This window comes from Beta vulgaris, chromosome 5, assembly GCF_026745355.1.
Source record: "Beta vulgaris subsp. vulgaris cultivar EL10 chromosome 5, EL10.2, whole genome shotgun sequence".
Taxonomy (NCBI): Eukaryota; Viridiplantae; Streptophyta; class Magnoliopsida; order Caryophyllales; family Amaranthaceae; genus Beta; species Beta vulgaris.
In genome coordinates this window covers 53,225,621-53,297,709 of record NC_079206.1, presented here as the reverse complement: position 1 = coordinate 53,297,709, position 72,089 = coordinate 53,225,621, and the positions used below count along the sequence as shown (strand labels likewise).

Below are 72,089 nucleotides of genomic sequence, written 5' to 3'. Positions count from 1 at the left end.
ATCCATAAGAATATTGCGAGTTCACTCATGGTACACCCGGGTGTACCATGAGCATGGTACACCCAAGGGTATTTTTGTAATAAATTAGAATTTCAGGTGTTCATTTGACCCCAAATTTGCTCATATGGGCATTTTGCTCATTTACTCATTTGCTCATTTTGCTCATTTTGTAACAAAAGTGTTTGCTCATTTTCTTAAATGAGTAGAAATGTTTGCTCATTTGTTCATTTTGCTCATTTGCTCATTCGCTCATTTTGCTCATTTGGAGAAAATGGTCTTGGGTGTACCATGAGCATGGTACACCCAGGTGTACTATAAACATTCTCGAATATTGCATAATCAACTCTTTCATCAAGTTTATCTAATTTGATTAGCAACTTACTCCCTCCGTTTCCTAAAGATCTTCCCTCTTTCCGTTTAAGGGTGTTTCCAAAAGATCTTCCCTCTTTTGCTTTATTCTTTATTTGGCAAAACAAATTTCCCTATTTACCCTCTCATGTCACTATCATATGGTCCACCATTACATTATTAATTCAATTTTACTCCCTTTCTCTCTCCTACTTTAACCCCTTTTTATTTGTTTTTTCTTAACCCCTTTCTCTCTCCTACTTTAACCCCTTTTTATTTGTTTATTTATCTTAACCCCTTTCTCTCTCCAACTTTACTCACACTATGCCCCACACAACTTGATATTCCTTGGTATCTGTAGGAACAGTAAGTGGGAAGATTTTTAGGAAACGGAGGGAGTAGTTCATAATTGCAAATATATTTATCTTTATTCATCTGTGAAAATCAAATAAAAAAAGAATCATTCTTTTCTACTTTTTTTTGCTTTTTTTAATCCCAAATTTGATTCAAATTTATGTTCTCCATAAGTGCAAAGATTACCTCCATATCGTAATTTGTGCTTTTCTTTTGTCTTCTTTTTAATTTTGATGTAATTGTGAACTATTTTCAATTCTAATTCTTATTACCTATCATCTATAGTATAGCTAAAACTTCAAATGTGGTATGTTGTCTTGTTTTAACCTTATGATCCTATATGTGATTGACTTACATAAACTGAAATTATATAAACCCATTAAAATGATCATTTCTTTACATGACTATAATATTGTATAAGTATATTGCTGATTTTTTTTTTTTTTTTTTGACATTATTTCCTTTTGATGGAAGATTTTGATATTTTTAAATGAATTTGTTATCTTTGTTTTTTTTTTTTTGTAAACTTTTTTCATCTTTCCTTTTTTTAAACCTAGAATTTTTAGTTATTCTAATTCTAGTTTTTCAAAATGGTAAATATGATTGATTGATTACCTATATAATTATCATTTTAAAAATTTAAACCAAATTGATCTAACTAAAAATTAAGGGTATTATAGTCATTTAATAGAGGGGCACCAACACACCATGCCTCCCCCTTCACTTATATAATAAAAATAGATAAATTTAGTATAGTTGCATGACTATCATAAATTTCTAATATATAATAGAAGTAATATTTTAAGAAATTTAATGTTTAATACGTATTTCTAACTTTAGTATTCCATATATCATAACCGAAATTAAAATGTCAGAGCTATTAAACAGCTTGATAATGATTATAATTTCAAACATTCAACTACCAAAGGCTACCAGAAAGAACTGATTACTTTTGTTAATATATGAAAGAAAAAAAATTATTTTTAATAACTTAAATCTTTGCACGTTCTTTTGAAAAAGAGTCAATTTTTCGATTAACTATGAATAAGTTAACTTTATACCTACTTTTGTTATAAATGAGTTAAATCGCAATGTTATCCTATTAAAATGTACACGTATCATAATTTTAACGTCATTAACTCGTTTACAGCAAAAGTAGATATAAGGTTAACTTATTTTAAAATAATCAAAAGATTGACTTGTTTTGAAAAGATCAATTAGAGAATAACTTATTAACAACAATTTTTTCTATATTAAAAGGAAAAAAAGACAAGCTTTTTTTAGGGTAAAAAGACAAGTTTTTGGTATCTTCATAATCATAGCATAAGATGTTTATTATATAAAAAAAAAAAAAAAAAAAAAAAAAAAAAAAAAAAACACATAAGATGTTAGTGGAATATGGTGAGTTTCACGTGGGTTATTGCACTAAACAACTAGATTCAGGATTGGAATAGGATTCTATCTCTGTTGTCCACATTTCATTTAAGAGCATGATTGGCGAAACAAGGAATTATAAGATGGTGACCACGGCACTATTTTAAGATCAAACTAGTTTTATTCCTCCGGAAATGTCTTGGCTTAGTTACAAAAATCAAATATATTAGTATTATTTTTAAATTTTATAATTTATTTTACTACTTTTTATATTTTCTGTCCATTAAGAAATTGAAAAGTTCACGTCACGACGTGATAAGTAAAAAAAAATTGAAATGTTTGAGTTTGAAAACAATACCTTAAAAGGAATTGTGGTAAGAGAATATGACGTTAATATTCTCTTGTAAGTTACGTAATAAGAGTGTTAGAGATGTATATACTTAGCTTGTTTAAGTCTTTTTAGTTAGTTATAATTATTACAAGACTTAGTCACATTTTATTTGAAACATTATATCCTTGGGTTGGACGAATTATCCGAAGAAGATCCTTTAACTGTAGCAAGAGCACGAAAAAATGAGCGTTTCTTATCACAACCTTTTTTCGTAGCAGAAGTATTTACAGGCTCTCCAGGAAAATATGTTGGTCTTGCAGAAACAATTAGAGGGTTTCAATTGATCTTTTCCGGAGAATTAGATGGTCTTCCTGAACAGGCCTTTTATTTGGTAGGTAACATCGATGAAGTTACCGCGAAAGTTATGAACTTAGAAATGGAGAGCAAATTAAAGAAATGACCTTAAATCTTTGTGTACTGACTCCTAATCGAAGTCTTTTGAATTCAAAAGTAAAAGAAATCATTTTATCTACTAATAGTGGCCAGATTGGCGTATTACCAAATCATGCCCGGATTGTGACAGCGGTAGATATAGGGATTTTAAGAATACGCCTTAACGACCAATGGTAACAATGGCTCTGATGGGCGGTTTCGCTAGAATAGGCAATAATGAGATCACTATTTTAGTAAATGAGAGGGTAACGGAGGCGTGCAAACGTTTCCTCGGGCCAAACGGAGATTGGCCCTCGAGTGCAAAGGCAGAAGAGAGCTCGACTGCAAGATCCACCCGTCGAGCAGGGACGAAAGTCGGCCTGAGTGATACGACGGTGCCGAGTGGAAGGGTCGTCACTCAACGGATAAAAGTTACTCTACGGATAACAGGCTGATGTTCCCCAAGAGTTCACATCGACAGGAAGGTTTGACACCTCGATGTCGGCTCTTCGCCACCTGGGGTTGTAGTATGTTCCAAGGGTTGGGTTGTTCACCCATTAAAGCGGTACGTGAGCTGGGTTCAGAACTTCGTGAGACAGTTCGGTCCATATCCGGTGTGGGCGTTAGAGCATTGAGAGGACATTTCCCTAGTACGAGAGGACCGGGAAGGATGCACCTCTGGTGTACCAGTTATCGTTCCCACGGTAAACGCTGGGTAGCCAAGTACGGAGCGGATAACTGCTGAAAGCATCTAAGTAGTAATCCCACCCCAAGATAAAGTCATAGTGTATTGATGGTTAAGCTCTTACTTTTCATTTCAAATGTCATGTGTTCAATACATTGCACTTACATATTTTTTTAAAGTGAGGAGTACACATAGATATAAAGCATTTGCATTAGAAATTTGAGGAGAGTGTCATGTGGCACATAGGCTTTCTTTCGCACGCCTTTTAATATATTTGTATAGATTATTTGCAGGGCTGGATGAAGCTTAGGGTAATTTAGTAAGATAAAAAAGATGTATAATTTGGGCTCATATTTTGTAAAAGGTCAAGTCATAGTTTGATGATAACAATATCATATGGTTATGGATCTAAATTCTTCCAACAGTATTGGGATTTGTAGGTCCCGACATATGCAAAGCCATGCATGATTTTTCAACCACGATCACCTTTTTCATAGTGTTAATCATACATTAATTACCGTGATACTGAAAATAGATACTCCGAAAAAGCCAAATCAATTTAGACTTATCAACTTATGCACCACATTATATAAAATTATCTCAAAAATTTTGGTAGAACGTCTTCGCCCAATTCTTGTTAAAATTATCAGCCCATTTCAAGGTGCCTTTACTCATGGAAGACTTATCCATGATAATGTACTTATTGTTCAACAAAAACTTGAATATCTTTAACAAATCAAAAAGTAAAATAGGATTGTTCACCCTGAAATTAGATACGAAAAAAGGCCTATGACTGCATATATAGAATGAGATATTTTAGCCCATGCTCTTAAAGATTATGGTTTTCATCACCAATGAATCAAATGGATCATGCAATCCATCTCGATTGTCTCCTACTCACTCATCATAAATCAAGACAGGACCTCCGTCTTTCACCCTTCTCAAGGACTTCGCCAAGGTGACCTTTTATTACCATATCTTTTCATTTTATGTATGGATATCCTCTATCAACAACTAGATTTTGCAGCAAAAATTTCAAAATCAGGAATTGGAATTATCAAACTTGCTCCACATTATCAGATAATTCCAAGGATATTCTTTGATGATGATGGATTATTATTTGTAAACCTAACTTAGATTCCGCTCATCGCCTCAAAAATACCCTAGACTCTTTTTGCCTTAATCAGGACAGCTAGTAAATTTTCATAAATCAGCGATCATATTTCCGAAAAATGTATCGAATTCTAGACGGAGATCGATTGCTGGTATTTTCAATATGACCCCAAAGGTTTTCTTGGGAAGATATTTAGCGTTATCTTCTCCAATTATAAGTCAATGCCTAGCGATTTCCACCACTTAGTTCAAAAAGTTGACAACAAAATTAATTCTTGGCACATTCATTTTCTCTCGAAAGCTGAAATATCAGTTCTTATTCAGAGTCATTTAGAATCTTCCCCAGCCTATCTTGTGGCAATGACCTAGATTATTAAGAAAATATGTTCTACAATAGATAATATTAACCGGAAGGTTTTATGGCACTCCTCAACAAACTCTTCTGGGCTATCCCTAATTGCATGGTCAAAATTTCGTCGCCCTAAAAAATATGGTGGGTTGAATCTTTGAAAAACGGCCTGTGTAAATGAAGCTACTTAGTTAAAATGGGCTGGCAAATCCTTTTTGACCAACACTCTCTCAGGCCAACTCTTATGCACCAAAAATATCTTCAGGATACTTCCTTCTTTGAGTACAAAGCTAAATTATTAGACTCTCATATTTAGAAGTCCATTATTCGATCTCGAGAGCTTCCATGGAAAGGAATACATTGGAAAATTGGAACGGGAACACATGCTTATTTTTGGATCGATAATTGTTATGCTAATCAAAGCCTTACTGAAATGCTAAATCTTCAAATCATATCTATTACTAATCTGGATCTTAGTGTTAGTAATTCATTCTTCCATCAAGGCAATGGAATGTTTCTCTCCTTAATAAATTAGTCCCATCCCATATCGTCCGCCTAATCTTGGGGATTGCTATCTCTAGATATCCCACCCCAGATGTTCCTTGTTGGGGGCTTATTAGCTCTAGTGAATTTTCTATTAAAACAGTTACCTGGCTAGCTCATGGAATTACTCCTTCTAACAGTATTCCTTGGCCTTTTAACTGGATATGGAAAATTAATAACTGGATATGGAAAATTAATATAGCCCCTAAAGTACAAAATCTTCTATGACAATATCTACAAAATGGTCTGGCATTAAAATTGAATTTAGCCGACCGTCAAATCACTAATGATGCTCTTTGTCCTCCTTCTAAAGCTGAAAATGAGACTCTTGACCATTTATTTTTCACATGCCCTCTAATTTCTCAATATTGGAGCTCAAATTATATATGACCAAAAATCCATTATATAGTGCCTCAAGATCTTGTGCAATGCCTAGCGTGTCTCCGTCACTATCCTCAGGCCTTACAATTTTTCTGTTACAATTTGTGGAGTATTTGGATCTTTGAGAAAGTTATGCTTAATTAAAATCGTATGTATTACAGAGCCTAACATTTGTATTTGGAATGGACTACTCGAACGATGATGGATTTTTCCTTTACTATCTCTTCACTTCCTTATTGCAGGTCCCCTACTTCCATTGCAGTATGTTGGCTGCTTCACCTCATCTGGTTGCTTCAAGCTAAACTTTGATAGTTCAATTATTGACTCATCAACCGCTATCAGTGTTGCCATTAACAACTCTGCTAGTCTTCTTGTGGCCGCACAATTTTATCAATTTGTCCAAACCTCAACTCTCGTTGCTGAAGCCTGGCGTGGGATTAAGAAATGGGCTCATACTTGCCATTCAGCAGCATATTCAAGATCTATATATTGAAGGATATAATCAAGTGGTTATAAGAGTGTTGCAAGGGCATTACACGTGACCTCGGACTATCCAAATCCTAATTGATGATATTCGGCATTTGCTTCGTCAGTTTAGATTCTACACCATTAAGCATAATTTTCGGGAAGCTAATCGGGTAGCAGATCTTCTATCAGAAAAAGGTCACAATAGTATTGCTTCTTCAGTTGACGTGGATATTTCAATGGATCCTTTGTTAAATAAATAAGTTTTTCTTGATTCGTTAGGAGTTTCCCTTGAGAGAAGGGTGTCCTAACTTTTCTTGTGTACCAAAAAGAATGTAAGGAACAAGCAAGTAGCAGCATGGGACAATTTTTGTTTGTTCCCTGAGTTGAGAAACAAAGTAGTTCCTCAGATCAAGGAACAACGACCTGTTGGGAATTGTACTGGCCCAAGTATAAAAGGAACATGTTCCAAAATAAACTGATTTTAGAGTTAAGCGTGATAAGTAATAAGTTTTGATAAGTAAGGATTTTATCTTTATGTTTAAATAAAATAACATTCTATCTTTTATATCTTAGTTAGTTTTATCTAGGATAATAACATATCTTTTGCAAAGTTATATTTTCGAATAAAAGACTGGTTTTCTAAGCTTATATTTAATTTGTTAAAATAGCATTCTTATTGTTTAGATAAATAAAATAAGTTTTTAGTTTTCTAGTCAAAGTTCCAAATCTTATCTTGTTGTTTAAAATGATAGGTTTTTGTAGGGTTAAAGTTTGTAACTCTTTGAGCTACTTAACCTATAAATAGATCACTTTAATCATCATTTGAAAGTGTCTCGCTTGAGTGAACAAAGCATTTAAAGTAATTAGTAAAGTTGCAAAAAGTGAGTCTGTGTTATATTAAGTTTATGTCAGTGCTATTGTTCAATTCCTACTACTTAGTGTTGGTTCCCATAGTACATATTCTATCTAACATCTGTAATAAAGAAAGGGTAAACGAGTTTGAGGGAACTCTTGTATTGGGGTGAGAACTTGAGTAAGTTATTGTATGATAAAGCTTTGAATGAAGCCGTATAGATTGCTTTGAGTGAAGCATAAGATAAATGACTTTGAGTGAAGTCAAAAGTGGAACAATAGTTATGGGAACTGTTGTTGGGATTATTCGTAGTGGAATGAGATAAGGAACTCAAGTGTAATACATTGTATTTAGAGGTTGGCCTATTATTAATGGATGAGTTGAGTTTAAAATTGTAACACCCCGACAATTCTCTCTTTTATAAAATACCTTTTCACATAAAACTTAAAGAATTATCAAAGTATTATCTCCTGTGTGATCATGTATCGGCTTATTCAGAATTTTGCAGCGGTAAATAATAATTAACTTTGAAAAACGTAAATAACTTAGTCAACCATAAAGTCAACTCCAAAATCAAACCAAAAGTCAACCACATTATATTAAACTAATATTATTTAATATGAAAAGTCGAAGCATAAGCGCTTCTTTGATCCTCAGACACCCAATGTATCATCTTTAAACCTAAATTGGTTGATGCTTTATCGATGTTCACCTAATGGTTACAGGATCAATAAGGCACAACCATGATCGACACACAGAAAAACACGCAATCAGCAAACCTAACATGATACTAATAAACATTAACTCAAAGATAAATAATAATATAATAAAATAACAGATTGACCATACTGAACTAGACTACACAACTAATAGGTTAATTAATATTAAATTGAATAGGCAATGGATAGAGTTGTCCAAACCAAGCCATGTCTTCAATTTAGAAGATGAAGTACGGGAGCGACTCCATACTGCCATGACCAATGATATCGAGGTACTAATTAAATAAAATAGAACATGTTGATCAATCCGGTCCCAAGAGAAGCCACGGGCTACCACCATGTACTACAACTCATACTAATCCAACACTTCAGACGTGCACAAGTCTAAAGCTTATTGTTATCCTTTCCACTTTAAGTATTAATAAATTATTTATTGTTGTGACTCACAACATAAGACAACCAACATAAATATCATGGATACATAAAAATTTCATTGTTATCTTAGGATTAAAGATGGTGATCAACAACTCAATTAATCCAAAAATAATCCCATTAATTCATTATTAACCAACCAACCTTTATTTGTTGACTTAAATCAACAATCAACCAACCTGTCAATAGGTGAATATCCAACTTTACTAAGCAAGATCCACGGTCCTGATAAAGTAAATACAATAATAATAATAATTCAAAAGGAACAACATGATACAATTGATGATCCAATAACAATATACTACCTTCGTTTCTTTTTAATAGTTACAGTTTCACTTTTGACACTATTTATAAATTTCCCTTTGACTAACATTTGTGGTTTATGGTTAAGTTAAAATATAGTCATGTGGGTCTTGTGTGATTCGTCTACATATGTACTTTTATTAATATCGAATTTTTATATTTTTTAAAAATATAAAATTACAGATATAAAGGCTCAAAGTAGTGCATCGACATGTGTGAAAAGTGTAAATGTAACTATTATTTAGGAGCGGAGGTAGTTCCCAATCCCATATGCCTACATCAATCATCCATACAAACATATAATATTCATTATAGGCAACATGCTTCAACAACAGCATAAAATATGCAATTTCACTTGAATATAAGCCACATATGAACTATAAAAAGTTCCCTATGCATGATACTATATCAATAGTAACCTTAGGACAAAATACTAGTCTAATGACACATAGATATGTATGTACCTTGTGCAGACAAAACGAGGAGCCACTTTCACAACCTTATAAATCACTCAAAGTATATTCTCCGCCTATCAAATGCCAAAGCATCCAAATATTAATACTCTTATAAAATTACAACAACTTTAAAATATTTTAAACCCTATTTAAAAAGTATTCTAAAACCCTCTTAAACATTAAAACTTTTACTTTTAGTGCTCTCTAGTATAGTACTACCATACTAGTCACCAAAACCCTTAAAAATTCGTACTTTGATATTTAGAAACCCAACATAATTGTGCTTATTAAAATTCCAGCAACATATAGTATCTTTAAAACCCTTTTAAAGTAATATAGTTATAAATATTAAAGTACTCAATTTTCATAAACTATAACATAGTACTACAAATTTCAACTCTTAAAACATTAAAAATCCATGCTTTCATGCTTAAAAACCTAATTTAAAAATATATATTAAAAATGAAATTTAATTTGTTTACTAAACTAAATATATAATCTAAAATTTATATTAGAATAATCAAAGACACATACTTTAATTATTAAAATATCGAAACAATACTTCAAATATAAAACTAATCATTAAAATAATATAGAGGATGAAGAGAAAAACCAAGAGGAGAGAGGAGAAATCACGACGCCAAGAGGGAGGAGGGGCGGCGCTGGCTGCTGTTGGCGGCGGAGGCGTTGTCGATGGTGCTGCGGCAACCGGGGAGGATGAAGGAAGAGAGAGGACAAAAATCGGGGAGAAGAGAGGAGAGGAAGGAGAGCCCAATGTAAGGGGAGAGAGAAGAAAAATCAGGGCTTTATTTAATGAGGCAAAATTTATGAGATGGTGGAATATTTATAGGTTCCAGTTAGGGACCAAAAGAAAATCGGGCTTGATAGGCTAGTTTAATGAAAGATGTTCATATGCAAAACTACAAGGTTTCGACTCCTCTAACCCAATATAATATTAAAATCTTTGTATTCAACTTAACTAATTGAATTATAAAATTACTTTCAAAGTATGACTCAAAATATTTGATTATTTAAAAACATTAAATAATCCTTTGACTTTAAATATAGTCAACACTTTAAAAAATTAATTATTAAATACTAATATATATATATATATATATATATATACATATATATTATTATATATATGTATATTATATACATATATATATATATATATATATATATATGTATATATATAGTATATATATATTATATATGTATATATATATATATATAATATATTAATATACACTATATATATACTATAATATATATATATATATATACATATATATATGTATATATATATATTATATATATATGTATACATATATTATATATATACATATATATATATATATACATATTATATATATATATACATATATATAATTATATATAATTTATATAATATATATATATATATATATATACATATACTTTAAAATAATTATAAAATTTATAAAATTTTGTAGGTATTACAAAAATCCCTTGTGGTTGAGGTTTTTCACTTCCTATTGGGCCTGTAAGTTTTCTTCGCATTTTTCGTTGTTCTTTAACTTTTTGCAAAAGTACTCATTGTTCGCATCACTACAATTCAACCCACCTTATATTGTTATGAGATACAAAGAGCATTACTCATAGGTGGAAACTGCTAAGTGGACTAAGAAGCAAATCTTAGGAGGCTTGAAAAGCGTCTGAGAGTTAGGGTGTGCTATTGAATCAAGTTGTATGGGAGGAGTAAGGCCATGGCGAGTATCCCATTGAAAAGGCCATAGGTTGGTCCAAGAAAGATAAAAGGTTGAAGGTTGTTGCTAGTATTGGTTACATTAGTAGAATAATTGTATATTGTTGAGCTTTTTAAGTGGCCTATTGTTGCGATTTTCATACCGCAGCAAATCAAGACGCAACAATAGGTTTACCTATTGCTACGATGCTACAGTTGTAGCCTAAAATCGCAGCACTAGGTATAGGTCAAAAAAAAATTTAATATAGATCTTCGTCGTATGAATATGACGAGGGAGAGTGAAAATAAAAAACAAAAATACAAAAATGTTTGAATTTATATATTATACATAAATAAATTATATTTTTACAAAACCTATAACTATAAAATTTACATTGAACTTTTCTCAACCAAAAAGATATGAATTAGAGATACAAATTCACCAACCTAGAAAGATTATAACAATAAAATTACCCTAAAAAAAGATGTATGAGTATTAAAATTCAAAATTAATATTATAAAATATTTGAAGTTTCCAAAAAAAAATTGAAAATAGTTGACTACGAATCAGATTTGCAATTTTGCAACAGCCTAATGGACAACAACGAGCGAAGATGAGAGTGACCAGCGGCGATTGAAAGCAAGGGCAAGGTGGCGGTTGATGGTGGTGTGATATCTCTCATGATTGCATTAAAGAGATTTATCAGACTACTCATTCGAACAAGATGCATCTTACTTTTAGGAAGCTTATTTCCTAAGTTACTCCAAAGATAAACATGCTTAGTTGGGAGTAGTCTACAGAAGAGCGACCTCCTGGAAAGTTTCTTGGGGTGCTCATGAGTGAGGACAAAATGCGTCATAAGAACATATGTTTGTTATTGAGGACAATTGTTGGCCCTGGACGCGTATAGGTGACAAAGACTCGACTCCTTATGGATCGGGTGTTGCATGTGGGCCCACGGTGGTGGCCGGTGGGCATCTGAACTCTAAATTTGCGTTAAATTCCACATGTCTGCGCATGAATTATCCGCTGAGTTCTGCCTGAGTTTTGTGTTGATCAATTGCCTCACAAACTCACAAAACTAGATCTGCAAGATAGGCGGACTTCGAAGGTTCCATAGTATTTGTGATTGAAGGGAAAGCCAAAGGTGTAAGATATTCTAGTTTTGGGAGTACTTTACATGGTCCATTTTCAATTAATTCAACAACTTGGCTAGCTCATGGTCTCAATAACCTAGATGAATAAAAGTAGTCGTATAGTTAGATATGAGGATTAGATGTTCTTCATGAACTGCAATGTTTTCTTTCTCTATTAGTTTAGCCATAATATCATTTTTAGTAAGAGACGTTCTTTATAAGTCGGTTATTATTCCTTTTGATTTATGTGTCGTATGCAATATGCCGAAGTAAACGATCACCTTTTTGCTTTAGGAAAGTAATAGAGTTATAGAACCTTTTATTTGTTCAAGGGTTGTTATTGACCCTTGAGTTTTAAAGATGACTTAACCACAAAAGACATATTGTATTTTATTTATGATGTTGCTAGGTAATTCATTCTCGAGCAAAGAAAATACTTGATCAAAGATTAAAATGGAGAATTTATCAGAGATCGAAGTGAAGATGTTCGAACGATGAAGCATCAAGCATGGAGTGAAGATTAGAATACATTAGGGTGTATTTAATATCTTCTTGTTAAGGTTGAGTGAATGCTCAATTTAATTTGTATTGAATTCTCAAACGAAACTTGAATCTGTTTCCATGAAAGGAACAGACACTGGCACAATTAGGAACAAGGTTAAGGAACATACTTAGAAACAACTTAAGGAACCCCTAATGTTTCGTAAGTGGTGCTCCTAACATTATGTGTGCGCCCAACTAGTTAGTTAGGAGTCCTAGGTTAGTTTTGACTAGATCCACTATTTTAGGGAGTTTGTTATTAGTTTGTTAGGAAAAGATTCAAAATGATTTTCTGATTTAATTAGGATAATATCAAACCTTTTTAAATATTATCTTTTATATTTTGATTAAACCAAAAGATTTTGTTAACAAAATCAAATATAATTTACGATTATAAAAACATTTCCTTATTAAATACAACAATGATTTTCGATTTTAATTAACTTATCGATTTCCTAAAAACTATTTAAAATAAATACTTTAATTACTTCCCAAGTAACTAGAAATCACGCCTAAACACACCACTGCTACACGTTTGTAGTTAGTGGTTAGTGGGCTTAATTAATTTCTCCCCAAGTCTAAATTGATTTGATTAGTTTAATTATTCCCCAAGCATTTACAAATCACGTAATGTTTTACTACTTCTTATTATTTAAGTAGTGGGGTTAGTGGGTTAATAATTTCTCAAGAAATATTTAATATAAACTAATTAATTAATTAAGTCATGGATATCATCGGATAATGGATTAAGTAGTGGATAGTTTATGTCTTGCCTAAGTATTCTATAGATAGGCGCCTAAACCTTAGATTATTTTGTGTCTGACTTAGCTAAATATTCTTAGTTGTCTTAAGAGTCAATGTCGTTCCTAAGGAATTCATACTTACTTTATTCGAGATATTAGTCTTCAATTGTCTTACAAATTGTATTTTTGGGTAAAGGGTTTGAGTGAACTCTTGTAGATGTGAGAAGCTTTGAGTGAAGCAAGAGAACGAGGAAGAGAAAGGAACTTCGAGTGAAGTTTGAGAGGAACAACAGTTTTGGGAACTTTTGTTGGGAACTTGAGTTTAGGAACTCAAGTTGTGGCTCTAGAGAAAAGTAATAGGTTTGTAAACAGAGTCGTTTGACCTATTATAGTGGAAAGTTTGAGTTAAAATCCCTTGTGGTCGAGGTTGTTTCTTCCTATTGGGCCTAGGAAGTTTTTCCTCGCTAAAATCTCTCGTGTTCCCAAGCTATCTTTTAATTCCGCAAAAAGCATAGCATATTCTCTCACTATAATTCACCCCCCTCTTATAGTGCTCATATTATACAACAATTGGTATCAGAGCGGGAAATCTAAAAACTCAAGAAACCCTGTTGAGTTCAAGATCTTGGAAAATATGCATATTGGAGAGAAATTGGAAGAAGGGTACTCTACACAGAGGCCACTGATGTTCAATGGCAAGTTCTACACCTACTGAAAGAACAAAATGGAGATCTTTATCAAAGCCGACAATTACCAGGTATGGAGAGTCATAGAGGTAGGCGATTTTGAAGTCACTACCACTAATGATAAGAAGGAGGTAATTCCTATGTCTGATTTTGATAAAGAAGATTTCGAAAAAATGAAAATCAATGCTCTTGCTATAAAATTGCTTCATTGTGATCTTGGACCTCATGAACACAATCGTGTCATGGGATGCAAAACCGCAACACAAATCTAGGATCTTCTTGAAGTCACTCATGAAGGTACGAGTGAAGTTAAGAGATCGAAAATAGATCTTTTGATGAATCAATATGAACTCTTTCAAATGAAACCAAAAGAATCTATTCAAGACATGTTTACACATTTGACTAATATTACTAATGAGCTAACCTCTCTTTGAAAAGTAATTACTTCTGAGGAACAGGTACGAAAGGTCCTAAGGAGCCTTCCTATGGATCGATGGATAGCTAAGGTTACCACCTTACAAGAAACTAAGGACTTTACAAAGTTCAATCTGGAATAACTTGTTGGTTCCCTTATGACTCATGAGCTATAAATGGCCAATGAGAATGGAGATATGTCCAAACAAAAATCGATTGCCTTGAAAGCCGATGAAAGTGATGACTCGAAAACTGGCGAAGAAGAATCCGCTCTCATGGTCAGAAAATTCAAAAGGATGTTTAGGAACATGAAGAATGGAGACTACAAAGGTAAAAATAAGAAATATCCTAACAAACTTGTTTGTCATAAATGTGGCAGTTCTGATCACTTTATCAAGGAGTGTCCCCAATGGGAACAAGACAAAGGCAAAGGAAGGAAATGAAGCAAAGATAGGAATAAGGAGTACAAGAGTTCCTATACCAGATCTGATATGAAGAAAGCTATGGTCGCTGAATGGGGAGATTCTAACTCCGAAGAAGAAGATGAACCTCAATCTAATGAGGAAACGGCAAACTTTTGTCTCATGGCTCTTGACAATTCCGAATCTGATGAAGAGATTGAATCTCTTGAGGCAAGTTTAGACACTATCAAAACTCGTCTTAATTCTTTAAGTAAAGAAAACTTATTTAAGTTTATTATTGATGTTGTAAATGATTGCAAAGATGAGCCTACAAAGTTGAAACAATATCAACATGATTTAGTAGTTGCAAAGGAACATACTTCTTGGCTTAAAAGTATTCGAACTGATATTGAACAAAGATTTTTTGAGTTGTTTGATAAAAATCTAAAATTAAAAGAGGATTTCGAAAATCTTAAAAATGAGAACTACTTGTTAAGCCTTGAGTTATCTCAGTTAAAGGAGTTTGTTCCTGAAGTGAGTTCCTTTGACATTAAGTCAGTTCCCTTACAAAGTTTCAACTCTGAAATAAATGAATTGAGAAATCATGTTTCATTTTTGGAAAAAGAAAACAATGAACTTGAAGAGGAACAAGAAGAAATTCCTACCTATTCTAAATTGGATTAAGAACCCTCAAATCGAATGAACTAAAGGTCTTGGTTTTGATCACAAAAAGAAATTTGAATAACCTACAAAGAGAGTTTTTACCAAGTGATAAAGTTTGTATGTTTTGTGGGAATACTAGTGATTATTGGAATTCGTGTCCTATTAGACTTGGTCGCTTTAACGAGAACTTGGAAACAAGTAAATTAACTTGGAAAAAGAAATCTATTGTTCTTGAAGGAAAGGAACCCAAGAAATATTGGGTTCCTAACTCTAACAATTAGTTTTCTTGCAGGCTAGAGTGATGAGGACCAACACATGGTACCTAGACAGTGGTTGTTCTAAGCATATGACTGGAGATTTATATAAAGATTTCTCTCACTCTCTGCTTATGATGGTGGAAGTGTGACTTTTGGTGACAACATGAAAGGCAACATAATTGCTATGGGAAAAGTTGGTAAGTCATCGTCACATTCCATAGATAATGTTTTTCTAGTTGATGGTTTGAAGCATAATTTGTTGAGTATTTCCCAATTCTGTGATAAGGGGAACTTTATGAAATTTAATAGTGAAAAATGTTTGATCATCAACAAAAGCACAAAGGATGTCGTTTTAGAAGGAACAAGGAAAGGGAACACATATATTGTGGATCTTAACCTTGTTCCCAAAAATAAGTTTACATGCCTTGGTGTTATTGATGATGATCCTCTTTATGGCATATGCGTCTTGGACATGCTAGTTTTTCTTTGCTTGACAAACTTCGTTCTAAATAACTAGTTTTAGGTCTACCTTCAATTAAATTTCATATAGATCGTGTTTGTGATGCGTGTGCTAAAGGGAAGCATGTTAGATCCTCCTTTAAGTCTAAGAATGTGGTGAGTACCACAAGACCATTAGAGTTGATTCATATGGATTTGTGTGGACCAATGAGGATTCAAAGTAGGAGTGGTAAGAAGTATGTGTTGGTTATTGTTGATGACTTCTCTAGATTTACATGGGTTATTTTTCTTTCTAGCAAGGACGAGACTTATGATGAGTTCCTTGTCTTTGCAAAGAAAGTTCAAATTTTGAGTGGTAAAAAATTATTAGACCTTAGATCCGATCATGATAAGGAATTTGAGAACTTTAAGTTTGATGACTTTAGTAGGGAACATGGCTTGGATCACAACACCTCAAAAAAATGGTGTTGTTGAAAGGGAGAATAGAACCTTAGAGGAAATGGCTAGAACTATGTTGATAGCTAGTGGTCTTCCGATGAACTTTTGGGCCGAAGCCGTGAATATTCCTTGTCATATTATAAATCGTGCCATGTTGAGACCTTTATTAAATAAAACTCCTTATGAGCTATATTTTGGTAAAAAGTCCGATATTACATATTTTAGAACATTTGGATGTAAATGTTTTGTTCATAACAATGGGAAACAAAATCTTGGAAAATTTAATGCTAGAAGTGATGAAGCTCTATTTCTAGGATACTTTTCTAGTAGCAAAGCTTATAGAGTTTATAATAAAAGGACTATGTGTATAGAAGAAAGTGTGCATATTATTTTTGATGAAACAGATTAAATTATTCCAAGCACACAGGTTGATGATGACTTCAAGATAGGTTTGGTAAAAGACCAAGTTCTCATTGATGAGAATTTGGAAGAGGAAGAAGTCATGGGAACAAAGCCTAAGGAACAACATCATGTTCTTGTTGCCAACGAAGAAGAAGAACTAGGTGAGGATACACAGGTGAATGAATCCACTATTGTTGAACCTGGTTCCCAAGAACAGGGAAGTGAAGATGATCAAGGAACTCTACAAGGAAATCAAGTTCCCATCCAGGATTTCCAACCAAAGCCTTGGAAACATCAACGTTCCCATCCTGTGGAACTCATAATCAGTGACATAAATAAGGGAACTCAAACGAGATCTCAAATTAGAATTTTTTGTGCTTTTCATGCTTTTCTTTCTATGATGGAACCCAGGAACCATGAAGAAGCTCTCACTGTTGCTGATTGGATTGTGGCTATGCAAGATGAACTCCATCAATTTTAAAGAAACAAGGTTTGGCACCTTGAACCTAAACATAAACACAATAAGGTTATTGGTTTGAAATGGATGTTTAGGAACAAGTTGGATGAGTTCGGAACCATAGTAAGGAACAAGGCTCGTTTGGTTGTGAAAGGGTACAATCAAAAGGAAGGTATTGATTATGAAAAAAAAAAATTACTCTTGTTGCTAGATTGGAAGCTATTAGAATTTTTATTGCATTTGCTGCTTTCATGGGTTTTAAATTGTATCAAATGGATGTGAAATGTGCGTTTTTAAATGGTTATCTAAATGAAGAGGTTTTTGTGGAACAACCTCCTGGTATTGAAAATAAAGATTTTTCGAATCATGTCTTTAAGCTTGATAAAGCTCTTTATGGGTTAAAGCAAGCTCCAAGAGCATGGTATGAAATACTTTCAAAGTTCCTTCTTAAAAATGAGTTTAAAAGAGGAAAATTAGATAGAACCTTGTTTTTAAAATCAAAAGGGAAACATTTATTAGTAGTTCAAATATATGTTGATGATATTATATTTGGTGCTACTAATGAATCTTTGTGCAAGGATTTTGCTAATCTGATGAGTAAAGAATTAGAAATGAGTATGATGGGTGAGCTCAATTTCTTCTTGGTGTTGCAAATCAAAAAAATAGAAGAAGGAATCTACATCCATCAACAAAAGTATATTAAGGAACTGTTGAAAAAATATGGTTTGTAGGCTTCTAAAGTAAATCATACATCTATAGGAACTTCAACTAGGTTGGGTGAGGATGCTATAGGAACAAGTCTGGATCAAACCAAGTATCGAGGTATGATTGACTCATTATTATACCTAGTTACAAGTCATCCCGATATTGCTTTCAGTGTAGGTCTATGTGCAAGGTTTCAAGCCAATCCAAAGGATTCTCATCTCACAACAATGAAGAGAATCCTAAGATACCTCAAAGGAACAAATGATTTGAGCCTATTCTATTCGAGAAGTGATAGCTTTGAATTGAAAGCATTTGCATATGCTGACTATGCTAGAGATCTAGTCAATAGAAAGAGTACAGCAGGTTTGATTCAATTCCTTAGTCGTAGTTTGGTTTCTTGGAGTACCAAGAAGCAAAACACAGTTGCTTTATCTACAGTTGAGGCTAAATATGTTGCAACAGCAACATGTTGTTCCCAAATGCTATGGATAAAACAACAACTTCGTCACTATTTTACTTTGATTATGTTCCTATCTATTGTGATAATACTAGTACTATTAGTATTTCTAAAGATCCCGTGCATCATTCTAGAGTTAAGCATATCCATATTAGGCATCATTTTTTTAAGGACAATGTTGAAAAGGGCCTTATTAAAATGGAATTTTGCGAAACTGAACGTCAGGTTGCTCATATTCTGACTAAGCCCTTAAATAGAGATAGATTTGAAAAACTTGAACTTGGCTTGATTAAGTTGAAATAATTGCTATAATCTTTCTCCCTATTGGTTTGATTCTTTGGCATTATGTACGTGTGAATAAATTTGTGTTTGAATCTGTTTAAATGCATCACAACTTTTATATGATCATTTCATATGTATAAGTGAAAATGTCTGAAAACTGCTCACCAATGTCCAGTAATATTACCCTTAGTGTTCTTTAGACAATTCTATGCCTTAAGAGTTAACAAGGAATTAAAGGATTAATTGCGTTCCAAAGTAGCAAAATTCATTGTTCCCATTCGCTGTTCCCAAACATTGTACCCAGCATATTAGATCTAGGATTTCTTTCAATTTTCGAAATTCAAATTAAAAATCCAAAAATTATTATGTTCAGATTTTTTCCTAAAAAGCTAACTTTACTCCCTTTATTCTCTCCTAATACCTCTCGAGTTAGTTAGGGAGTTATTATCTTTTATTTTTTTCTTATCTTCCTCCTAAAACCGTGTACAATACACGTTTATTATTTTTCTCTCTTCAACTTCATTGTTCCTCTTCAATTAAACTCCAAATCACCACTTTTTCAAAACACACCCTTTCATCCCTCATAAAAACCAAGAAATTGAAAAATGAACATGCAACAGTTGAGGGAGAATCTGTTGTTCCCGTGAAATGAACAACCAAGAGTGCGAAGGGTTCCCAAAGCTCTTCGGAGTTTGTGTGGTGGATGGATATGTGACTCGACGCCGAGCCAATGTGATTGATGATGATGATGAGGATGAGGAATCTGTTGCTCCCATCTTTAAGGACCACATTGATGATGATGGTGAAGTTGATGAAACCGGCAACGAAGAAGAAAGAAAGAAAAATGAAAATTTTGCAAAAGAAAGAGTTGAAAAAGAAAGAAAAAGAAAAAGAAAGAGAAAAATTTAAAAAAATTTAAAAAAAATCAAAAAAGAAAAACAACGAGAAGAAAAAGAAAAGGGAAAAGGGAAGAAGGTGGTTAACGGAGAAGGTTGACAAAGCTTTAGCGGGTCAAAAGATGATTATGGAGCAACTTGGAGATATGACCAAGACCCTCCAAAAGATGAACAAGAAGTTGATGAATTTGGAGGATATCGTGTTCAAGCTTGATAAAACCGTTGAAAGCAATCATAAGGAAGTGATGGTCAAGTTGGTTGATGTGGTGTAAGAAGTGGTCGAACAACCTTCCTCTCCTAAGCCTTAAACACTCTTCTTAGGATTCAATTTTGTATATTTTGATGAATGATATATCAACCATCTGATTAATATGAAGTCGAATGTTCATATGATTGAGCAGCCATAATTTTTACTTCATGTTCTAATTTTTTCATATTTTTTTTTATAATGTTAAGAGCCTTGTTATAGTTTTTTTTTTGCATTTAAATTTTTGTAGCTAATTTTTCATAATTCGTTATTGGTGAAAAACTCGCTTGTACTGATGAAGTGTGGAATTAGAATTCTAAAGTCTATCCAAACAATGCATTGGATTTGAAATAAAGGGTTTAGAATTTTTTGAATTTCCCAAACAATTGATTTGGAATTCAATATTGGAATTTATAATTCCTAAATTGAAATTTAGGAATTCATATGAAATCAACATTCCCAAATACTACATAAGGAAATTCTAACGGTTTTTTCACCAAGTACCTATGAGGTTTCTTAATATTCACCTGGTACCTTACGTTTCCCAAAATTCACCATGTACCCTTGTGGTTTGGAAAAATACCTGACGTGACCCTATCATTAACTTTCTGTTAACCCTAACTTCTAACCCTAACCCCTAACCCTAACACTAACCCTTAACCAATGGCGGATCATTGTTAGGGCTGGGGTGGGCCTGGCCCCCCTTAATTTTATAAGATAAAAGAACTTCCCTGCAATAAAATGTATGACATGCAAAGTTGGCACAATGACAATTGTATTGAATGCAAAGGAACATTTCATATCTAGGTTCCGTGTTCGAACCCAGTTAACAGCAAGTTTAATGCATTTTTTTTCTACTTTTCACATTCTCTTATTTCTTTATTTCAAATGCCTTTTTTCCTTTTATTTTACTCCCTATGTCTTTGGCCATTTATTATTACTAACCTCTTCTTTTTCTTTTCCAATTGCAATAACTATTTTTTTCTTTCAAATTATTCCTAAAACCCATAAAAAAATAAGTATAATTTACATGCTTTTGTTTGGAAGGAATATTTTATACAAGGTAGTTTTTTGAAAGAAAATTTTCAAAAGGTAATTTTTTTATAAAAAAAATTGATAATAAAAGGTAGTTTTTTGAAATTTTTCCTTATAAATTTTACAGTTAACTATTAATTTGTTCATTCGGCCCCTATAAAATAGTTGCTCAAGATCCGCCACTGCCCTTAACCCTCCCACCACCCCTGCCCCTAACCCTAACACTAACCCTTAACCCTCCCACCATCCCTAACCCCTCAGGTTAATTGAAGTTTAAAAGTATTAACTAGATTTAGTTAGATTTAATTAGAATTGATTAGTATTAATTAGGTTAGTTAGGGGTTACTTTCGTTGATTTAGCTTTAATGACTAACGGAGTTGACGACCGTTAGTCATTAAGGGTATTCTAATGATTTTCCAAACCACGGGGTATCTGATAAATTTTGGAAAACGCGAGTATACTAGGTGAATATTAAGAAACCTCAGGTGAAAAAATCGAAATTCTAATTACAAATCTTAAAATAAAAAAGAAAATAACATGTACTCCCTCCGTCCCAAATTATTTGCTACATCTGCTTTATCACAAAGACCAAGGAGGGAATGGGGACCACTGCCATAACAAGAATTAACAAAAAAGCAAATAGGTAAATTGTGGGACCTATGTACCATATATGGAAATATTTACAAAAATCAAGGAGGGAGTGATGGCAAATTTGTAAATAAAGTGTGTGACCTATGTACTATATAAGGAAATAGTTGCAAATGTAGCAAATAAATTGGAACGCACCTAAATGACAAAATGTAGCAAATAAATTGGGACGGAGGGGGTATGGCCTATGGGCTATGTGTGACTTATAATTTTATAAGTTTAACCTATTGATTCAGGTGGGGTCTAAAAAAAGACACGATTCAAACCCCCAAATATCCTACATCCGGACTTCCGGAGTAACATTTCATATTTCCTATTTTGAAGCTCAAATTCTGACGTACATATCTATTAACTTAACCCACTATATTTAACTGGACCCTCCACCTTAAGTTTCAATTAAAGCAAACAAAATTACAAAAACAAACCACTCGTTCAACCGTCCTACCCAATGAAAAGTCGACAACGCATTTGACGAAACCACTCTGTTTTTTCCCAATACCACTTATCATGAATTAAAACTCATTTATTCATCTTCGAATCCTCTGCTTTCTCTATCTGTCTTCTTTTTTCTTAATTCATTCCATTTTTTCCACCTACAATTTATCCGTGTCTGCATTCCTGCCTCATATACTCCCTGCACATTTTATCTTCCAACAACATTACTAGTTTACTCCCATTTTCGGAAGAGTAACTATCTGTATCTGTATATAGTAGCAGTATATAATATCTCTATCTTATCTCTTTTTCTCCCTCACTACTTTTATTTTCTCTCTCCTCCTCCTCTACTTTTGTTTTACACTACAAGTGAGGGAGAAAGAGAGATATTCCGGAGAAGGAGGAGAGAGAAAATAACCTATAGAATTAAAATGGGGAGAGGTAGGGTTCAGCTCAAAAGAATTGAAAACAAGATCAACCGTCAAGTGACCTTCTCCAAACGTCGGATTGGATTGTTGAAGAAAGCGCACGAGATCTCCATTCTCTGCGATGCCGATGTAGCTCTCATCATCTTCTCCACTAAAGGCAAGCTCTTCGAGTATGCTTCTGATACCTGGTATGTCTAATTTTATAACTTCTTCTTTTGTACATCAATAATTTTATCATCGACTCAACTAAAAGCTTAAGCAGATGGTTAGGGTTCTATTATTATTGAATTACCTCAAATTTGTCATCGACTCAACTAAAAGTAGAGTATATTTCATGTAGATCAGGTGCTTTTTTTGAATATATTGTCAGTTTTAGAACTACAAAATGTTGAACACAAGTATTTATACGCACGCTGACATGTGAATTTTTTAATTGACAACTTTCTAAATTAATACTCTAAATTACTAATATGAAGAACGTAATTTATTATTTATCACTTTCAGACAAAGGCATGTTTGTTTTTTCTATTATTTTTCCCATGAAAATTCTCACCAATATCCGATTCTGTATGTTAATTTTAGTAATTTCTAATTTTGATGACTTAATAAATTGTAAAAAAGTATAAAATAAACAAATATCCAAAACATCTTTGTTTTCAAGAGAAATATCTTAAAAACTTTTGTTTTTTAAGAGAAATATCTTAAAACACTTTTTATCATACTACTATGATGATGTATAAATCTATTCAAAAAAAAAAAAAAATGATGATGTATAAATAATTTAAAGAGTTAAGTTTATTAGAAATTATAGATATTTATAGAGCTGAGTAATAAAATAATACTCTACAGATTATATGTAGCTGATGTAGTGTGTCTGCTCCTGTAAGATTTCCTTTTTATCTCCAAAAAAATTGCATTGATATTCGAGCCTTGCCGACCCCCTTTTCCTCTTCAACCATTTGATAAGATCCTATGCACTGAGTAATCTAGTATTATATGTTAGATGTTATATATTAATAAGCTAAAATTGTCAACAACTACCTAATATATATCACTTTTCATAAACAACTACCTAATATAAAACTTTTTTAATTCAACTACCTAATACAGCTATTCCGTCAACATAACACTACCAAAACCGTTAACTTTTGAATTTTCCGTTAACTTTTCGAAAATCCCCAATTACATGAACCCTAACTTTAACTATTTCAAACCCCATTTTAATACATCTTAATTTCATCAATTTTCCCCCAAATCCCAATTTATAAACCCATATTTCATTAATTTCCCAAAACCCCCAATTTCTAAACCCTTATTTGTTAAGTAATTGGGGATTTCATTAATTTTCCTTAAGTAGAAATTAATGAAATCTGGGTTTATAAATTGAGATTTTGGGGAATTAGTTTATAAATTGGAATTTGTGGAAAAATTGATGAAATTAAGGTTCATCAAATTGGGGTTTTTTGAAATGATCGAAATTAGTGTTCATATAATTGGGGATTTTCGAAAAATTGACGGAAAATTCAAAAGTTAACGGTTTTGGTAGTGTTATGTTGACGGAATAGCTATATTAGGTAGTTGAATTAAAAAAGTTTTATATTAGGTAGGTGTTTATGAAAAGTGATATTTATTAGGTAGTTGTTGACAATTTTGGCTATTAATAACATACAGATCTTTATTCAATCTTAGCTACTTTAGTTGAAAATATCTAAATTTCACTTTTATATAATACTATTATCCTTTGCTAAGATTTTTATGTTGTTGTGGTTGTTTCAATGGATAGGCTAGTGGATTATATATGATGATGTGTTTGGATCCTCTAGAGTTGTAAAATAACTTTACAAGGTAGAGTTTGAGCAATATCAACCATTGAATAAAAAATCAATGGCTCATATATTCTCTTTCCAAAATCCCCCTTATTTTATCTCATCAAAATCTATTCCTAAATCTTTCCATTCCACCAATATAAGCCTTTGATTTTAAAATGTATGGCTCGGATACAACTCTACCTTGTAGAGTTTCACTAAAACTCTAGAGGATCCGGACTCTGATGATGATCAGATGATATTATGTATCATTATTATCAGTCATTTATTATTGATAGATAATGTTATTATTTCCATAGATCATATATAATCTTACCATATTTACTCCCTATGATTATATATTTCTATCTATTAACATAGTAATAGTGATATACTAACAACGAGTATCTTTCAAGTAAATAAATCATATATATAGGGTTAGAAGGTAAAAAAGACAATATTTTATGAGACTTTATTTACACCCTTCGTCTCATAAACTCCTTTCTATTTTTTGTGTTCACTCGTTTTCTAAAGTTTTTTCTACTTCTTTTACTTTTTATTGGATAAATACTTTTTCCGTCTGTATGTGATCTACTTATATTAGTATTTATAGATAGATTATACTCTTAAAGTATTACATTCACAAAATCATGTGAATTATTAATTAAAGTAAAATTATGAGTATGGTATTATAACTTAAACGAAGTAGTTGTATTGTTTAAACCAATAAGTATAATAACTTATAAAACTTAAAAGTTGATTCTACACTTATCATGCACTTGTGTTTTGATGGGTTAAAAATTAGCTAGTACATAAGTAACATAACATAAACTTATCTCTGTATAGTATGTTGAATTATTACTTTATATTTGAAAAGAACAAAGACACAATAAGTCCAAAAGATCCGATCTTTTGATTATCAACTATGTAAGTGTCTTTCCTAAATGATCAATCACCTTAATTAGTATACTAAACAGGACAATTATGACATATAACACTTTTCTATTTGTACAAGTTAATTAACCCATTGACATTCATTCAGTTAGCCTACATTTTTCAATAGGTAGTCATCATCATTCTTTTTTTAACCAATTTTTTTACAATAACCATTACCTACCAACAACATTTTCAAATAATGAACTGAATGATGGATTCCGTCAAGGAAATTGTTCGTGGACAGTTTGTTTACCTCCCAAATTTCCTTTAATCTCATGCTTTCTCCATCATCCAAACAATCTAATACCAATCGTTTTCTCTAATTGCATAAACCCTAATTGTTGAATCCTTTAATCTTGCCTTTTCACATTGCCCAATTCCTTTAGTATGATATTTTTTATTCGATAATCCCTGATAAGTAAATTCACTAATCTAATTTCAGATGGATTGTTGTAGAGATTGGGGAATTGAAGATTTTTTGCCTTCTTTGTTCTTGTTTACAATGAAGGATGAAGTTTCATGGAATATTGAAGAGAAATTTGAGAAAAGAAAGAAAGTGTGGGCTTTACTGACGACAAAAACTGTCATTTTGGTGGTTTTTTTCACTAAGGCATGTTTGGCACTAGCGTTTAAGGTAGCGGTTAGCGATTTGACAAGATCAAAACGCTACTTAAGAAAATGATGAGTGTTTGGTAAGATAGTGGTTGTTGTAGCAGGTAGCAATTAGAGTAGATTATGAGTAGCGGTTGTGGAATGTTACTACAAGTAACGTTTGAGATTTAGAGGTAGCAGTCCAGCAAAGAAACATTGTATAATAGCATAAGGTAGAATTAATTAACCAATGTTTTTTTTATTTCTTTTTCCTTTTATTGTTTATTAATAATTTTATTTTATGCCAATTCAATGTTTATTTTACAATAGCAAAAATGTAATTTAAATATTTATTTTAAACATAATAAATTTTATAAGTATTTTAGTAAAATTGGTAATATAAATTTTTCGAGGGTTGAATATTTTCTTAGATGTATACATTTCTTTGAATAGTTAAAAAATCATATCTCCTTTTTGTGTAACTTCTTTGAAAAATAAATCTTGAATTTAACTATTGAACGAACATATGAAATTATTGTAGTTCATTTCATATTATAATAAATGTTAGGTATTGTCTTTTACAATTTCAACTACTTTTGGCAAACAATTCTGATTAAACAGCTATTTTAATCGCTGATCGTTGACAGCAACCGCTAACAGCTACTAGAACCGCTACTTTTGCCAAACATGCCTAAACCAAGTAATATCGGGGATTCTTTATTATATAAAAAGTTAATAATGTGATTATTTGAAAAAAAGGTTGACTTTATATGTTGTTTAAAGAAAAAAAAAACATTTATTAATAGAAAATATACTATATAGGTCTCTATATACCCAGGGCGAAATGAATGTGTATCTTTTCAAATGAGTATGCGTACATGTTCTGTAAATGCATATTTCATATGAGCATAATGTTTTTACTATTATTATGCACATTTGTGTTTTAATTTTTCAAATGAGTATGTAAGGAAAACATGTATTCTTGGCATGTCAGTGTTAGTGATTTTTGTTGTTATATAAATGTTTTCGTGATTTGTGAATGTGGTACAAACATTCATGTGCCATGGCGTTTAGCAAAACTTTTCTAGCTCACATGATGCTTCAAGCTAATTGCAATGAACTAATATAAGGGAGAGGACATTTTACGAATTAGTTTTACATTGATAGTAGTTTGAAGAAGATAGTTTAGGAGATAGTTTGTTGGAATAGAAGCTATGTGTTAGAATTAGTTATAGTCATCAATTTTTGAATAAGACTCATTATTATTTCAATCCTTCTACCTTTTAATTACTAGTCCAACTCTCACTCTTTGGTATTAAATTACACCATTCCTACGGACTATCTAACAACTCTAACCACGGCCCATACTTTTTCTTCTTAACATAAAATAATATTACGCTTACTAACTACTAACTCCTATGACATCTACCTTTTCAATAAAATAACAATTGATAACTATATAACAACTTATAATCTAAAAGTAAGTGTCTTGATAAGTGTAGAGTATTGTGGGACGAAGGGAGTAATTCATAGCAAATACTATCATAGCAATACAATACTAGGAGACTAAGATGTGAGTTTTGAACTTCAAAAAAAAATATACGCGACATAGTTCACCGGAAGAACTGCAGCACAACAAATGCAAATGGGGATTAAATGAGGAGTTCACCTACATCACACACAAGAGCGATTGAGGATTTTCAGATCTGGAAGAAGAGCGAAAAATCAGGCGAGAGCTTCAACTTTCGGAGTTTAATGGAAGAGCTAATGATGATTGAATTATTCAGTTGGATTTATCTTTTGTAAGATGAGGGGATGAAGTTGAAGATTGCCATAATAACCCTTGAGGGCGACACAATGGTGGTGGGAATGGAAATATGGACCACGACCGATTTATGAGTGGAAAGAATTGAAGTCTCTGATACAATGACGTTTTGGTATATCATCGGTGCTTTCATGGCTGTCAGATCTACCGAAAGGAAAAGTAGTGGTGAAAACAAATGTCGTTCAAACCAACCACCTTTGACTTTCAATATTGAAGTGACAAGGAAAACTGGCACCTTAGCTAGTGACTTGGTGGAGTCTTTGCGTAAACCGGTGGAAAAGAAGCTTATCTTTGAGTTTTAGTGTGGTCTTGGTGCTTGTTTAAGTGGCTTGACTATTTAGGAGGAAAAAAATCAATTGTGAACAATTGGTGAGTAACCTAAAAATCAATTGTGAACAATTGGTGAGTAACCTAAAAATCAATTGTGAACAATTGGTGAGTAACCTTTAAACCAGACTCAAGAGTGGGAAAGAGGCGGTTAGACAAGTAGATTTAGAGGAAGAGGAGGTAGAAAATAGATTAGAATTTTTTTTGGGAGTTTTCAAATGTAGTGGTATCGGCTCATAACAAGGTGGTCAAATGGATGGAGAGCTTGGTCGTTTGAGTAGTCTCATGGTGGTGATTATAACTACGTTGGCGATAAACAAGTTCGCTTTACCAAGAAGTTGATTGGTGGAAGAGAGATTTTCATAAAGAGGGGCTCGTATAGCAACAGCTTTGTGTGGTCTCAGTTTCATTGTCGGCAAAGCCGTGGGTGGTAAATATGGTGATTTTGGAGATTGTTATGATGGAGGGAGTTATGGTGGTTTCATGAGACATGGATGCTATGGTGGTGCTGTGATCGGTGGAGAAGAGGAGCTCGTGAAAGGTCACTCTGATGGAGCGGGTGTAATGGTGGTCTAGGTTTTTTCGGCATCGGAGGTTGCGTATCTCGTGAAGGTTCACATTTGTACACCGGTGAATACTATGGTGGTGAACTAGGATGACAGTCAAGGTGACCATAGTAGAAAAAAAAAACATAAACCATGTAGCTTAGATGATTTGAAAAAAAATCATGTTTTTGGAGAAGAATCTTAAATATTATGACAGAGGCAAACTTGTCATTGACCAAATAGATGACATAGCAATTGCACGTGTCTCGTTAAAATTTGAAACCATAAAAAATTCAAATTGCACTTCATATGCCTTTCTTTTGGTTGAAAACTTCATATACCCTAATGCGTCAATATGGTTCTTTTTCCAAAAAAAAAAGTAAATTATTTCGGCGTTAGTAAAAGCAGGTCCACCTCCATAATCCATTTTATTAAGCCAACTCCTCTACCCTACTTTTGCAACCTATCATTTCTTATTTTCTAAAATCATATCAAAAAAACAAGTGTGAACCCAAAACTAACTATATTATACCTAAGTCTAATTTCTTCATCCAATGTGTTCAACCCCATTTTTCAACCCTTCCACTCATAAACCCATCTTCTTTCACTCCTAAAACTTTCAGCTCACGCTCGTATCACCTCTTTACTCACATATCAGCCCAAACGATTTCTTATTGAATCCACTAAATTATGTATATCGATTTTTTCACCAAGTACTCCGAGTTTTCAAAAAATTTACCTGGTACCCCCAAGTTTTCAAACTACACGGGATACCCCTAAGTTTCAAACTAATACACTCAGATACCCTTAATGACTAACGACATTAATCGCCGTTAGTCATTAACCTTAATTTTCTAGATTTCAACCTAATTAACCACTAACCCTAACCCCAACCCTAACCCTAATAATAACCCTAAACCTAACCCTAACCACCCCTCCCCAACCCTCCCACCACCCCTGCCCCCCATCCTCCACTCCTGCGCAGCCAGCAGGCCCCCCACCCATTTGATTTTAAGGAAGAAACACGTATCAGGGAAGGGGGAGAACTTAGCTCTGACAGCGGCAACGGACCACCGACGAGTCTGGACTGTAGGACGGCAGCGTCAAGGCGCGAGCCGGTTGGGCTACTGCAGTTCAAAGCAAACAGGGGAGGGGAATCGAGCCGAGAAGAGAGCTAAGGAAAGAGGGGTGATGGGCGTTGCGGAGATGGTGCGCATAGTGGTGGTGGTGTGGGGGAGCTGTGGTGGGGGAGAAATCGAATGGGTGGGGGAGAGAGGGTGGGGGGCTGCGGTGGGGTTGGGGCTGGAGGGGGTAGGGTGGGTGGGTGGAGGGGTGGTGGTTGGGTGGTAGTGGGACAACTCTCAAACATGATTCTTTCTCAAACATGATTCTTTCTCATATCCTTTTTTGGATTTCCTTAAAAAAATCCATATCCAAATAACGTTGACCGGTGAGGGACAACTCTTTAACACTATTCTTTCTCAAATCTTATGAAATCTTCACATTTAACTCGATCTCCCTTTCAATGAACCTAAAGATATATATTAATAGAGTTGCAAATTCCTAAACTCTAGAAAATTCAAATACAACATAAGAGTCCTAGATTCTTCCACAAGATGTATTATATCTTTCAAAGTTTCCCAGATAAAATTAGTAATTAGGAAACTCCTTAACAAGGATACTTAAAGTTTTATCTAAATCTTGCATAAATTGAAATCCAACCATAATTATGAATAAATAATCATAAAGAATCCTAACATAAATAACTAGAAAATAAGATAATAAAGAAGCAACAAAAGAATCTCATAACCACCATTTGAATCCCGCATGAGAACCCAAATAGTTGTTGTTCCTTATAAAAACCCACCACCTTTCTTCGGGTATTATGACGGTATTGGACTATAGTATGAGACGAGATCTCTTAATCACCAATCAACTATTGTAAACTTGTGAGCCTGAATAATTTATTTGAGATACAATTCTAAGGTTGTTTATGAACGTGTTTGGTAAAATTGTTATTGATAACTCGTTCGTGGAAAATAAATGCAAAAGTCAACATGCCAAAAAAAGTGCTAAAATCAACTTTCGGCTTTGCTTGAAATGTTAAGTTTTAAGCTATCCAAGAGCCATTAGTCAAAATCTATTGAAAGCGTACTCAAAAACCATTTATCAAACACCCCTACAAATCCCTTTAGAAAACAATAGGAGTTGTACAATATAAGTATTGAGTTATAAAGTTGATCAAGTGATTTAGGAGGTTGTTCCAAATCAATCTACAAGAGTTTGTATACTTATACCCCTTCGTTTTTTTAATTGTTACACTTAGGCCTTGTTTGACAAATAGAGTTTAGCGGTTAGAGTTTAGATTTTGCTGTTAGAGTTTTAACTTTTTGTTAAATAGATTTGACTGCTGATTTGACAACTTCTTCTTATAAATGTGTTTGGTAATTATTAACAGATTGCTAAAAGCTTATTACCCTTTATTTATGTGAAATGACATGTATAGACATTTTAATCCACATGGGTATTATTATTATTATTATTCGAGGCATACAAGTCATTGAATATATTTTTACCTAATCCTCTAAAGAAAAAGCTCCTATTAGGAGCTTTTTCATTTCGAGAGTTTTTATTCCAGAACTCTCTTCAAAACTCTTTTTTACCAAAGAATAGGAGCTTTTTCATTTCAAGAGTTTTTACTCCAGAACTCTCTTTAAAACTCTTTTTTACCAAACACCCCTTTTAGAGTTTTTGACTAGTCAAAACTCTAAAAGTGGTCCAAATTTCTCTTTTAACTCCAAAACTCTAATTGCCAAACACCCCCTTACACTTTTCACGCATACCAATGCAACACTTTGACGATTAACATCTCCAGTTTTTTATTTGTAAAAATTATAAAGAGTGCATATTAATAAGTAGGGCTGTTCAAAGTGCGGTCTGGACCGCACCAAACCGCAACCCAAACCGTTGTTTCGCGGTTTGGTTTGGTTTGCGGTTTTAAAATTGCGGTTTGGGTTATGATTTCAAGCAAACCGCGGTTTGCGGTTTGGGTTGGGTTTTTATTTTTGTAAACCAAAACCGCACCGCAAACCGCAATGTTACATTTTTTTTAAAAAAATAAATTAAATACATTTATGAAGGTGACATACAATTATAAAATTGAAAAAAGAAGTTTGAGGTAAAAAACTTTAACACTTATGATAAATCATTATATATGTTTAATTATGAATTCAGCTTCATATCTATTTGGACTCTTATTAACAATTTTCTTTTAATCTTAGGAAACAAAAGTAATGTCGCGGAGGAAATAATGGTTAAACCGCAACCCAAACCGCACCAAACCGTTTTGCGCGGTTTGGGTTGGGTTGGTTTGGGAAAAAGTGCGGTGCGGTTTGGGTTGGAAAATTTTCAAACCGTATATTTGCGGTTTGGGTTGGGTTACATCCCAAACCGCACAAACCCAAACCGCGAACACCCCTATTAATAAGATACATATTAATTCGAATTTGACAAGATCCACATGACTATGTTTTTATTCGCGTATAAACCACAAAAGAAGGTTCAAGTAAAATTTGTGTATGGTGTAACATGTCAATCAAAGAACGGAGGTAATATTTGTCAAGACACTTTAGTCACTTCTAAATTCCTATAAACAAAGAAATATGGAAGAAAACTGGTGATGAAAATTGAAAAGGTGGGTATAATAAGAGAGACACAATTCTAAAATAAGAAAATATTAATAATAAAATAATAAGTTACGATAGGCCTCATGTTTGAAAACGGAAAAAATAAGGAGATAGTTCGTGTAAAAAGGAGGGAGTAAAGGGTAATGCATACTTTGTATTGCAAGCTTAGTTTTAAAAGGCATAAGACGCAAAGCGCATCGAGGCACAAGACGAAGGCGCATGCATCTCGTAGTTGAGGCGTGTAATGATTTTACTTCACAACCACCTGAGCAACCCAATACAGAACGACCACAAGAAAAATAGAAAGAAAGGAAATGATTTTGATTGATCAGCAGAAAATACAGAGCATTCGAGAGGCTCAGTCTCTCCCAAGGACTACAAGATACTACTAAATTTCACACCCCCTTCAGTCCCCTTACACCCTTATTTATACTACTTCTGCTCTCCTATTTTAACGGCTACTGACATTCTCTGAGCTGGCCTGCTATTCCTCTTTTTGTGCTGACATTTCTGAATATTCTGTGGTAGTGGCTCCATTCTCACATTTGGACAGGTTTACCCCTCCATTTCTTTCGTGCATACGTCAGCCACGGTTTGGGGATTGAATTCATTACATTACCCTGCCCCCAAAGACTCACCTTGTCCTCAAGGTGGAAGGAAGGGAAACGTTCTTGCACCAAATCTGCATCTTCCCACGTGGCTTCAAAAGGTGCTAAGTCCTTCCATTTCAGTAGCACTTCAGTCTGCGTATGCCTCCCTCTCTGTGTCTGACGTACGTCCAATAATTCTTCAGGTTCCACAACTAGTTCCAAGTCTGCTGCTAGTTGAGTTGGTACAGTGGTTGCTGCCTGGGCATCTCCAATTGCTCGTTTGAGCTGGGATACGTGAAATATAGGATGTATTTTACTGGTGCCTGGTAACTGGAGTTTATAGGCGACCTTGCCCACCTTTTGCAGAACAGGGAATGGGCCATAGAAGCGGGCTGCCAGCTTCTCAAATGGTCGCTTGGCCAAGGATTGTTGACGGTATGGCTGGAGCTTTAAGTAAACCAGATCCCCCACTTCAAAGGACTCATCGCGCCTTCTTGTGTCAGCATAGGCTTTCATCTTTTGCTGGGAGCGTAGTAGATGAAAGCGTAAATCATCGAGGATGGCATCCCGTTCTTGCAACACTTCCTCTAAGTTATCTACTGGCGTTTGCCCTCTGCCTACTCGCCACAAGTGTGTGGGTCACGCCCGTACAACACCCTGAATGGAGTCAGCTTAGTAGACATGTGGGGAGAGGTGTTGTGTGAGTATTCAGCCCAAGGGAGCCACTTTGCCCAAGTCTTCGGGTGCCCCGCCACGAAACATCTCAGATATGTCTCAAGTCCTTTGTTCACAATCTCAGTTTGTCCATCGGTTTGCGGGTGATAGGCGGTGCTTCTCCTTAGTGTTGTCCCTTGGAGTCGAAACAACTCTTTCCAAAAAGTACTCAGAAAAATTCGATCCCTATCCGAAACGATTGATGCCGGAAACCCATGAAGTTTTACAACCTCCCTGATGAAAGCTTCAGCCACTTGTGAGAGCACTAAAAGGATGACGAAGCCCAATGAAATGCGCATATTTCGATAAACGGTCCACCACTACTAAGATCGTGTCCACCCCCTTGGACAAGGGCAATCCTTCTATGAAATCAAGAGTGATATCCTCCCAAACCTGAGCTGGAATGGCTAAGGGCTGCAGTAGGCCTGCTGGCTTTTGTTGAGAGCTCTTATGCTGTTGACAAATGCTACATCGCTGCACGTACAATGCCACGTGCTTCCTCATACCTATCCAATACCACTCAGCCGCCAACCTAAGGTACGTTTTTACTTCACCTGCATGTCCTCCTTCTGGGGAATCATGGTAAGCTATCATCAACTTAGGAATGATGACGGAAGTGTTGGGAATTACCATTCGCCCCTTATACCGCAGCTTGCCATCCTCCACCGTGAACCCCACAAGTGGTTTATCTCCCTGCGCCACTTCTTCCCTGAGCCTTTTAAGGAACCAATCCTCCTCTACCTCTTTTTGGAGCTCTGCCCAGTCCACTCCTTGGGTTGTGATTATGGTCCCTAGCTCCATTTCACCTACAGTTTTTCTAGAAAGCGCATCCGCAACCTTGTTGGTTGCCCCCGGTTTGTAGTGTATTTCAAAGTCAAACCCAATTAATTTGCTTACCCATTTCTGAAAATCAGCCCCCACTTCCCGTTGTTGTGTGATGAAACGCAAACTTTGTTGATCCGTATGGATCACAAATCTTCTCCCCAAAAGGTAATGTTTCCATTTCTGGACCGCAAGGCATATGGCAATTAATTCCTTCTCATAAACGGACTTGTGTTGTGCTCTCGGTCCAAGGAGCTTGCTGTAGAATGCAATGGGCCTGCCCTCTTGCATTAGGACTGCCCCCACCCCATACCCAGACGCATCCGTCTCAACTACGAAAGGCTTATGGAAATCGGGCATAGCAAGAACCGGTGGCTGGGTCATAGCTTCCTTTAAGTGAGAGAAAGCTGAAGTAGCTTTTTCGGACCAGCCAAAGGAGTCCTTACGCAATTGCTCGGTAAGGGGCTGGGCAATTTGCGCGTATTGCCTGATAAACTTGCGATAATACCCGGTCAGCCCTAAAAATCCTCGAAGCTCCCTCAAATTCTTGGGAACTTCCCACTCCACCATGGCCCTTATCTTCTCCATGTCTACTGCCACCCCATGCTGCGAAATTTACATGCCCCAAGTAGGCCACTGTCTTCCTCCCCAAGTCACATTTCTTCTGGTTAGCGAACAGTTTGTGCAATGCTAACAGCTGCAACACCAATCCCATGTGTCGTGCGTGGTCCTCTTTGGTCTTACTGTAGACCAGAATGTCGTCGAAGAAGACCAGCACAAACTTCCTCAGATATGGACGGAAAACGTTATTCATGAGTGACTGAAAAGTTGCTGGGGCATTGGTGAGCCCAAAGGGCATTACGAGAAATTCGTAATGTCCTTCATGGGTGCGAAAAGCAGTCTTATGGGTATCCTCCGGGCGAACTAAAATTTGATGGTATCCGGCCTTAAGGTCGAGTTTAGAGAAGATGGTAGCGCCATGTAACTCGTCTAGTAGCTCATCAATGACCGGTATCGGATACTTATCCGGAACCGTCTCCTTGTTCAAAGCCCGATAATCGACACAAAACCTCCAAGAACCATCTTTTTTCTTCACCAATAATACGGGGCTTGAAAATGGACTAGTTGAGGGCTTGATGATGCCTGCCTCCAGCATCTCTCGGATGAGTCTCTCGATTTCGTCTTTTTGAAATTGAGGGTAACGGTATGGCCTAACCCCCACCGGATTACTGCCTTCCTTCAACGTGATTGCATGCTCATGCCCCCTCTTTGGTGGCAGGCCCACCGGAGTATCAAAAACTTCCGCAAACTGACTAATTACCTTCTGTAAAAATTCGGGTACTTCTTGTGCCTCCTTCAACTCCGCTTCTCCCCTTTTCCCATCATCCTCAATCTGGTTGAGCTCCAAGAGAAAACCCCCTTTTTCTTTTCGGATTGCCTTTATCATGGCTCTAAGTGAGATTTTAGATCTTGCTAAGGAAGGGTCCCCTCTCAATGTCACCACTCTGCCCTCCACTTCAAACTGCATAACCTGAGTTTTCCAGTTGGTAATCACTGACCCCAATTTCTCGAGCCACTGCACTCCTAATATTAAATCTGAGTTACCCAGGCCGAGAGGTAAAAAATCCTCTGTTACTTCGATTTCCCCCAGCTTTAAAGTCACCCCTTGACACACCCCAGTACCATGGACAGCTTCACCATTCCCTAAAGACACTCCAAATCCCCCTGCATCTGAGATGACCAACTCAAGTTCCTCAACAGTTAACAAGGAAATAAAATTGTGAGTGGCACCCGGGTCAATCATGACCACCACCTCTCTTCCTTTAATTTTTCTAGTGATTTTCATCGTTTTAGGACTCATCAAACCAATCACAGAGTTGAGAGATACCTCAGTAGGAAGTTCCGGTGGTGGTTCGGACGGTGGTGCACGAGCTGCGTCGCTCACCTCTTCGGTTTCTTCCTCCTCGTCATGCATCAGAATCACGCTGATCTCTTTTCTCCGGCAGATGTGGCCGGCGGTCCACTTATCGTCACATTTATAGCACAACCCTTTTGCTCTCTTCTCTTGATATTCTTTCTCGGAAAGTCGCTTGAACTCTACAGATTTTTTTCCTTGCCCCCCAGCAATTGGATACGTGTTCAAGGTGTTGGAATTTCCCCCTGGGTTTTGGGCCCACATTTTGCTGGCAGGTGGGTTGAGGCTGGTCGTTGGATTGAAGGAAGCCCCTACACTCCTTGTCATTCCCCCTCTGTTATAAATCGAGTAAGGCCCATTCTTAGTTGGCCCACTTCTTTTATAACCCACAATCCTATTCCTTTCCTCAATTCGGCCTGCTAGTTCCATTGCTTGCTCTAGGTCCATAGGATTGAGTAACCTGACCTCCACTTTGATATCCTCTTCCAGCCCATTAATGAACTGACCCATGAGTATTTCTTCTGGTACTCTACTCAACGGTGCCGCCTTCTCAATAAAAGTGCGTCGATACTCATCCACCGTGGTGGTTTGCTTTGTGGCCAACCACCGTTCCCACAATGAACCATAGTGGGTTGGTCGAAACTGACGGAGGAGGTACTCCTTCAGATCTGCCCACCACCTTATCGGCCGCCTTTTATTCTCCCACTGGTACCACCTGAGGGCATCCCCCTCTATAGACACAACCGCCGCCTCCAGGGCTTCACTGCTACTCAGGCCATAAAACGAAAAATATCGCTCGGCTCTAAGGATCCACCCATCCGGATCGGACCCATGGAAAATGGGCATCTCTAACTTTCGATATTTCCAGTTCCCCCCGGAAGTCGAACCTCCTGGCCCTCCACCTGAGCCGCCATCCCCATACGATCGGCCCCCGAGCTGGAAACCTCCATATTCGTCCCCTTCTCGGCCCCCCAGATTTATCAGGTCAGGAGCCCTCCGTTCCGGCGGTCGGGGGTGTCCAGTGACGGTTTCGGGTGTCTCCCGCGAGGGTTGTGGCAAGGTTGCTCGGATTTCAACCTGAAATTTCCTCTGTTCAGCACGCAACCCTTGAATCGTCCCATCCTGTGTCTCCCTTGACCGGTTAATCCGGTCCTCCAGCCTAACGGCCAAGACCTCCATCTCCTCGCGACTCTTCCTCGCCGCCTCATTCTGGCCTTCCAAGATTTGAGCGGTCAACGATTCCCCCATGGCATTAATGGCAGATTCCACCGCCCTGGACACCATGGTGGCCACTGACCCTTCGAGGGCTGCCATTCTTTCTTCTAATGAATCCACCCTCTGCACTTCGTTTCTTGGTGCCATGGATCGATGCTCTGATACCAAGTGTAATGATTTTACTTACTTCACAACCACCTGAGCAACCCAATACAGAACGACCACAAGAAAAATAGAAAGAAAGGAAATGATTTTGATTGATCAGCAGAAAATACAGAGCATTCGAGAGGCTCAGTCTCTCCCAAGGACTACAAGATACTACTAAATTTCACACCCCCTTCAGTCCCCTTACACCCTTATTTATACTACTTCTGCTCTCCTATTTTAACGGCTACTGACATTCTCTGAGCTGGCCTGCTATTCCTCTTTTTGTGCTGACATTTCTGAATATTCTGTGGTAGTGGCTCCATTCTCACATTTGGACAGGTTTACCCCTCCATTTCTTTCGTGCATACGTCAGCCACGGTTTGGGGATTGAATTCATTACAAGGCGCACCTTTGGTACCAAGAGACTTAGACATCAAATAAAGAAGCATTGTAATACTTAGAATAAACATTGTTTTTATATTCTAAAACACATATTTTCTCTAAGACACCTAGTAATCTCATAGTGGATGTCATCTAGTTTAGGTGGTAAGGTTTTATTGAGTTGGTACTCAAGACCTCAGACTTAGAGGTGGCAAACGGATCATACGGGTCGGGTGAAAATGAGTCGGGTCATAATCGGGTCACCTTTGTGTCCAGGTTACGGTCAGGTCGAGTTCGTTCGGGTACGAGTTCATATTGAGTCCATGAGGTTTCATGTCATATCGGGTCGGGTTAGATTGGATTTACAATTTCGCAAATAAATAAAACGCATATAATACTAAAGAGAGTAAATTAAATAATTAACGGACACTAGCTAAATCATATATTAGTATTTTATGATGTATTTTCCTTAAATTTATTTAAAAAATAACTAATATGACAATTTTTCGGGCCGGGTTCGGGTTGTGGTCATCATTATCGGGTCAATTTAGTATCGGGTAGGCTCGGGTTCATGTCATATTCGGGTCTATTTTAATTCGAGTCGGGTTATTTCGGATTTAAGCTCTATTTCGGGTCAGTATTTTCGATGAAGAACGGGTTTCGGATCGGGTCACCGGATACGGATCTATTTTGCCGAGTCAGACTGCTTTTCAAACCTAATAATCTCAGTTTTTCCACCTATTCAGATTTGCCTATGATCTCTATTTAGATAAATGAGTACAATATTGTGTCTATCCATGAAAATGAATATCTCACAATGTAAAAGGATATCTCTAAATTTCACTAATCACTCTATCTGTTTTGAATAATAATATTCTATTTTATTGCATGTAGTAAAGATCGAGTATTTAGTGAGATTTGGAGAAAAGAGGAGGCTAGAGAGAAACTAGGATTTAGAGAGGAGAAGGGGGCTCTGTAACACATACAAGATAGATACTCTTTTACACTAACTTTTCAAGATACTCAACATATAAAATCAGCATCATCTTCCAAACAACAACTTTAAGCCACCCATGAATCTTAATTAGATAATAAAACATAATCGTGAATCATCTATCCTTTGTTTGGGGGGATCCTAAAGCAATTGAGGAAAAGCTTTGATGCAAATATCAATTGTGTAAAAAAGCAAGTATTCGTTCGTGATGTTGCTATACTAGGTTATTTTTTGGATCCAAAAGTCATTCCTACTAGAATCATTTAGGAAAATTGTCAGTATGAATTTTAAATTCAGGTTATAACCAAAGATAATTGAAAATTGTCAAACTTTTCAAATAATTCCGAAATAAACATGTTTGTAACATGGATAAACTTTTCATTGCTTTTCAAATAATTCCAAAATAAACATGTTATAACATAGATAACCTTTTCAGATAATTCCAAAATAAACATGTTGTATCATGGATAAACTTTTCATTGTTTCTAGTCACTTAAAATTCTAAAAAAATCTTTCCTCCCTACTGTTACTCTCTCTAGCACCAAATCTATCACATGAGAAGGCAGAGGTTTTCAAAATAAACCGTTACTTAATTTGGTACTTATTTCTTGATCGGTGTTCATATCATATGAGTTCCTACTCTATATCTCTCTACTCTTCTAAATCCTTGTGTCACTTCCTGTGTTTCATAAATAAAAAGGAGGAAGTATTAGTTTTGAAACGAAAGGAGTATGGTGCATACATTGATAGAAAAAAGAAGTTATTTGTCCTTATTTCACTCATATAACAACACCAAATTCTGTATTGTTATCACAAAATAAAACTTGGATTATCTTTGTTTCATAGCCCAAATTTAGAATTAGTTTGTCAGATTTCCAATCATCTAATTACAATATTAGAGCTAGACCTAGGACAAAAGGTGGGTTTGGCTACTTGGTAATAGCTATGTCTAGTGCTAGGATATGTCATTGTCGTAGAACCATGTTATGGACATCTTAAGAAACAAGGTTAACCTAATTGGTTGGAGATCCTACTTTCACTTTTATAATAAAGTTTCGATTCTTGCCTATTTGTAAAGTAGAATTCCTAAATTTCCCTTCACTGATATTTATCTTAACATAAAAAAATGTTATAAACATTGGGATTGTATATAAGTCAAAATAAATTGACAATCTTGGTAACAACTAAGTTAACATTAATTTTATAAGTAAATGATTAATCCCAATATAATCTCTTATTTAGTAAATGAGACAAACTTGTACACCTTCGTGTTAGACTCGTTAATGTTCGCTAACAATTCATTCAGTAGTCAACAGCATTTTAAATTTGAAATAAGTGTTCTTGTGGTTTTTGAGAGATCAAGCAAGAAAACATGTCTCTCCCCTTTGACCAACTAATTGGGATTAAGAATACTAGTTTTAAGATTTTAAGAATGAGTTATAGTCTTTCTTAGACCGCTACAATCCCCTTGTTGATATGAACCAGATATATTTTGTGTTCAAATAGTAGATCAATGCATTGTTGATAATCCTTTGTTAATGTACTTGTTGATCTTATTTTGTACTTTTGGTAGATGCGCTATACTTTCTTTCGATTGCTCATTTTGAACTCTTAACTACATATGTTAGTTTAAGTAGATGATTTAGAATTGCTATTTCAATCTTCAATAAGCAATTTAAGTTGTCAAACCTTGTTTCACATCATTAGGGTGAAAGTTATTTGGATAAAGACCTATATCTAATTCAATCCAAAGCAAATTAGTAATGCGGATTGGACTCAAACTATGTTTAGATTGGATTCGAATTGAGTTTCTTTTCTTTTTCTTAAAAAAATTGGATTTTCCGATCGAATTGAGGGTGATTAGATCCAAAATAACCGAATAGTAGATAGGATTTGTGTTGTATATTAGAATTGGGCTTAAGGATTTCCATTTTAACAAAAAAACCAAATGGTCCGACTATCAAAAACTATAATTTGATAGTCATGCCTATCGAAAACTTTATTTTCATTCTCGCACCTAATTATGGGCTTGTATAAATTAGTTCTACTATCGAAAACTAATTTTGATGCTCGTGCCTAATTTAAATTTTCGAAAAAATGAAGTTAAGAAAATTGGATATTTCGGATTGGATCCAATATATCTTGTGAATTATTAATTTGGATTAGTTTGGACTCAAATTCTTATTGGATTGGATTCAAATTAAAAGATTAAAATTCAAATTTTGTTCGAATCAAATTGGAGTAGGCTTAAGTTTAAATCATACACCGAACTTTCACCACTACCCATCATGCTTAAGCTTCTAATGTAAGAGAGTGTTTGGGAGTTGAGCTCGAACAACTAAATTTCTAAAAGAACCAAGTTCAAACAAGAAATCTAAAAGCTCGATTAAACTTGAGTCAAGCTCAAACACCTATATTCCTTATTGGAGCTTGACTGAAGATTGAACACTTATTCCTTATTAAGCTTTACGCTAAAACATTGCTCGACTCAACTCTTCTACATCCCTATAGTTCAAAAGAAATAGTTGTGGGCTGTGGTGCTCTTGTAGACCAACGCACTAGTTTAACAAAGCTAAGTGCCTGACTGCAATTCCATACACATTACGATCACCATGACCTAGTTTCAGCTCACACTTTGGAAGTCTAATTTGAACTTGTTCTCTACCTCCAATTCATTGTGGGGTAGGAGGCGATAGTTAAGGGATCAAAATCTTATGATATAACTTGCATAGGCTATGCCACTATATAATGCGTCTTGTGTCCCATATTAGTTTAATCAAATTGAAATGTTTTACCATTTATATCTTCAATTATGTATGGATACTAATATTTGATTTGACGTTTGATATGATATTAAATGTGGACTGTTATTCTTGATGTGCTTGAGAAGCTTTTTTGGGGCCAGTTAGAAACTATATTCCTTTTATGGTCCTAACTAGGTTGTTGTTGGTGTGTTCCCAAATAACAGCATGGAAAGGATACTCGAGCGCTATGAAAGACACTCATATGCAGAGAGACAACTGACTGCTCCAGATCCTGGATCCCATGTAATCCAGCTAGGCAACTATCTTTTCTAAGCATTTAAATCGTTGAGATTTCAATTTTAAATGTGTTTTAACTGATAATTCATGCATTATATGCTTAGGTAAGTTTGACTCTGGAACACGCAAAACTTAAGGCTAGGCTGGACATTCTTCAGAAAAATCAAAGGTAATAAGATCCAGACCAAATATAATTTGTATAATAACCACCTTATGAGGAAAATTTAAGATCCTTGATAATTTCAGGCATTACATGGGAGAAGAACTTGATACCTTGAGTCTCAAGGAGCTTCAGAATTTAGAGCATCAAATTGACAGTGCTCTTAAACACATCAGGTCAAAGAAGGTAGTTTCACAGTTGCATTAGATCATCTTATGGATCAATTGGATCACTTGTTTGTATTTTAGCGTTGCTCAACACGGTCGTCTAATATAGTGTGCAAAACGACCTACAGGGCAACACCTTTTATAGGGCTCGAAAATACGAAAAATTAAATGTTTGTTTTAGTCATATTGTTCAAACCCAAGCTTTATCTTGTCAAAAATATTTTATAATGATTATTTTTTAGAATACATTATTTACATTTTTGCAATTTATGCATAATACTTCTAAGGTCCAACTTTATAATTGAAATAGAAGTCCTTAAATTTTAAAGACGACCTTGAGGAAACCTAATTTCTTCTCATATATAATTAAATCAATTATTCTACAAGTTAGTAGAACAAATACTACAATAACAACAATATTGAAGCCCTAATCTCAGTAGGATTGGATTGATTGTATGAAGTCTTATTAGTGGCCGTTAAATGTTTCTTGTAGGTCAAGATGACATGGCTCATATAGTAAGGTTACTTGACTAAAAGACGAGGATTTGTTTCGACTTAGATTTTAACAAGTTTCCCTCATTTGTTAACACCTAAGCGTACTAAATCAAATTCTAGGTTTTACTCACTCAAATTTCCGATTTAGGAAGGGCTTGAGGATAGTTGTATTATCGTAACTGACTAATCAAAGGAGCCTCTCTTAGATCAGGTTTCACTTGCCAATTCTAACAACTTGTTTGGTAAAAGGAATTTGGAATGAAAAGAAAGGAATTGAAAAGAAACATTCTACTTTTCAATGTTTCATTCAAAAATAACATTTTAAGTGATAGGAAATGGAAAGAAGTGAAACGAAAGCCTCTTTACAAAATTATCATTTTCTCCCCCCCCCCCCCCCCCAAAAAAAAAAAAAAAAAAGAAATTGGAGTAATTTGGGAGAAAAGAGAAAACTTAAATCAAACATGGGATATTAAGGTTTTTTTTTCCTTTCTTCAGTTCTTTTCTCTTCCCAATCCTTTCCTAAAAACGAATCAAACATGATGCAAGGTTTTCACTTGCTTAACACAAGATTTATTTTTTAAAAAATAATTACACTCCAAACTTTTAAGCTTAAAACCAATTTTAATTCAAATCAGAACTGAATAGTCATAACCGGAAGATTAGTTTCTCTCTAGCGTGACTAGGGTTTGAGTAAAAAGAGAAAACTTAAATCAAACATGGGATATTAAGGTTTTTTTTCCTTTCTTCAGTTCTTTTCTCTTCCCAATCCTTTCCTAAAAATGAACCAAACAGGCTGCAAGGTTTTCACTTGCTTAACACAAGATTTATTTTTAAAAATAATTACACTCCAAACTTTTAAGCTTAAAACCAATTTTAATTCAAATCAGAACTGAATAGTCATAACTGGAAGATTAGTTTCTCTCTAGCGTGACTAGGGTTTGAGTGAAAAAGTCTAGGGTTTCATGTCATTCTTCTTGCTTCGAGTCCCTTCTTGGGATTGTTGTTAGCCATTATGGCTACCGAAATCGTTATTAAATGTCTAAATCTTAGAATTACTGCTGAAGAAAACAACTTGGTGTTTCTCGAAGATGTTGATGATAACTCGCAGCACCATACGCTCGCACTGGCGATTGTTGGAAAGGTTCTTTCGTCAAGACCATACAATTTCGAGGCACTTAAATGAACCTTAAACTAGATATGGGTGATATCCAAAGGAGCCCTACTTCACCCTATTGAAAACGGACTTTTTGTGGTACAATTTGCGACAATTAAGGACCGATCTAAGGTTCTAGTCAGCAGACCATGGACCTTCGATATAAACCTTGTTCTCTTAGATGCTATTGAAGGGGGTACTCAATCTTGACCCATTGCCCGTTTTGGACTCGCTTGTATAACCTTCCTATGGACTGCCGATATGAGAAGTTCATCAAAAACTATTGTTGGTGTATTGGGGGAGGTATTGGAAGTTGATTTTGACAGGATTGTTTGGGATAAATCTGCAAGAGTAAAGGTGAAGATTGACATTACAAAATCGTTTTGTCGTGTGCAGATGATCAAGACTAACAGGGGTGAGGCTGTGATGATCAATGTTAAGTATGAAAGACTTCCTACAATTTGTTATGTGTGGAATTCTGGCCATATTGAAAGAGATTGTGTGAAGACCCAGGAAGAAGAGAAACAAGTGGAGAGACAATAGGGGGTCTTGGAGGCCTCTCCGCGTAGGGGACGATTAAAGATGGTGAAAGAGTCGAAAGCCTTCCTTCAGTGTGCTCGTACACTCCACTTTAATAACAAGGAAGAAGTAAGGGGTGAGGAACCACGGGATTATGTGGAGCCGAGGGGTTATTGTCGGCTATCTTAGGGGGTAAAACTTTGGTGGTCCAGGAGATAGTGGACGGCTCTAAGGATGCCATCGAGGAAGTTCGTGCTGAAGGTGCACCACTCTAGCCCCCTTGTACCCTTTGGGTAATGCCATGCTACCTTTTACTTTTGCTGTTGGGAGTGCTAATCCTACTCCCTCCCACCGAAAAGTTAAAATTAAAAACAAGGCAAGGGTTCAGGGTGTTTTGAACCAAGTTAATGTTGTGGGTGTTGGGGGGTTGGCTAATAATGGGGGTTGTGAGAAAAGGATATTCCCCAACCCGATGGTGTTAGAAAAAGAAAAGGGGTTCAATGAAGAGGGTTTAAGATAGCAAAACGAGAGGATTGTATGTAACCTATCAGTAGGGAGGTAACTATTGAGGTGGAGGTGGGCGAGACCCAACCCCGCCCGACATTATGAATATCCTATGTTGCAACTGTTGGGGATTGGGCAACCCCCGGGAAGTTCGGATGCTTCGTAGGTGGAGCAATAGTGCTACACTGAGTTCGGTTTTTATTTCTAAAACTATGATTAGTGGTCGTGATGTGGAAAGGGTGCAAAGCGGGTAGGGTTTTGATTGGGCAATTGGGGTGGATAGCGTTGGAACTTCAAGAGTTTGGTGCATTTATTGGAAAGCTGGGGAAGTGGACTTTACTCTAGTCTCTCTATCAAGTCATCATATTTGTGGGAATGTGAAGCTTGTTGATGGGAAGGTATGATGCTTAGTGAGTATTTATGGTTGGGCGGATACAATTCAAAAGTATAAAACATGGGAGCTTATGCAATCCTTTCACTCATATCATGGGCCGATATTGTTTGGTTGGGACTTCAATGAGATTTTGACAATCGGAGAAATTGAAGGAGGGTCCGAAACTCAATGAAGTAACATGCATAATTTTCTAGAAACTTTAGATGACATGAAGCTTAGGGACCTTGGCTATTCGGGAACTTGGTATACATAAGAGAGAGGCTTTAAGCCACGGAAGAGAATGAGGGAGAAACTTGATCATTTTGTTGCATCTTCATCATGGTGTGACTTCTTTCCGAAAGCTACAGTTGAGCACTTGATGCGCTACAAATCGGACCACACTCCTATTTTGGTTCGCCTTGTAGGCCATCAGTGAAGACATAAGAAGAAAAAGACGTAGTTTTGTTTTGAGACTGCTTGGGTGCTTGAGGAAGGTTGTGAGGCCCAATGGGTGAGTCATGGGCCGGGTTTACTCGCGAGGTATTTATCGAGCGCTTTAAAGCCGTGGAAGGTGGGTTCAAAGCAAGGAGTGATGGGTCTCTTAGTAATCTGGGCCCGCGTGTGAGGGAGATTGAGGAGGCCATTATAGATGGGAGGCAGCGAAGCAGATAAGGACTATGAGGCTCTATGAGACTCCTCTCCCACGAAAGTTAGACGAGGTGTTGGACAAGCAGGAGACGTTTTGGTTTTTGAGGTCTCGTGTGAGTTAGATAAAGGATGGTGATCGTAATACACAATATTTCCACCACAAAGCTTCCCAACACAAACGTCGCAACTACATAGCGGGGATGTATGATAATAAAGGGGTGTGGCAAGATAACGAAGAGGATATTGAAGGGAATATTTCAGAGTATTACCAAACCTCGTTCGGTTCGTGCTCCCCCTCTAGGAAGAACGTCGCGGTTGTCCTTGAGGTTGTGAGCCCGGTGATAACTGATGATATGAATATGGCGGTTATGAAATCTTACACTAAAGATGAGGTGTGGGAAGCACTAAACCACATGAAGCCTAACGGAATGCATGCCATCCTTTATAGAGGTTCTGGAATACCTTGGAGATGATATTACATCTGTCATTTTAGGTATTATTCATGGCACCCGACCCCAGATGTTTTTAACAAGACTAATATTGTGCTCATTCCTAAAGTCAAATCCCCAAATCTTGTTTCTGAGTTTCGCCCGATTAGCCTCTGTGATGTTATCTATAAACTTGCCTCAAAAGTACTTGCTAACAGATTAAAACAGGTTTGCCTGACATTGTTTATGATAACCAGAGTGCATTTGTGTCCGGAAGCTATATTACGAACAATGCTTTGATTTCTCTTGAATTATTTGACTCTATGAAAAAATGATACAGAGCTAGGAAAGGTTTTGTGTCGATGAAATTGGATATGAGTAAAGCCTATAAAAGAGTTGAGTGGTGTTTTTTCAGTAGTGTGTTGGAGAAGTTGGATTTTGCTGAATCATGAGTGAATGTTGTTATGAGATGTGTGTCTTTTGTGCAGTACTCTTTTGTGGTTAATGATAATATATGTGGAGCTCTGACACCCTCAAGGGGGCTTTGACAGGGAGACCCTATATCCCCGTATTTGTTTATACTTGTTGCAGATACCGTTTTAGCTCTTCTTAGCAAGGCATTCAACAATGCGTGGCTATACTTGATATTCTCAACAAATATGAGGCAGCATCAGGCTAGAAAATAAATATTGACAAGTCAGGAATCTCTTTCAATAAAAGATTTGACGTATTTTATGGCCATGAAACAAGTTGAGAAGCATCAGAAAGACTTGGTATCCCAACTTTGGCTAGGAGTTCGAAAAAAGTCATATTTGCTGACATTCAAGAGCGAATTTGGAAGAAGCTGCACGGATGGAGAGAAAAACTTCTCGCGGGCTTGAAAAGAAACTCTCTTAAAAGTTGTGGTTCAAGCAATTCTAACCTATTTGGTGGGCGTTTACAGATTCCTAACCAGTATTATCCAGGCCATTCATTTGGCCATGGTAAAGTTTTGGTGGGGGTCGAAAAGGGCCCACAATTCGATGCATCTGGGGGGATATGTGCTCACCAAAATGTTTAAGGAGCCTTAGCTTTAAAGACTTAGGGGTGTTCAATGAACCTAAACTAAGGAGGAATGCGTGGCATTTGATTCCTGCTGGTGAGTCCCTTTCGGGTCGAGTGTTCTCGGCCAAGTACTATTCGAAGTCAACCTTTTTGGACTCATTTCTAGGTCCGGTAGGTAGCTTCTCTTGGAAGAGTATTTGGGGGGCCAAGGCATTAGTTAAGGGTGTTTTATGGTGCGTAGGCAATGGCAGACAAATCAACATATGGCGTGACTCGCGGGTGTTGAATGGTGATAGTAGGTTCATCCCCGGAGAGCGCGTTTCAGGCCTTGAGGATGTTTGTGATCTAATAGATTTTGCACAATGGAGTGCGATGTGGACCTTGTCACGATTGCTTCAATGAAGATGATGCTCAAGCCATTTTAGTCATACCTCTAAGTAAGCGCCTTCTGAAGGACATGGTCTCTTGGGCTTTCACTAAGGATGAATTTTTTTTGTAAAAACAACCTATATGGCCGGTTGGTCGAGGAATTTGAATTTGTTTCACAAAGCATGGCTGCAAATCTGGGGCCTTAACGTGTCTCCGAAGGTCTGCCACTTCCTTTGGCGTTTATGCTCGGTACCCTTCCTGTTCGAGCTCTTTTAAAACGACGCCACATAACTGATGATGATTCATGTCCTTTGTCTAAAGGAGCCCGGAAAGCATATCACACGCGTTGTTCTATTGCCCATATGTAGCCGAAGCATGGGAGAGTGCGGGCCTCACAAATTGTTTGCCTTTGTTTGATGGGGCTGGTATGCTTGATGCGTGGGGGGAGTGGGAAACAATCGATGACTAGTCCCTTGTAAGACTTAGCTTCTTGGCTTATCACTTGTGGTTTAGGCGAAATAAATGTGTTTTTGAAGGGGTGGTGAGAGCGAATGAGAGTGTTGTGGAATATGCCACTAAAGCTACTGTTGATCATGGTTTGTATAGTGCCCGCATTTATGGTGGGTCGAAGGCTACCGCATCCAAAAGCTCGAAGGTATGGGTTCCCCCTCCAGCTTGTCGTACGATCTAAAGGTTGATGCATCAGTGGGGAATGGTGGATGGGTGGGGCTAGGAGTAATCGCCTGAAACTAGAAAGGGGAGGTGCTCGTGGCTGCAACTAGGAGGGTCAGAGCTTGTGGCCCGTGGAAATGGCTGAAGGGAAGGCTCTTTGTCTTGCTCTTAGGCTTGCCTCGCTCATACAACTTGCAAGAAGTGATCGTGGAGTTTGACTGTCAATCTTGGTGAACCATCTCTCCAAGGGTGCTATTTACTTTGCATTTTTAAGTCAAAGCTTGAACCTTGATAAAAAAATCCCGTTCGACATGAAAAGTGCCTTGATTTTGCGGGTTTGGGAGTGCCTTATTGATTCTGGGGTTTGATTTGTAACACCTTTAGTAAAAACATGTAAGCTAACTGTAAAACGAACATTAATCAAACTAGGATATGTAAAATTCCTAAATCAAGAAGAATTTCCACTTGTGCTGAATTTGTCCACCTTGCATGACACCCAATAAAAGCCCATGTCTCCTAGAACCCCTTATGCCGCCTTATTCATCTTTTCTCAAGTTGAGTTGGAGTCCTCTATGGTCCACTCGACTTCTTTAGCACACTCTCGGTAAAAACTTTTAATATTATTTTATTTTAGACTCCACCATCTTGACATTTATTCCTTCTTAAACTTGCTTCACACAAACATCTAACACTAGAATTCTATATAGAATAGCTTGAATCTCTCTTAGGATAACCTTATAGTAAATGCAACTACGCCTATCCTTAAACCTTTCTAAGAGGAGCTTTATCGTATTTACATTCGCTTCACTTTGAAACGTCGCTAAGTGTATGTTGCACTTTCCAAACCATGTGTTAGCTAAGACCAAGTTATATGACTGCATAACCTAAATAGTCTTCCTCGAGAAAATTCACTAGTTGGATCGGAAGAGTTTGTGTAAATCTATGGCGGCGCGGGACTGGGCCTTCACGATTTCAAGTGTTTTAATGCAGCTCTTCTAGGTAAACAAGTTTCCTAATAGCGTGGTGACTCAAATATTGAGGACTTGTTGTTATACTAATGCTATTCCTGGCGGCACTTAAGGGGTGAAATAGGTGGTACAAAGGAGTGCTTGATGGCGTGTGGGTAGTAGTTGAATATATCAGTATGATCAAGTCCATGGATCCCTCGTACTTATTCGTGCAAGATTATTTTTCCACGAGGCAAAGCGAGCGAGAATCTTAAGGTTTATGATCATATTCATCTTGTACGTGCTAAGGGTAATGTCCCTTTCAATAATGAGCTATTTCTCCTTTTGAGCAAGAGCGTATCTTAAGCATTCCTCGTAGTTCTCGTCTCCCCAACGATGTTTTATGTTGGAATCTGAATTTGGAGAAAGACGGAGACTTTTCGTTCGGTCTATCGAGCCATTCTTTTGAGTTGGATGGCGAGAGCGTGATTTCATCGTCAATACGCTCTAATTTATGGAGTATAATATGGCAGGATAGTACCTTTCAACGTGTTAAGCTTTTATCTGCATTGTCGACACAAAGGGGATTGAGTAAGCCTGTGCCGAGTATGGAACCATTGTGTAATCTTTATGCGTTGGAGGATCAATGGAGCTACACTTCTTACGAGACTTTGTTATTGGAAGGGCTTATATGGGATCCAACTAGGGTAGTCAAAACATTGGTCGGGGCTGCGCTGCAATTTTGGGGACTTGGCACCGGCGTTTTTGGAGTAGCTCCCTCATGTGGAACATAGGCTTTTGATGACGATATACTAGGCTAGATGGAATATAAGAGAGAGGTGTTTGTTTGAGGAGGAGGTTTGTGATCCCTATCAAACCACATGCATAATCTCATGGCGTAGCTTCATGTGGAACACTGACATATTGCATGTGTAGGGTTAGGTGCTTGCCTAGGACACCACATGGGAAGAGCTCCGTTAAGCTTAATGTGGATGGAGGGTGTGTGGAAGGGTTGGGTGCGTCCACTGGAGTGGTGATTAGGGGGATGGATGAAAAAGCGTTGTAGTTGCAACATAGAAAGGTGGAGGACTGCGAGGAACCGTTAAAAAGGCTATATTTTATGGTGTTCATTTGGTTGTGGAAGTCGATTTTTGAAATATGGTTGTTGGAAGTGACTATCTTCACCTCGTTGAAGCAACTTCTTCAAAAGTGGAAGGCAAAAATAGCTTCCATGTTATTGTTGATGACATTGTTCATGGTAGTGGTATGTTAAATACTTCGTCTTGTAGTTTTGTTCGTAGGGATGGGAATAGGGTTTCTCACGAACTCCCCCATGGAAATATCATAATGGCTCATGCTCATAGGTAAATGAATAAGCTAACAAAATTGTTCATCTTTGCAGAACCAACTCATGCATGAATCGATTTCTCAGCTTCAGCGAAAGGTAGACAGCTCTAGAGAGAGCATCTAGTCTCAAAAATACCATGAGATTCTGTAGTGTCCTGACATGTTTTATATGACAGGACAAAGCGTTAAAGGAGCACAACAACTTGCTATCCAAGAAGGTATAAGTTCAGCAAGATTGTTTAGTAACATTGTTAATCTTGCTGATTGCTTTGAAACATGTCTTGCTATGGTTAACAATGTTGACTGAACCAAAATAGGTGAAGGAGAGGGAGAAGGTGCTGGCTCAGCAGGCAGAATTGGATCAGCAAAATCATGACAATAACTCATCTGGCTTTGTGATGTCTCAAGCTTTGCCCTCACTGAATACAGGGTCAGTCCTCAATAACCTCTAATCATTTTTCCAAGATCCAAAGTAAACATGGTTTCATAATTTAATTAAGATTTTTTTGAACCATGTCTCCATACAACCTTACTAGGACTAATACTACTAATTTAAGACCCCAACGATAAACAACAATAATTAGCCATATCTGGCTAGCACCTTTTGGACAACACACCACATGAGACTCTTGGCCAACTTCTTTGATTTCCTTCAGTCTGATAGATATGAATATCTTCTGAAGAGCTCTTTGGTTCATAATTATTGATTTAGAAAAGAATTCAGCAAGGTGAGTCATTTGGTAACCTTAAGGTCATTATGGGGGTACTAAATCAAAGTGAAGATATATTTAGGTGGCATCAGAAGAGATGATATAGATAGGTTGTATCCTGTCGATAGGTTATTTGGATATGTATCAAAAGTTTCTTTTATAATATATCTATACTGATTGGTTGATGTATCAAATATCCCTACAGATTGTGAAAAAATCCCCTACAGATTGTGAAAATATCCCTAGAACCTGTGATGATATAAGATGTGCTCCGCATGCTTTATTGAACATAATGTATTCAATTCTTGAAATGCAGAGGAACAAGCAGCAGTGCAGTGGAAGATGAAGCAACACAACCACCAAATCTAAACAGCAACTCTGCACAAATACCGTCCTGGATGCTTCAACACATCCAAGAGCAGTAAAAGGAAACAGGTGCTTATCGACGTTAGGTGTTGCTTAACATAGCTGAGAGCTTCCGTGTGCTCATGTACCAGTATTGGCTAGAAGTCCTACAATGTTGTTATGCATAAAAGTATAAGAAAGATGTTAGGTGATGTTGTGTATATTTTGAATGCTGAATTCCATTTGCATGGAAGAAATAGATGCAGCATAAATAAAGGTATGTCAATGTTGAGAATACCTCAGATTGATAATGTATATATCTAATTATAAGGGTTTTGTGAGCAGTAAATGCCGTTCTTTGTGCATTAGCGATATAATTTTGTACTGATTTATGTGTATTTGTGGCATGCTTTAAGCACTCACTTTTTGTCCCGTAATTTGTATACTTTCTCCGTTTTTTTTAGATGTTACACTTTTCAAATCACGGACTCATAGGTAATTTTTGGAGAGGAGAGAGATAGAGAGAATGAAAAACAAAAGGGCCACATGTGAACATGTGATAAGAGAGAGATAGAGAGAAGTTATTACCCAAAATAAAAGTGTAACATCTAATTTAAAATTTCCTAAAATAGAAAGTGTAACATCTAAAAAAAACGGAGGAAGTACTATTTTTGCACTTTTATATGCGTTTTTTGCATTGCTTTTTCTTATTAGTTGATGAAAATAAGTTTAAGAGGTTAAACTAAAATATGGGTGCACCCTAGTAATGAATAAATAAAACAGTACTCTAGCGTTGAACAAGTCATGGGAATGATTCCTAGTACTTCAATCAAATACCGAGAATTCAACCATCACAAATTTACAATAGCCCAATATATTCATGGCTTGAATCTATTACAAAAAGTGGTATATGTTTATACCAAAAAGATAGTATATGAAAATCGAAGATGACCTGACTATGGGTACATTATCAGTTTATCACAGGGATGCTTTTAGTTTCAATCGAATACTTTATTGATTAAATATACTACTTTTTCATTAGATATACTACTTTATTTTTGATGATTTTGGACAGAAAGAAATTGATTCAAAAGTATCTCAGGATCTGAACTGGACAAAGCTGCTGAACATGGTGGGAAAATTGGAGGTTATTTAATATATTTTCTTTCCTTTCTTTGATAAAGTTAATTATGATAGTTTCTTTTTTCTTTTTATTTACGGCTGGCATGGAATTAATATGACAGTAAAATTAAAATTTTGCAAGTCCAAGTATAATGGCTCAATTAGATTTGGGCTTCTATATTAAGAGTCAATGATAATTTTAATGTGTAAGTTTGTGCATATTCAGGTTAACTTTGTTCAAATTAGGCGTATCTGTTCGGGTATGACTCGTGTCCTTAGAATTTCAGGTCGTATCGGGTGCATATTTGATAAACCGGGTCTGGTTCAATCGGTTTGGGCTGATATGGGTCGAGTCAATACGAGTAAGGTTTTGAAAATATTACATTACTTCGTAAGGATTCATCGTTGGGTCTAAAAAGAGTGGGTTATTTTCTTACAAATGTACAAAAGATCCAAAAAGGACATCAATACTTGGAGTCTTGGACATATGCACGAGCAGACATAACTGCACTTTCTTTATAGCTCCATAAGGGTGATGAGGGACAATAAGGGGGGTCGAGTTTGGGTTGCTTCGGGTTCGGGTCATAATATTTGGGTCACATTCGGGGCGGATGGATTCAGTTCAGGTTATCTTTGGGTTTAATTCATTCGGGTTTCGATTCTGTTCCGAGTTGTCGCTTTCAAGTGAGAAATGGGTCTCTGGTCACGTATTAATAGGCACAAGTCTGTTTTACCAACTCTAGCTGGAACGGAGATATACAAAAGAAATGATAGGATGATAAGGCACATAGGTCTAATTACATAGTGAAATATTAGTCCTATTCTCTTGCTTGAGCAGATTAGCAAATCGCTTTCGTTCATGAAAAGTAGTGGACAACGAGAAAAGTCAAGAGAGAGTAAATGAATATTTCCACATCATATGAACATGGAGAACGGCGGAAAGAGAGAGATAGTTGAATGAAGGATCTATGTCATATGGATTGAGTGAAATTGATCAGAAAAATTTCCCTTTAAGGTAACAAAATAGTTATTCACATATTTGTGAATTGATCAATATAGTATATGCTCCCTCCATTTCTTTTTAGTTTATTCACTTCATTTTTGGAGAGAATCAATGAGGAAGTAAAAAAGTATGAGAGTGAAATTGAAAAGGTGGAGAAAAAAAATGAAAACTAAGAAAGATAAACTAAAAAATGGGTTAAAATATTTAAAAAGTGGATAACATGAGTGGAAAAAGAGGAGAAAATAGACGTGACATATTACCAAGAATAGAAAAAGTAAAAGTGTATAGATCAAAAGGAAACATACCAAAAAAATAAGTGTGTAGATTAAAAAGAAACGCAAGGAGTACTATATAGGATAATTATTCGAGATATGAAGGGAGTATAATTCATGTTTGTATTTTAAACTTAATAGCATTTTGGTTTCAATAAAGGTAATGAAACTTACATTATACTTTTGTACCTTGATGTTTAATTAGTTAAGACAAATTATTATGCTAGTTTTTTTAAGCTTATCACCAATATTTTTATGCTTGTGCACACCACAATTGAACAAATTGGGCTAAACACCTAAGCAAACTTAGTTGGGTCCCAGCAGTGGCGTATCTAGGAATTTACTCATGGGGGTACGAATACGTAAGTAGTTAGACTCGTTAATTTTTTTTTTCAAAATAAAGCTTTATTAACATTTTTTTCTCCCTAAGTTTAAGTAAGAACTTAGATATAATTGCTAACTATTTAAGTGTTCAATATTTCAATTTAAATAACCAGATCTTTAGAAATAAGTTGTTCAATTTAAAAACAGTTGTTTAAGTATATAAATGACAAATTTTTTTTCTCCTTAAGTTTAAGTAAGAACTTAGATATAATTGCTAACTATTTAAGTGTTCAATGTTTCAATTTAAATAACCAGATCTTTAGAAATAAGTTGTTCAATTTAAAAACAGTAGTTTAAGTATATAAATGAGAAATTTTTTTCTCCTTAAGTTTAAGTAAGAACTTAGATATAATTGCTAACTATTTAAGTGTTTAATGTTTCAATTTAAATAACCAGATCTTTAAAATAAGTTGTTCAATTTAAAAATAGTAGTTTAAGTATATAAATGAGGAAATTTTAAAGGAAAAAGAATAGAGACAAAATTATTATTTCGGAGCTTTTATTTTTGTGGGCTTATGAATTTGTAGTTGCAGAGTAAGCTTACTTATAAATTTTTAGTTTCACACTAATAGCCATAGGCCCATAGAGAGTAGTATATAGTAAAAGTGTTCAAGATAAATTAAACATGAGTCAAAGGTTAAGTAATTAAAAGTATAAAAAGAACTTTGTGGGGTTTTGAACTCGAGACCTCCTCATAAATTCATGGATCTTTCTTTTCCCTTTTGCTACCAACAAGACAAACCTCAACTTATTGATTTGTTTTCATTATTTTCTATAAATAATGGGGGTACAGTTGTACCCCTTGTACCCCCTCTAGATCCGCCCATGGGTCCCAGGACCATTGCTGACAAAGACATAGAAGCCTAGAACCAACCCAAAACGTACAGTTGTGATCACCTTAATTAACAAAAAAAAAACAGTTAAGGGGTGTTTCAAGATTTCATATATTATCTTAACAATAACCAGAAAATGATATTTAATATTGCTATGATTGAGTTTTTAAGACAACACCGGACAATTAAGATTTAGATGAGTAGCATGCACATCACACGGTTGGAATGCAAGAAAAGGTCAATAAAACATAAAATAAGAAGCCTACAAAACTAATCAATACAACTTAGAAATTTTGCAATGCATGGGGCTTGCACCTAGAACGTTAATGGTCAGCACGTTTAAGGGGATTTACCCCACAAGTAGAAAAAAAACCCAATAAAATACAAAAAAAAAATCCTAGCTTAAACGTTGGTGTCACAAAGTCTCAAGAGAGAATCTAAACACAGTGATGATTGGTAAGCACGTCTTCCATCTCTAGCTGTTTTGCCTAACCACATTCTGTCCTTTTCACTGCCATTTGACTTAGTCCCTCACGAAAAATATACCATATACTCATATATTAGTACATGATTATTTTATAGATTTTGTCCCCTATGTTACATTATTGTCACGTATAACTATATATAGTGAAGTTCCTTGAACATTCTTTCTGCTAATACTCAAATCTGAAAGCACCCGACTTTTCTGATTTAGTCTTCTCTTTCCCTTGCATATAATCACTGAAAGAAGAGAAGATGGTAAGAGTACATACCAAAAACTCGGCTTCTTGCTTCAGGATAAGTAAAGCTCGAATTCGAGTGCGTTCACCACCGCTGCAGTCCAATCCAGCCTATAATTCTATCAAAGCTGGCCACAAGAATCATCAGTACTTTGAGAATGACTGTGGCTCGAGCTTCAACAGCGACACAAATGGAAGCAGTGAAGAGAACTCTGAAAATGGCGAACCCAAAGAGGGAAACAGGATCATGGTGGTTGTAGATGCAAGCCAAGAGGCCAATGGTGCTCTTCACTGGGCATTATCCCACACTGTTCAAAAAGAGGACACTGTTATTCTTCTCCATATAACAAAGCCATCAAAAAACGGTACTTTTTAAATTCAGATAAATCAGATTGACAGGTTAATATCATTAGAACATATAAACCAATAATGTAGAGCAGATTTTTCTCATTATCAACATTATTACTAGGTGCAGGTTCACATTCTGAGGGTGACATTGATCCGAAAGCTTATGGACTTCCTTACTCTTTGAAAAGCGTTTGTCAATCCAAAAGACCTGGGGTATGTCAAATAACTCTTCTCAATTTTATTCATGGTCTGGTCTTTTGTTTTCGTTCCGACCATGGGCCCGACCAGTTTTCATGATAAACTGCGACCTTAATCATGACCACTTGTAAAAGTGAACTGCCTAGCTCCATGAGAGTTGTAGCTTAAGGTCACCATTCATCAGATACAAATTCAATAAGAACTTTTACCCAAAAAAAAAAAAACATTCTAACGGAGAAATCTTCTCTTTCTTTGCCTTTAAAGGCGGAAACTTCCTCTTTTAATTAATGCACGATTTCTCGTTCTAAAAATAAAAAAAAAGGTGGAAACTTTGGTGGTACAGAGAGTTTCAATCAAGCTCTAATGGCTCAATCTGGTGTATTTCCCTGAGCAGGTACAGGTGGAAGTATTAGCACTTGAAGGGAAAGCAAAGGGTCCAATAATAGTAGACCAAGCAAAGGAACAGAAGGCGTCTTTACTGGTGTTGGGCCACAGAAGGCGATCAAAGGCATGGAGATTTTGGATGAGATGGGCGGGAAGAAATAGGAGTAGCCACAGCGTTGTGGATTACTGCATCCAAAATGCCGATTGCATGACAATTGCTGTAAGGAGGAAGAACAAAAAACTAGGCGGCTATTTGATTACCACCAAGCGTCATAAGAATTTCTGGCTCTTAGCCTAACTTTTATTTTAATCACGAATAGTAGGCTCAATGAAGGTCTGGCCTCAATTAGAAGGGGCTGGGTGTTTGTAAATCATCATTCTATTGTACATCTGAAAACTTCTTACGTAATACCCCTCTATTCAAAATTCAATGTCTCACTTTCGAGGCTCTAAACATGACTTGGATCTTTAAAAGAAGGCATGATAATCGGGCTGAGCAACAATATGAACGAGGAGGAGATACGAAAATATGTTTCTGTCCCATTAATGGAGATACTCAACAAAGAGAGTACTAGAGGTTCTTAGCACAATAAAATCCCATGTGAAACCAATTTTCAATAGTTTCTTCAGCCTATCTGCACAATTTTGAAATTATTATAAGCACCAAAATGTTCATTCCAAGGATCCAATAGAAGTGTGGCATTTCTGTCCCCAGAGAAAGAAAAGATTTGGCATTGGTGGGTTAGAAATTCCAAAACAAAAGCAGTGAAATGTGCATATGTCGTTCTTAGAAACAATATCAGTAGCATAGTAATACATCAATCATTCCAGTCCTTTCAAAAAAAAAATTCAGTAGAAGTTCATTCTGCAAGCTGGTCAAAAGTACTAATACAAATCAGTATGCAGTCCTTATTAGAATTACAATTAGAGAGGCAATCAGCTATATATAAACTGGAAAACAAGTGAGAATAAAACACATCTTACCTGTCAACAAAGATGTAAAGACCCCGAAAGATTAGCCCTTACGGTACCACAGATACAAGTAACAAGATGATGCCAGATAAGTAGTCTCGTAGAGCCTTCAACACCCAGATGCACTGCAAAACTGGTAATATACGTAAAGTGTATCAGCACAGAATAAAACAAAATTTGTAAGAATTTCCTGAAACTGGAATACAAATTTTCGATATAAGAAAATGGCATGATATATGACCTACAGAGCAACTCCTCCCACGATAATACGAAGAACTCTAAATTTTATATCAGAATGTGGAATACTGACGCAGTTATATCTACATTTAAGCATAATAAATTTGCATGAATGCAAATCTCAAGAAAGCAAAAAACTCGGTACTCATATCGGACACAGGTACATGTCCAAGACCGATTTGACAATTTGATGAAAAAATTTCATTGCTTTGGGCAAAACGAAGTGTCAAGTGTCAAAGAGTCCATACTCATGTCAGAGAGCCTGATATGGGTATTTTAGGCAAAATGACGAGTACGAGTAACATACCAGAAAAGTAGAGCAGGTTTTGACTGGAGCCTACTGTCCATGGCCATCAATAAGAAGCTTAAAAAAACTTTGACAAGGCAAAATACTTCGAGCCTATATCTGCAAAGATGCTCAGCATTTTACAAGTTTAGAGCCATTGTCCATTTACACCATTATACTTAATAATATAGGAATTAACATCAACCCAACTGGTGTGAAGACAAAAATGCTGCACGCCACCTCTTAGTAAATAAAAGATAAGATGGGGTCGGGCTACTCTGCATCTAAAGCCAGTCCTTACATCAAATTATTCTTCCTTTCAGTAGGTAATGTGAGGCGCCTGGGGCCTACCCTTACAGCCTGTTTGGTAGTCGTTAATAAATTGTGGTAATGGGAATGAATTTTAAGTGTAATTTTATTAGGAAAAGACCCTTAAAATCTCCATGGGGAGACATTTTTTCTCCATGGGCAAGCAATCTCACCCCTAAACTTGTGTTTTTGTCTCCAAGGGGAACCAATTTTCATTACCACTCATTACCACCCTACAAGGTGGTATTGGATGGGAATGAAAATTCAAGAAGGAAAGTGGACACTTTAGGATAAATTAGCATTACCATGGGAATGGGCAATGATATTTTTCACAAATTTACACATAAATTCATTCCCATTACCACCATTTATGACCAACTACCAAACGAGCAGTTAGGGTATAAGATAATGATACCCAATACGAGCCTGGTAGAGATCAACCAAGTCTTGCAGAGTTGCATCTGAAAATTGTAGAAGACACCCATGGCTCCAGTTCCTCTTCAAAGTAGAATTCATCTTTATATCATTAATTACAATAACAGCTACAGACTACTGATCATGAATATGAGGGAACACATTTAATATTTCAAAAAACTATCTGAAAGAGAATAAGAGAGAAGAGTCAAGACGACCGATTAAGGAAAGAAAGCAACAGAATAAGTAAGCTCCCTTGATTTAAAATAAAATTTGATCGAGCTTTTGTAAGAATAAAAGGCACAATTAGGTATATTTTGCAAAAATAAAAAGAAAAGTACAAAACTGTTTCATAATGGGTTCATGAATATCCAACACAAAGAAAAGACATTACTGTTGAAAATGAAAGAAGCAATACAGAAATTTCAGAAATTACCATCAATATGGTATCGCTTGTATGTAACAGCAAGAGCTATGCAGAGAAACAGATCTAACCTCCAAAACCCTGCCACAGATGAACCGTCAACCGACTCATTGGTGGTTTGTTTCAAAAACATTGTGGTCCTTCCCTGGATGAACTAGCAAGATTATATTAATATGAACAAGAAAGCATTTGTACACTTTGGGATAAACGCGAAGCAATTCCATTGATAAGTCTGGTAAAACTATGCATATGATACAGTTGAGGAAGCCTCAATAATGGGCATCAGCACGAACATTCAATGAGACTAATTTTCCTACAAATTTAACTTTAATCTTTCCTTCCAACAACTTCAATCCGTTCACCGACTTCGAATAATATAATACTGGAGCTGTACAGGTGCAGGAATCGTATACATTTCTGTGTCATAGCTTATGGTGCGATTCAAACCTATAGCCATGTCCATAAGCGATGCGGTGCAACTTATCATAGCCTGCCAGCACTCCAGCCCCTGCTACACCCAAAAGGATGTTTGCAGTGACACCCCGGAAGAGAGCAGAAACCCCTTCATGATGAATAATCTCACGTAATGCATGTAATGTATTACGGTATTTTACAGATTGCCCAGATGTAAGCATCATCCTCCTTCGCAAGGTATCAAACGGATAGGCACAAATTCCAGAAACAGTTGTCACCCCCCAACCCAAGAAAAAGCTAGCAAAGAAATTGTCCTGCAGCAATTCAAACATAATAATCAATAAGAATTCAGACATTTGAAGGAGTATAATACTATATACTATGGTGAAACTTTGAAAGAACTAACAGAAAACAAAATTTGAACAGTACAGTTTACAAGGGTATATTAACTTATGGTAATATCTAGAAAATGTATAACTGAAGATTAGAAGAAAGAAATAAACAAGGAGCAATTCGACTAAAGGGGTGCATGAAGCAGCTATTGCTGGAGCTGGCTGCCTAAGTTTGAAGCCATCTGTCACCTAGCACCTAAATGACTTGGATGCTGTATCATAATTCATAAAGAATGGAACTTGTGACTTGACAGTGAAGAGAATCCAGGAAAAGGCAATTGAAACCTGTAGACCTGTACAACCCACTCCAGCTAAACTAAAAAAGGGAAGTTGACACTTTTGAGCAAGAATCAAGAAAGATTTGTGAGCTGAATCCGACCAGGTGATTGCTACAATAGTTACTATAAGAAAAGTATAATGATCACAGGAGTATATGAGCCGCAAAGATAGTAAATGTCGAACCTAGAGTATGGAAGATCTATACAAATATAGGAGGTACAATTCCCTACCATTTTCGAGTAATTTAAATATATTTAGGAAAAAATAGCTACGGACCAATAGCGAGAGGCAAAGTGTTGAAACTTATGATGAACATCAGCATTCTAATAAAGAAACCTATTTACAATAGGGAATCCGTTATTTCCCTGGAGGCCACAAGGAACATAATGACAAATTAGCATCATATCCTGGTGCCTAGACCATCTTGGTTGAGGCAATACACAGGGCTCCTTTGAAGGGTTAACCCTATTTGTGGCCTTAGTTCCACCAAAATATTGAGAGAGTCAAAGCCACTCATATGGCAGAAAGCCAGAAACATACATGAGTTCTGCAAATGAATCCTCTACAACAAGCTCAAGGTTGTCAAATCAAGCAAATGACTTCAGAGGAGGCAAGCAATCCCCCAAGTGAGTTTCAAAAGTTTGAGACCTCTACTCTAGAGGCACTGTATGAATACACAGATGATGAAAGAACCAAAGTAGCAATCAAGAACCAAAGTGGCAATCAAGTGAATCAACTAGGAGATTTAAGCTGGTTAGCTAACAATGCACTAGCTAGATCCACCACAAGGAGGAGAAACAAATTTATTAGGTTTTTCTGGAGAACGAGAGTACAGATTATAGAAATTGGGGGTAGAATAATGTAGCTAGGAGATTATACTACTCCTTTAAAACATAACTGGAGTAGCCCAATAAGAGGCTCAAAACAGAAACAGAAATGGATAATCCTAAACACTGTAATTATGTTATCTATATCAGACTATCAGTGATATCACCAGTCAGAGAGCAACTTGGTGACAAGGTGGGAGGAGATGGAGAAAAATATAATTGATGTACAATACAAGTCTCATTCGGGTCTACTGGTCAGAGTGCACAAGCAAGAACTCACAGTTTTAAACGTTCTTCAAGGAACACTTTAACCCGGTCAAGAGAAAAACTCTAAGTTGAGTAAAGAATTCACTATATGCAGCCTGTTCAGACAATGGGACCATAGTTTCTAGGTTTATACAGTCCTATCAGTAAACTCCCTCGTTGGACCAGTGAATATGCACCACTAAAATTGTGCGACTGCAAGATAAGAACCAAACAGGAAGCTTAATCTCCCTCTTGATCTGGAGGTTGGAAAAGGTGCTAAAAATTTACTTAGCTTAGTGACCAAACAGAGAGATCATGCACAGAAAATGAGAGATCAAGAGGGGAAGAACAAGAATTAAGGAGAAAACAAGTAAGATACGACTAAATTAAGAAGAAAACAAGTAATGTTAATCAAGGTGATTAATGACCAATTACAGCCTTGCCAATATTTCAAGAGGAATGGCACTTTTCCAAGCTAGGACCACTAAATTCTCTCTACAATTTTCAACATTACTTCTCTCTAACTGATTTGACTTATTTATAGAGCTCCTAGCCTTCTACTCTTAACAAACTATCTTATTCTACAAGCTACTGACAACTTAATGACAAGGCAACTTACTAAAGTGCCCCTGCCCTCATATCGAGTCGTAGCAAATGGCTGAATTGGTATTTCTGCAACAAAAAAACATTGGTATGACTGGATAACTATATACAATACAAAAGAAACACTATGTGGATTGAACCTAATTTTAATTGATAGTTCCGAAGCAAAGATTTCAGAAATGGTGTCAGGAAAAGAAGGCTAAATTGTGCATGTACAAACTAACATCAACAAATAATTTTTTAGAGATACATGGATTTAACAATTAATTCGGTCAAACGGAGTCGAAACCAAAAACAAATTCCTTGGCTTTTTTTTCTCCTTCAAATTGTACTGGATATCAATTCCATGTGGTGGCAGTCTGGTAGGAGGAAGACAAGCAAGGGAGACATAGCAGATAAACCAATGAACAATAAGAAAAAGAGAGCTCAAAGCAAACATTTAACAAGAAATTCTTTTTCTGCCAGTTGACATCGATCAAGATTTTGTTCTTAGAGTTCTAGGCATTAACATTTTCCATTAACCAAATAGCACGAAATGTTTTTGCTATGATATAAAAAAACATTGAACCAGACAAATGAAAGAGAATTACCAAGATGTGCCAAAAAACAAGAGTTAATGACTTACCCCAAGCGGCCCAACCAGAATAAGGGGCTTCACCGTGTCATATATTCCAAAGTACAATCCCCGATAAAGAGTAATTCCAATAATTGATACTCCAAATCCTCGATAAAGCCCTGCAATTCCATCGGTTGACAATGTTTTACGGTAAACATCAAGCATTCCTTTAAACTGTCGTTGTCCATCCACAGAATATCCCTGTGCATCAGTAGCGAGTCTTGTACGTGCATAGTCCAGATGATAAAGAAACAATGAAGTAGTTGCTCCAGCAGCACTACCAGAAGCTACATTTCCAGCAAACCATTTCATGTAACCATCTCTCTCCTTTGAACGTCCAAATAGACTCTTGAAATACCCTCTGAATGCAAAGTTGAAAGCCTGCATAACATCAGAAATCCCACTTCTCTGGCTTTTAAATAAACAAGAAACATAACACATAAGGATCGCAAGCATGTTCAGACGCCACATCGATCATTCTCTTTTAACTTTCTTTATTTATCTTCATTTCTTTTTCTTTTGGAGAGGGGAGGGGGATGCAGTGTCACTTTTAGATAATGGGCCACCCCGTGTCGTAAAGGGGTCACTTGTACCATAAGTGACCCCTTTAGGATAGCAAGTTACCCACGTCTTACCGTAAATTTTGGTACAACGGTCTTATATGAGGCTTAGGGAAGTACTTGTTATCCCTCAAAAAACTTCAACAAAATCCAAGACTCAAGAGCATAATCCCAAAAAATAGAAGAGGTAAATGAGAAGAAAATTTTGAACCGTTAGGAGTGAAAATTGTTGCTAAGCATAGGGATGGCAACGGCTTAGACTTGGACCGATTGTGCATAATCCGACTCCGACCCTACAAGAAATCGGATTTTAAATTCAACTCTTACTCTGACATTCGACTCTGATCCTAATTTAAATCCTAACACCCGATTTCGACTCTGACCCGATCCAACCTTTTCTTCCCCATTTTTTGTAATAGAAAAATCTTACACGGTACAAATAATCTAATCATTACTATTTTTTTTAAACAATCACATAGCAATAGTTTAAGTTTAACTAACCATTACTTTTATGGGACTTGGAGTCAGAGTTGGATCGGATGAGTTGGATTTTTTATGAGATCCGACTCTGACCCTCCTCCGACTCGGTGTCAAACTTCTTCAATAGAGTCGGATTCGGATTTTTTTCAAAATCAACTCGGATTTTTCCCTTTGCATATAGACTAGATTGTCATCCCTAGGTGAGCATCACAGAGGAGAGCGATCCTTGTACATTAAAACTAGTCTGTGCACTTCCATTAAATTATATAAGCAAATACAAGAGAAAATAAAAGAGCAAACAAGTTGGAAAGAATTGCTCATGCATGAAGCAATACCTTGACAAGGACCAAGAAGATCATATAAATGATTGGTCAAAACTTACAAAATTTAGCAACAGTTGGCTATAATTGACCCAACTTGAAAATCAACCCCCCTCACAACCTAAGTCACTACTAAATCCACCAAAAATCTACAATCCAATTAGTAAGTAGTGGTCCCATACCCGTTTCACCTTCCAAAGGTCCAGAGCATAGTGCATATTAGGTAACACTGATCAACCCAAAACAAATATAAAGACAATGGAGAATGCAATGACAAGAAAAGGAAGGAGAATTTCGAAACTATCCTATTATTTTATTAGTCATAATTATGTGCACAAATTCGAGTATTTTGTATTTTGGGATTTATTTCTACTCGTAGCTTATTAATGAATAAATCCTAACGTATCGATTTATTACAATCATGAAATTTCGAGTTGGAGTTATATAATACAGTAGATAGATTACTTTCTTATTCTCCAATTAGAGTATGTGATATGAATAACCCCAATATGCTTTGCCATTTTGAAAAATTATGGCAAGAATTTAACACAAAATATCAATTGGGGACGTTCACGTTCTCCATCAATATTGATAATAAAGCTGCTTATCTCATGGGCTACTTTATGGCTTCAAATCACATTTGCAAATGACTGAAGAAGTTGTTATCATCTTATTCACAAACTGCCCATTACTCTTCAATGTCATCACCTAACATCAATGCTCATCAATTACCAGAACCTTGAACTTATTATTTGCACAAACCCACACCAGAAAACCTCCAATTTGACCCTCAAATACACAACTCTTTCGCAGAACGAGCCTTATCCATAACCTAAATACCAAACTCTCAAACTATTGTAAGAAATTGAAGACAGTCAAACAATCAAACCTTGCATTTTTCTTGAGTTAAAAAGCCTAGACCTCTGATTGAACCTTGGTTTCCTTAGTCTTTTTGCACATAAAATTATAAAATCTAAAATCAACCCTTGATTATTCAATCTCTTCCCACATAGACAGTCACCCATCAAACCTCAATCCTCAGTAACAAAAGCACCTCTCAAGAAATTTGAGAAAATCAAATCCATATGAACCTAAATTGAAGTCCTTGTCTCCTACAAATCCTAGCTACAAATTTCTCACAAGCTTGTGAAGTTGGTAACTCGCATTCTAACATAACCCACATCCTGAATTTCCACATTCTAACAATGTCATACATCCATATATATAATTAAAACAATATGAACCTAAATTGAAGTCTTTGTCTTCCACAAGTCCTAGCTACAAATCTCTCACAAGTTGTGAAGTTGGTAACTCACATCCTTCATTTCCACAATCTAACAATGTCATACATCAATATAACATATAAAACCAATCATCTAAAACAAAACCCACAACATAAAAATCATTAAATTTAGAAAAAAAGAGAGACAAAACAACAATAAAAGACCTGAGTAGGGAAATAACGGATGACATTAGCCTGATTACCCCTCCAAAAAGCGAGAACACCCTCTTCACGAAAAACCCTTTTGAAGCAATCAGAAATACCAAGATAAGGAGTATTAAGACGCCCTCTTTTTAACAATTCCCCCTGATTTTGCAACAGCAGCTTTACTCTCTCGATTGGTGCGGCCGCTGTCTTCGCCACCATTGCAGCTGTCCCGCCCATCACCCAATCCACCGAGAAATTCTCGCCTCTTCTTCTCCTTGTCGTCGTTGTACTTGTCATCTTTTTTTTGTAGCACCACCGAACGCCTCGATTTACGTGAGCGGTGCAGCTGACGGGCAATCTTTATGTTAATCTGAGGCATATACCTCCGTTTCTTTTTAATTATTACACTTTGACATTTTACAGTATTCACAAATTACACTTTGACCCTCGTTTGTGATTTATACGTGAATAAAAACATAGTCATGTGGGATCTTGTTAGATTTGTATTAGTATGTATTTTATTAATATGTAGTTTTTATATTTTTTACAAATACAAAATTAGAGATATAAAGGCTCAAAGTAATGCATCGACATGCGCGAAAAGTGTAAGTGTAACAATTAAAAAGAAACGGAGGTAGTATGGTCCTAGAATAACGTTCCGACTATGGCATTTTTTTAAATAGATACTTTCCACCTTTTTAACAAATGATTCTTGAAAAATGACAGATATTATACTTCCTCCTTTGGTTTGTTTTAAATCAAACTAGTTCTTATCTCGGATAATTATTCAAAAAAAAAAATTTCTTATCTTGGATAATACATACAGATTATTTATCAATGTACATTTGAGGTTTATAAAAATAAAAAATATTATCTTGTCCTGAAATTACTGATTTAAAATCCCACAGATACCAACATGAGTATTATAGTGTAATTGGTTAGTGCATTAACATATCAAATGAAAGGGTAATATCATATATATATATATATATATATATATATATATATATATATATATATATATATATATATATATATATATATATATTAATATGTCCTAAAATGATAAATATTTTATCTATTTTAGAAGAAAGGAATTATATGAAATTACTATTGTATAAGAAACTACAATAAATATGACATAAAAAATTACTAATGTTGTATGAGAAGTGACTAGATGTTGCCATGTTGGTCTTGATATATATGAACAATTTTATTGTTCCTCCTCGGAGAAATCAAGCAAAGCTTTCAATATATTTTTGTTTCTTCAAAATGGATTTAAAATATATGGATTTTTTTCCTTTTCAAACTATTGTTTCCTACGCAAGGGCTAGGATTTAAAGTGGGTGTGGTCGGCTTGTGAGTTGCTCGAGTTCAACTCGGATTTTTATGAGTCGAGCACGCGCTACTAAATCTTTCTCAAGATTATTATGATTAGGTTTGAAATATATTTAAATAAGTTTCACATATTCAAAATTTGTTTGTCTAATTCTTTTAATTATTTGCATGATACTTATGCTGATTTATAGGCAAAATTGGGCTCAGTATCTTGAATTATAACGCAGGTGCACCAAACAATCCAACTAAGACTTATAGACAGAACACCCTAAAGTATAGTACAGTCCGTACCATAAATGTGATCGGTGTCGGGATTCTCACCAGCTCCAAGTCGAGTGTTGGATAAAGGGGTTGACATAGAAATGTTTTTCTTGATTGTGGTTGAAACTTCTAACTAGTTTGTACTACTGCAGGCAATCAATGTACACTAAACCCTAACATTACCTAAACTGCTATTTGAATTCTTCTTGAAACTTGAAGATGAAGTTGAGCTCATTGTTCTTATGCGGATTTCACTCTTTCATAATTTAGGGTTCATTTGAGAAGAAAGAGGGGATTTAGGAAAGTAAGAGGAAATTTGGGAAGAAATTATTTGTCTTCGGTTGAGGAAGGAGAAAATGAAGGCACGTGTCTTTTTTGTTTAAGTAAAAAGTTTACGGTTAAAAAAGAAGAAAATAAGAAAGGGGGGAGAATCCAGTGAGAATTTCGGGCACTGACGTCATTTATGGTACAAACTGCACCCCAAGTCCATACTTTGGGGTGTTCTGGCTATAAGTCATAGTTGGGGCTGTTTGTGCACCCGCGTTATAATTCAAGGTGTTGAGGTCAATTTTGCCTTTCTTTATTATGAGCAAAAACAATAATTATAATAAGGTTGTAAAAGTAAAAAGTTGAGGATATTTTTTGAAGGAATAGGTAAGATTACTCAATTGCAATTTCCGAAGTCCATTAAAATATTTAGTTAAGTTGAACTTGAAAATTTGACTTTTAAAAAGTTCAAGATAGAACTCGGGCTTGGATGTAAGTGTCATGGAGTCAAGCCGAGCAACCCAAGTACGAACTCAACCTCGTTCGTTATTACCCCTAGTAAGGGAGTCGTCTTGCAAAGGTTGGGCTAATATGGTAAATGTCATGATTAAGTTTAACTTTAGATAACTAAATTTATAGTCAAGTAAGTGTATAGAGCATTTTGTAACTTCCATAGGTGTGAGTTCCGCGACTCTCTATTTTTGTAATAGTTAACCAGCAAGATTATTTACTCATATGAACGATTATAATAAGTTCCGATGGACAAATTTGAATATTAGTGTCTCAAATATACTCTTTTAGACTTTTACCTACTCATTTTGTCTTCTTTAAGAAACTTAACTTAATGTCTTCAACAACAACATAAAAGAGCCACTACCTTTATGAGATATAATTTAGACTTGAGAAACTCTACTAAATTATCTCATATTTCCTTCATATACCTCTCCTCTATGGATTTTGGTGTGTTCATCAATCCCACATTCTTCTTATTATATATAGTCCTTAAATCCTCCCTATTACTAACCCAACTAAAATTAGAAAACCTCCACAAATTAACACTCTAATATGTTCCTACAAAACACAATCTTCTATAACTACTTGTTAAACTACAAGCTCTAACTTCCTTTGTTGTAAAGGGAAAAAACTAATCTAAAATCTCTACCAACAATCATAACTTTACGACCACATAGTTCTTCAACTTCCACATAATTTTCTTATACTACCATCGATGATCAACATGTAGACACGTTATTTACCATTTATGCTTCAACATCTTGTTTTCCAAAGTTTCATATCGATGATGCATGTAGTGTTTTCCAAAGGCACAATAAGTTAATATGGAGGAAGAATGAATTGTTGGCATTCAGGTAGAACATTGATAATTGATTGGCGAATTTGATACGAGTTGTGAACCTCTTATTTTGCCATTGTGGTAATGCTTTGTGTAGTTTGATTAAGGTTGTGATACGGTCGTGGATTGTCATTGTTTTCATTTATTTTATCGAAATGACACAAATATGTAATTTAGACTTTGCTGCAACCAGGGGCGGATTCAAGAGGTATATTGGGATACAATTGTATCCCCATTCCTAACAAAAAGTGAAGCAAGAAAAAAAGTCCCATAATAAGTTATATATAAACCCAATTAAATAATGATAAGGAGAGAGTCGAATAAGCCCATTGCAAGCTTTGGACACTCTGGCAGAAATCTCACCCCCAAGCTCAAATCCCATCTGAACGAATCTCTAATTCTATCTCCTAAATAAACCTAACTATCTCCTCACGACAATTGCACGACACCAGGCCCCAAGGTACCGTGATGATGTCATCTAATTATAGTTGATCAATTCCTTAATGATTGTTTTGTTACATACAGATTTTTTTCTTACAAGTTAGTAATGATCATGATGTAACAAATCATTTCAAAATATGAAGACTCGTAAAATGTAATTGTAAAATCTCGTTTGAAATCTATGTAATCCTACATGCACACTCCCTTAAAATATTTGTAATTCAAGCTATTAAATGAATGTTACTTTGGACTTCGTGTTATTCATTTGGTTGCTTTTTAGCTTTCATCTGCAGTCCACTTCCATCAGAGGTGATCATGGGCCGGGTCGGGTATAAAAAATTCCTCATTGGTTGATTCGAGTAGGGCCAAAATTTTGTGCCTGAAGCCCGCTATTTGGGCCCAAAATGAGCGGATTTTTTGCGCCAAAATAGGTCGGGCAAAAATAGAGCCTAGAAAGTTATTTTTGGCTTGCCCAAACCCGACCTAAAGCAAATAAAAATCGATTGGAGTCCGACTGCGGGCGAAAAAATTCTGCCCAAACACGCCCAAAAATTGGGTCGGGCTGAAGTTGATAAGCTCTAAAATCCATCAAACCCCAGATCCACCACTGGATGCAACTTACTAGGATTTTGTTAACTAAGCTTCGAGGGATTTATGAAACTCATGCTAAAGTAAATACAAGAAAGAGTACTATTTCTAGGAACTTGCTTTAATTAAGATATAAATAATAAAGAAGACAGACTAATTAAGACTATCCTCATAGCACGCGATGCGTGTGACGACATATTAACATCAATACTGACATTGAAAAGCGCTACAAGCACTAAATATTTTATTGTAGTTTAATTTGATCATTCACAACGTTTTTTTCAATTTGCTAAATGAATATGTATCAGAATGTACTATAAGTTGATATTATTGGATGATATATGCCAATCTATTTAATATATGTGTAACACCCCCAAAATCCATACACGTCTAATGCTACGTCGCATCGACTTTGGGAGTGTTACCGTCGCGATGGAACGCAAGGCATAAATAGAAATACGGTAACTCAAATTCATTGTCTCAAAACCAAATTGCAGCGGAATTAAAAATGTAAATACAACTCGGGAATCATAGATGACCCCTTTTATTCAAAGTCAAACCATTTAACAACGTTCTATAAAATCCAGTAATACTTAATCCAAATGTTTAACTTTCAAAACTACAGACTAGCCCCCGTATGCTTGATATCATGCAGCAGCACCAGCACACCTAGTCTGCTCCCCATTGAAGCGTCAATGGTTCATCACAGGTCAACAAACACATAATAACACACAGAATCAGCTATGCTGAGTACGTAATGAACCATTGAAAATATATGAACATAAATGATGCACACATGAACAATCTGATATATGATACTACGTATCTCACATCCTTTAGTCTTTCTTTATTTGGCATCGAACGGGCACCGTCATCTTACTAGAATCATACGGGCTACTGAATCCTTAATAGACAACTTGGTCTATTAGATGAAATGCAAATACGGTTTTGTTTCGTCTCACACCCATCACCTTAGTATGCATACCCCCAAGATCGAACGAAACCTTCCGCCTACTTGAGTTATCAAAATATAAGGACACTACTGTCGTCACAGTAGGCCTGCGTAGGAGTGTAGGACAAGTCCCACACTCCCCCCATTGTTCTATACTTGTAGGGAGTCCAACTACAAGTTATTGCCATAATCTTATTTTACTACTAACTATTCTTTTTATAACCTCAAAGAGTCATTTACATGCTCTCTTAATTACAATGCTCAAATCTTATCTCTTGTAACACTCACGTTACACCATGGATTAGATTAATAATGCTTATGTTACACTACGATAGAACTTCGCATCTCAATGCAACATATTGATTTCACATTACAAACGTCTAACCAAACAATCACAATCAAATGTTCCCTATCATGGTACTAGGTTCCAATAACATGAACTGCAACCTAATCATGATACTAAAACTTGAAACTAAACTAGTACGCGTACGTACCTTGTAGCGGAGAATTTTCGCTGACTTAATTGAACGAGCGGCTTATGAAATTGGGACCTAAACCGTTAATACAAAGCTTTAGTGCTACGTCCTTGATAACACTAACAACTACTACGTACTAAGACCATAACGATCTAAGGATTCGAATTAAACGATAGCTAAAACCTTATTCCAGAACTTTCGTTACTTTTCTATTCTAGTGGATTTAACGTCTTTTAAGAGTCAAAGTTAGTGAGCAACCAAACTTAGTTAATGTCATTAGTCTACTATTTTACCAAACCAAATGGGTCATAAGTCCAACCATGTCTTAT

At 35.9% G+C, this 72,089-nt stretch overlaps 3 protein-coding genes and 1 long non-coding RNA gene across 6 annotated transcripts; 2 read left to right on the top strand and 2 right to left on the bottom strand.

Annotated features, from left to right (window-relative positions):
* Window positions 1-22,147: 22,147 nt before the first annotated feature.
* On the top strand, window positions 22,148-52,413 carry LOC104893925 (truncated transcription factor CAULIFLOWER A). The gene is made up of 8 exons (XM_010680062.4): window positions 22,148-22,788; window positions 42,062-42,140; window positions 42,239-42,303; window positions 42,381-42,480; window positions 51,016-51,057; window positions 51,137-51,178; window positions 51,278-51,390; window positions 51,987-52,413. Exons 1-8 carry the CDS (start codon window positions 22,604-22,606, stop codon window positions 52,093-52,095), a joined length of 735 nt encoding a protein of 244 aa, XP_010678364.1. The 5' UTR covers window positions 22,148-22,603; the 3' UTR covers window positions 52,096-52,413.
* On the bottom strand, window positions 23,557-24,509 carry LOC130591627 (uncharacterized). The gene is made up of 2 exons (XR_008969557.1): window positions 24,266-24,509; window positions 23,557-23,621 (listed from the first exon to the last, which is right to left on the bottom strand). It is a non-coding gene; the product is annotated as an uncharacterized LOC130591627 (long non-coding RNA).
* Window positions 52,414-55,528: 3,115 nt separating the features above from the next.
* LOC104893927 (uncharacterized) lies at window positions 55,529-57,734 on the top strand. 2 transcript variants are annotated; one of them, XM_010680064.4, is made up of 3 exons: window positions 55,529-56,713; window positions 56,824-56,909; window positions 57,289-57,734. In XM_010680064.4, the coding sequence occupies exons 1-3, from the start codon at window positions 56,365-56,367 to the stop codon at window positions 57,574-57,576; spliced, it is 723 nt and encodes a 240-aa protein (XP_010678366.1). In that variant the 5' UTR covers window positions 55,529-56,364; the 3' UTR covers window positions 57,577-57,734. The 2 variants fall into 2 exon arrangements, with proteins under 2 accessions (XP_010678366.1, XP_010678365.1); XM_010680063.4 differs by having other exon boundaries at window positions 56,818-56,909.
* Window positions 57,735-60,061: 2,327 nt separating this feature from the next.
* On the bottom strand, window positions 60,062-66,443 carry LOC104893928 (ADP,ATP carrier protein ER-ANT1). 2 transcript variants are annotated; one of them, XM_010680065.4, is made up of 3 exons: window positions 66,105-66,443; window positions 63,307-63,678; window positions 60,062-60,648 (listed from the first exon to the last, which is right to left on the bottom strand). In XM_010680065.4, exons 1-3 carry the CDS (start codon window positions 66,381-66,383, stop codon window positions 60,343-60,345), a joined length of 957 nt encoding a protein of 318 aa, XP_010678367.1. In that variant the 5' UTR covers window positions 66,384-66,443; the 3' UTR covers window positions 60,062-60,342. The 2 variants fall into 2 exon arrangements, with proteins under 2 accessions (XP_010678367.1, XP_057251158.1); XM_057395175.1 differs by having other exon boundaries at window positions 63,307-63,658; window positions 66,105-66,268.
* Between the last annotated feature and the right edge of the window lie 5,646 nt (window positions 66,444-72,089).

Excerpts from the sequence above, each read along its gene's own strand:
- LOC104893927 (XM_010680063.4), top strand. The coding sequence starts at position 56,365 with ATGGTAAGAGTACATACCAAAAACTCGGCTTCTTGCTTCAGGATAAGT. Across the intron at positions 56,714-56,817 it reads AACAAAGCCATCAAAAAACG|GTGCAGGTTCACATTCTGAG; the intron begins GTACTTTTTAAA and ends CATTATTACTAG. Across the intron at positions 56,910-57,288 it reads GTCAATCCAAAAGACCTGGG|GTACAGGTGGAAGTATTAGC; the intron begins GTATGTCAAATA and ends TTCCCTGAGCAG.
- LOC104893928 (XM_010680065.4), bottom strand. The coding sequence starts at position 66,383 with ATGACAAGTACAACGACGACAAGGAGAAGAAGAGGCGAGAATTTCTCG. Across the intron at positions 63,679-66,104 it reads TCCGTTATTTCCCTACTCAG|GCTTTCAACTTTGCATTCAG; the intron begins GTCTTTTATTGT and ends GATGTTATGCAG. Across the intron at positions 60,649-63,306 it reads TTCTGGTTGGGCCGCTTGGG|GACAATTTCTTTGCTAGCTT; the intron begins GTAAGTCATTAA and ends GAATTGCTGCAG.
- LOC104893925 (XM_010680062.4), top strand. The coding sequence starts at position 22,604 with ATGGGGAGAGGTAGGGTTCAGCTCAAAAGAATTGAAAACAAGATCAAC. Across the intron at positions 42,141-42,238 it reads CTCCAGATCCTGGATCCCAT|GTAAGTTTGACTCTGGAACA; the intron begins GTAATCCAGCTA and ends TTATATGCTTAG. Across the intron at positions 42,304-42,380 it reads ATTCTTCAGAAAAATCAAAG|GCATTACATGGGAGAAGAAC; the intron begins GTAATAAGATCC and ends TGATAATTTCAG.